This window comes from Cucumis sativus, chromosome 5 (genome assembly GCF_000004075.3).
Source record: "Cucumis sativus cultivar 9930 chromosome 5, Cucumber_9930_V3, whole genome shotgun sequence".
Lineage (NCBI taxonomy): Eukaryota > Viridiplantae > Streptophyta > Magnoliopsida > Cucurbitales > Cucurbitaceae > Cucumis > Cucumis sativus.
The window spans coordinates 10105541-10159347 of NC_026659.2; the positions used below are offsets into that span (position 1 = coordinate 10105541).

A 53807-nucleotide genomic window follows, 5' to 3' on the forward strand; every position below is an offset into this window, starting at 1 on the left:
TTGCTTATAAAACCTTCCTTTCTCCTGCATTTTAATATCAATTCCACTTACACCATCTCACTTCAATAGCCGTAATTAGGGCAAACTCATTTGCAATTATCTCTCTGAAATCATTAAAAAAAAAAAAGAAAAAAAAAAAGAAAAAGAATTTCTCTTTCTTTCATCCTTTGAAAATGTCTTTTTGTGTTCAACTTTCTTCTTTAAGCTACTCTGAAAATCAATCAAGAACTAAAAGATACCTTCTTGGAAATGAGATTTTAGTTGATTTTTCTTGAGAATTTATGTTTGAATTTAATTTAATTTCAATCTTTAATTGAATTGCAATCTTGTTTTCACATAAGTTCTTGTTTGAATTGATTAATCATCGAAACTTTGTTTAAATTCTATATAATGGTTCGTCTAAGCATAATCTTTGAATCAAGATTGCTAATAGATGATTCCTGAATTGATATTAAGCCTATCTTTCCTTTTTAATCTTTTTTTTGGGTAAACCAATTTAAATTCAATTACTTGAGAATGCACAAGATAGTGACTTTACTTGATTTTGAATGTTACAACATTTAACATTCAAAACTAGGGTGATCTTAGTGCAAATTTAAAGAATGCATGAAAACCATTAAGACAAAAAAATGCATTTGATATGTTTAGTTTGAATCTTTATGCAAATCTTGTTCATTATGATACAGTCTGGCTTTGTTTTTATTTTTTATTTTATATTATTTAAGTATATTTCCAATTCTCATTTTCTCTTTACGTTTCACTGTAATTTTTACCTTAACAAAATATAAAAGAAAGAGTAATTTACATAGATGTAACAAAAACTCAAAACATTTATAGCCCGTGTAACAAAATAAGAAAAGCCCAAAACGCCCTATCATTTTTCATAAATTCTATAAATGCCCTTGTGATTTATATCTTATTTATGATTTATTAATCCCAAGGCATCTCAGTGTAATTAAGGCCCGAGATCGAATAACTAAAGATAAAATTGTTAAATCTTAGGGTATATCAAGGCAATTGTCACGCCTCACCCCAAATTTCACCTTATGCAATCAGATGGAAGCGTGCCGCCTAGACACCCAACGTGTATCTCCTCGCGAGATACCATGTTGAACGCCTAGTAAGTGGAACAAATTTTTTAAAACCAAAACTGAAAGCAAAGCTTCAACTTTGCACTCAAGAGATATTCACAACACAACAAAAAAACAATCAGCTTAACTTAGTCTTACTCAAGCTTTATACTACTAAGCAATAAACATAGAACAATAGAACGAAATAAACACAACATTTTTTTTTTACTTAGACCAATGCTTGATACTTTGAATCAACAAGAACACCACGAAGTCTTTCTCGTTGTTCTGAAGGTGAAAATCACACAGAGAGTTGTGGGCTTCTGTGATTTTGTTTAGTAAAGGAAAAACTTTTGAGAGATTTTTTTCTTTTCAGAATAGAGAGATCATGATCGTGCAGAGAGAAAAATAAATTGTATCTTAACCATCTTTTTAAAAGAGAGAGGGAGGGGGAAGTTATCAAATACTCTTTCATACTATTATTTTAATTTAAACCATATTATATCTCATATAATATAAACTTTATATTATATCATATATAACAACCAACAGTTTAGATCTGTCATATGATTTATAGTTTAATATGAATTAAATCCAGATTAATTTTAATCTTATTCATACTATTATTATTATTTTAATCATATTCAAATATTAATTTCTATCATAAAAACTTTAGATTATAACGTATCAAATGCATTATATTAATTGTATCAACAATTCATTTCCTTTAATCAATTTGAACAATTCAAATTAAACCAAAATAAATTTTATTTTCATTTATTCTTATTGAGCTAACCATGGGACATTATGGACCTACAGGTTGAAGCTCCAATGATATGAGATTAATTAATTAAACTGTATAACTAAATTAATCTTCATTCATTAATCATCAGTCATTCCACTAAAGACTAATAGTTGCACTCTCGTTATTGTAGATATATTTTTATGTACATTAAACATAACCAATCAATAGTGCAATGACCCTTCACAAGTTGCTCGTAAGTACAGCTAGGCCAAAAATTATCGTTTTGCCCTTATAGTTACATTTAAATCTTTAAGTACCATTGATTCCTCTAATGAACAATAAGTTATAGTCTCACTATAACTAAACTCCTCTCCTGCTAAGAGAGATTGTTGTGCCACATTGTTCAAGCTCTGGAATCAGCCCTTAAGAGAGCAATTTCTCTACTTACTTATCTATAGAGGAGTGAATTACTTGTGTAGTTGTGTTCTCAATTCACTAATCAGACGAATCCCCAAAATGGTAGGCATATTGAGTCGACGATATAGGCCACTCACACCCATGCAAATCAAATGATCGCTTTCATAGGCAGGAGTTCACAACTCACTCAAAATTCAGGTCAAGTCACCTATGGTCATCTTGGTGCAATGTGGTTTCAACTAGTAACAGTGTTGATAAGAGAGATTATTCATTTCATGGTCTTGTTTTATACAATTTTTTTGTGTAGAATACATCCACTCTAATGTCTCGACATGAATGATTAAGATAAAATAATTTGTAGCACTTTAGAACAATTGTAACAACTACAAAGTAGGTTGTCTTTGTAGTGTGACCAAGATAAGGTATCTAACTTTATCCATCTACTATAGATCATTTGGGTTATCACTTAAACATGATCTACTTGTATGTCTCCACATATATGTTTAGGTTACGGAAGATAACCTTGGATGTTAGTTTATTGGTTTTGTGGGTTGATGTTAATGTCAAATAAAATAAAACACTTTATTTTATTAGATAAATAAAATGCTTGTAGAATTTACAATTACAAACTACAAGACCAAGATTTAGGGCATCAACCCCAACAATCTCCTACTTGTCCTAAAGCTAGTGGGGTGTACAACATAAAAGTTAAAACACTATAGTAGCACACAACACAAGACACTAGGGGCATACAATACACACCCAAATCTCTAACTTGTCCTAGATTAAATGTGGCATGTCATGGAGATCCAAACTCTTTAGGTGACCCCCAAACACCTTAGCGGTGAGAGGCTTTGTAAATGGATCAACAACGTTGTGTGTCGAACCTATCTGTGTGACGATCAAGTTCCCTTGATGCACTATCTATAGGATTAAGTGATACTTGCGTTCAATATGTTTTTCACACTTGTGGCTTCTAGGCTCCTTAGGATTAGCCACAGCCTCATTGTTATCACAGTAAAGAGTAACTGGCTTTGACATGTTTGTATCAACTTCCAAATCAGTCAAAAATTTTCTAAGCCATACAACTTCTTTTGCAGCTTCACAAGTTATGACACATACTCTGCCTCCATGTTAGAGTCAACAATACATCCTTGCTTGATACTTCTCCAAACTACAGCTCCTCCGTTAAGAGTGAACACTGAACTTGAACTAGATTTCCTAGAATCTCTATTACTTGAAAGTTAAAGTCTGTGTATTATGTAAAAATCAAATCCTTAGAACCATATACAAGCATGTAGTCCCTCGTTCTCCCAAGATACTTGAGCATAGTTTTAATGGTAGTCCAATGAGTTAATCCTATATTAGATTGATATATACTAACTGTCCTCACCGCATAACAGATGTCAACTCTAGTACATAATATTGTATACATCAGGCTGCCAACAACTGATGCCTAGAGGATCTGTCTCATTTCCTCAACCTCTTGAGGTTTCTTAAGACACTGTTTCTTAGACAAAGTAGCTCCATGCATGAACGGTAGTAAGCCTCTCTTTGAGTTTTGCACTGAATGTTTAACAACGATTTTGTCAATATGAAATGCTTGAGATAAAGCTAGCATTTTGTTCTTACGATCGCTAAAGATTTGAATGCCCATAACAAACTATGTCTCTTCCAAATCTTTCATTTGAAATTGGGTCGTCAGTCATTGTTTGATATTAGTTAGTACACATACATCATTTTCAATGAGTAGGATATCATCTACGTACAAAACTAAGAAAGCTACTGTGAATTGTTGATGATTCTCTTGTAGACATAAGGTTCATCAACGATTTGATCAAAGCAATATAAGATTTTATTGCAGTATCAAATCTTATGCTCCAAGATTAAGAAGCTTGTTTCAATCCATAAATGAAACGATTAAGCTTGCAAACCTTTTGCTCTTGACCTAGACTTATGAATCCTTCTGGTTGTTGCATATAAATGGTCTCCTAAAGATTTCCATTAAAAAAAGCAGGCTTAACGTCCATTTGCCAAATCTCATAGTCATAATATGCAACAATGAAGAAATGTATTTGAATAAACTTTAGCATGGCAATAGGTGAGAGAGTCTTCTCATAGTCAACTCTCTCAACTTGGGTATAACCCTTTGCCACCAGTCTAGCTTTAAAAGTTTGCTCTTTACCATTTGCACCCCTTTTTCTCTTGTAGATCCATTTACAACCTATAGGTTTTACTCCATTAGGTTGATCTACAAGATCCAAGACTAAATTGAAGTACATACAATTCAAGATCCATAGCTTTAATCCATTTACCGTTATCCACATTCTCCATTGTCTTCTTAAAAGTCAATGGATCCTCAATTTTCCCATCAGATATGATGGTTAAGGTTTTAGTTAAACTCATATAACGAATAAGCAAGTTCGTAACCCTCTCACTTCGTTGAGAGAAATTGAGGTTCTCTCAACAATTGAGATTGATGTGCGCGCTAGTAAATGAGCTAACATGAGCAACTTTTGTCAATGCACTAGACTCTTCAATAACTTTTGTTGAAGGTTCAGTAGTTTCATTGGAAAGTTTATTTAATATTATCTTACTTTGATGTTTGTGCTCCCTTATGTGGTACTCTTCTAAAAATGTAGCATTTGTCAATACAAACACTTTATTATCTTTAGGATCAAAGAAGTAACCACCTGCGATTCCTTTAGGGTAACCTACAAATAAACATAATTTTGAACGAGATTCCAATTTCTTAGGATTACTCTCAAGCACTTGTACTGGACAACCCCATATTTTGAAATGATGTAAACTACCTTTACGACCATTCCATAATTCCAAAGGTATTTCGGAAACACTTTTAAGTGGAACACAATTCAAAATATAGACTATAATTTGTACTGCATAACCTCAAAACGAATTAGGTAAGTGAGCGTAACTCATCTTAGATTGAACCATGTCCAACAAGGTTCGATTTCTTCTTATTAATATACCATTCTGTTGAGGTATAACAAGTGCTGAGAGTTGGAATACAATTTCACATTTCATCAAATAATCTTGGAATTTTAAATCCATATACTCTCCACCTCGATCAGATCGAAATGTTTTAATAGTTTTACTTAATGTATTTTAAACTTCATTCTTGTTTTCTTTTGAATGTTTTCAAGGGTTTTAGACTTTTGTTGCATTAAATAAACATACTCATATCTTGAATAATCATCAGTACAAAAGTTATGAAATATTTAAATCCTCCTCTTGTCTTAATATTCATAAGACCACAGATTTCTGAATGTACAAGTTTAGAGGTTCTTTGACCCTATGACCTTTTCTAGTGAAAGGTATTTAGGTCATCTTACCTTCAAGGTATAACACACATACAAGTAAAGAAGTTTCTTCTAACTCACTTAGAAGTCCATTCTTTACTAATCTCTCAATCTTATTGAGATTTATGTGCTTTAATCTTGGTCCAAAGATGAGCATTTTCATTTGGAGAAATTTTAAGATTTTTTGTTTTGAATCACTGTAGTTTTGAACATTTCAGTATTAATGGGGACTTTTGATATTAACAATCTTAATACATAAAGATTATTTTCTAACTTTGCACAACAAATTTCGACACCATATTTACAAATAAACGCTTTATTTACATTGAAATTTATAGAGTAAGATTGTTCTAATAAGCATTTTACAGAAATCATGAACAACATATTCATTTTCTAATAAAAGAAAAGATTTATGTAAACAAAGTCGAAACCCTCTCACTACAGCTGCTGAGACAACCTGCCCAATTTCAACCCACATTGTCATCTCTCAATTGTCCAACTGCCACCAGAAACTAATTTCCTAAAATGGAGGACAAACATGGTTAGTGGCCCATGAATTTATTATCCTGGTTGAATCATTATGTTCCACTAAACAAGTCGCCAACACTAGTAAATCACATTTACCTTGTTTGACCTTTTTCTTTTCTGCCAATTACTTGGGATAGTTTCTCTTCCAATATCCCTTTAGATTATAATGAAAATATATTCCCTTTGTAGCCTTGGCTTTCTTGCTCGTTTTAGCAGTGGTGGGGTCAGCTTTATTCCTTTGACCACCCTTCTTCTTCTTCCACTTCTTTGTGCCAGATGAAGAAAGCACAAACTTAGTTCTTGAGGTTAAACCTCTATGAAAATTTCATGTGGTAGTAGCAATATTTGTCTCTCCCTTCTATCCTTTGATTTTCGTCAGAGAATCAAAAGTCTTTAGCTTGTTTAAAAGGATGGTAAAGATATAAGCAATCTTGTTCATAATAACATTGCTACTAAATTGCAGAAAACTCTCTTGCAAAGATTCGAAAATAAAACTATCTTGAATGGCTTCATTGATGACAACCCCATTCATTTTTGCCACGCTGAAATGAACCATTATATTGAGAACATGTTCTCGCACTGAGGCTCCCTCATTCATACAAACATTATAAATGTATTTTAAAGCATCATGCTTGATTTGATAAGAAGCTTAACTAAACATCTCCTGCAAGGAGTCTATAATCTCACGAGCAGTAAGCATTGGTTCATGTTTCTTGGTCAATACTTTGATAAGCTTGCCAAGGATGTATGCTTGAGATTTTTCATTTTTCTTGACCCAACACTCATGTGCTTCTCAATAGTTCGAGTTGCATTTCCAACTGGGACTTGAGGACACTCCTCAACTAGGAAAAATCCCAGGTCATCGATAACACGATGTTGATAGTATTTTTCCAAGATACATAATTATTGTCATTAAGTTTATCAACAGACCAATCAATTTATATAGAAAACCAATCAATTTAGCAAAATTTTAATATATTAGTTATACTCAAAGTAGCACTCGTCATTATCAAATTGCTAAAAAACCATACAATTTATTTATATTAGTTAGAGTAGCATTATCCATATAGAAAACCAATCAATTTAGCAAAATTTTAATCTATCCTAAAGGATATATATTTTGCAATGATGCTTCAGTGAAGATCACTAGAACAAATTTGGCCTTTAATGTCGGTTGACCTTTGATGTCGGTTTAAAACCTACATTAAAGCCTTGTTTCTGGGTCCGTTTTTACAAATTTATTTTTATAAATTGGTGTGTTAATGTCTATTTTTTTATTTCACCAAATAGTTAAAAACCGACATTATGGATTCGTGTAGATAAGTATTTTTTCATATGCCAACAAATAAATAAAACTAATATTATTTTATAAACTATAATATTTCTCTTTTTCATATGTATATACAAAATGAAATCTTAATATTGTGTTTATATATACATTCTTCAACAATACATAAAACAAGATCTTAATACAAGACTTAAATAATAAATCCTAAACGCCTTTGCAGTCTTCAACCTTCAACGATCGCTTGGCTATATACACAATCACTTAGCTTTCAACCCGATATGACTTCAATCATTGTACAAACAATATCTAAATCAACCATTTAATCTTTAGAATTCTAACAAGGTAGCTTTGAAAAAAATGTTGAATAAAAACATGTCTAAAAACTATCCTATAATTTAAGTAAAAGATAAAAACGTTTGAAACTAAATCGATTAGCCAAGTATATGTCACAGAAGGTTGCAAGTAATAGTAAAATTGTAAAATTAAAGCAAAAAAAATTGAAAATTTGTAAGGAATAAGCATATTGACGCTGTCACACCCCACCCCAAGCCCCTGCTTGCTCGGCCCGGGGTGTGGCGTGAAGTCAATCGACATCACCCCCTTTCTGAACAACGCCAGTTGACCCTGACTAATGATTCTTTACTATGCTAAACAACTTGAGTAATTTAAAAATTTATGCAGCGAAACTACGAGTAACAAACATAAGCAAACTTCTTACATTATGTTTACAGTAGTCGAGGCTAGGTGCCATTGATTACAGACCACACTTACAGACCAAACATAAATAAAACAACTGCACTTAGCCTTACGCAAAACCATGTACATGATAAGGTTTAAACTAAAACTGACCCTTAGTAACTAAACTATCAACAACTTCGTACAGCAATCTGAAGACAACGGTCAAGCTCTCGGATCACAACCTCTACCTAGAAAGTGGAAATTTTTTTGCAAAGGGTAAGCTAAAAGAAGGCCAGTGAGTGACAGTTTTATAAAACATGCTTTAAAATGATTTAACTTTAAATCCTTGGCTTTTACACAAATAAATCATAAAACATATCAATAAAACTTCTTCTACTTTTAAATATATACCACACTAAGCACAAGGATGGAACCATAGACACTTTGGTGGTTCCTCATTGTGTGATGTGATATTTACGAGATGGAAATTAGGTGTCAGTAGTGCTTTATCTCGCTATAGCTACAATGGGATGGAAACTAGGTATTTGTACAGACCCTCATCCTTTAAGATGAAAAACTAGGCATCTGTAGACCCTCAACTCATTTATCTGTCCCAGTGATGGAAACAAGGTATCTATTGGATTCCCCTATCAAAGGAACCTCTATGCATAGGCTATATCCCCCAACATGTTGCTATATATATTGGACGATATAGTCTTAAACATTATGAAATCATTCTTGAACTTAAATACTTATCATAAAATATACTTGACAAATATTTCAAATCTCATGCTTTTGAAACACATTTTGCTAAATCAGTAAACTCAAGTAATTCATAGATGAAAGCATGGTTAAAACATTTGATAGATAGTTAGATTCAGAAATCAACATTGAATTCATTTTATCACTCACATATTGTAGCTCAAAACCTCGACTTATAAACTTGTCTGATCTCTCTTGACCTAAAATAACGTAAAATAATTTCATTTCATTTCATTTAATCATAAAAACCCCAAACCTTTCCTTAAAATTTTTCAAAATATCAAAAAGAGCCTAAAAACACTAAAATGACATGGCTGGCACACAGAGGGTGGGCGACAGAGCCTTGCCCACGCTCGTTGAGTTGCTCGCCTAATCTCATAACAGGCACGCGACACGCCTCATCAGGCAGCATGTCTAGCTTCTCGTGCACCCTTCATCATGTGCTTCCTTAGCCACGTGCCCATTGGGCGTAGGTCATGCATCTAACATCAGCCTAAACGAAACACTAACCTCCTTTAACCTAAAACGCACACCCATCTAGCCTAGCAACCCCTGACACTCGACCAACAACCTTTACTGCTTAGAAACTCATATTTTGGCCAGAACCTTACTTCTACTTTAGAGTTTTATAACATATAATTCAAAACACAAATGAAAATACTTTCTTCTACAAATTTTCTCTAAACTGACTTAACTTTCTTACCTCAAAATTTCAAAATTAAATTCCAAAAGACAAGTCATGTATGCCACTTTGAATGCACCTTGCTCAGATTCATTTGAGAAATGACCTTCTCGCCTTCTCTTGACCAAAATGCGAACCTCCTTAAATTCAAAACGCACAACAGTCCTCAGTCACAAACTAAACATAATTTTTGAACTTTCAAGACCAACTTGAGTAAAAATGTCCAAGTGAGTTGTGAGAAACTCCTTGTTGCAGTTAACTATTTCTAAAAGGCCTTTCACGAAATTATCTTGGACACCTCAACCTTGCTTAATCCACTGTTAAACCTCCTTAGGACACCTCAAACTACCTTTACACCTCAAAATACATCTTAATAATATTAAGACACTTAGATTAACTTTAAACCACTTGCTTTAAGCTTGCCAGATGCATGTCGAAAACGCATAGCTAACCTTTTAGTCCATCTCGCATAGCCTTTCATCAAAACAAAAAACCAAAACGCCTGAGCCCTTGACAAGTCCAAAATGACAACTAACCTCTTTTGGCCTTGTCGCAAACCTCTAAACACATGCATGTACACCAAGTCTTCTCGCCAACTAACCTCTAACCAAGCTTTCTTGCCTACACAAAACGTCTAAATAACCTCTCAAACTACTCTTCTCTCCTAGCCTTCAACCAAAATATATGTCAAACCTTAGAGGTTTTTCCTACTCTTCTCGGCCATACACAAAATGCAAAGAGGTTATCTTCTTATTCCTTGCCACCAACAAGTACCCTTTCCCGCCCATACAACCTCTTTAGAGGTTGATCTTCTCCTCTTGGCCACCGAACAAAACCTCTAAATGCCTTATTTTGACACTTAACCAAAATTTCAAACTTTTCTTTATCTTAAACACATTTTCTTATTTTTACCAAGTCTCAACAAATTCCAATGGTCTTAGAAAGTTTGGAGTTTACAGAAGTACTGAGAAATTATAGGGTGCTGGAACATTGAAATAAAGGAATACCTAGAGATGGAACTTGGACATGGAACTCTATTTCTTTTTTTACCATTGCGATCAGAGAGCTCAGAATTGAGTTTACATAAATTTATGAAAAAATTGATTTTCGATTTCTGACCTTGAGAGCTCAGGACTGAGTGGCTGCCAATGGTATTTGAGGTGATGATCATGGATCTAATGAATGAAACGAAGCTGAACAGATCTTATGAATGAAGTGACGAATCTGAGCAACGAAGCTGATCAATCCGATGGTGGATTTGCTCGAACGAAGTTGAACAACAACAAATGATCTACACGGCCGACGACAACGAATGGATTTGCATTTCTTAAAGATTTAATTTTCTTTATCCACTACGATATTAAGTTTGATTCTCTCATATACACACATGCAAACTTGGTTTATTTTGGTTTATAAACTTTATCCTTTTTAAATACAAAGCCACAAACTAAAAGAAAAATAGACAGATAATAAGAAAAACACATGGTGCAAAATGGCTAGCAAGAAAAATGTCAAGAACAAAATCTAGCTATAAGCGACATGTACCTTTCCTCTAGCAAGTGGTCAAAATTACGATATATGAAACCCTTTCAAGAAAGATAGATATTGATGACAAAATCTTTCAATAATGATATATGATAGGAGAGAATCAAGACATCTTCAAGAAGACAATGATACTAACATAAATCTTGTAATCGAATGCTCATCAGATTCAATGTAGACCCTAATGTTAATCACAAGCCATACTCTTGGACAGTTCATAACATTTCACAATTATGAAACATAAACAGGCTTTTCTATTTGTTGTTTCGTGAAATTTGAACCCGATCACAAGACAGTTAAAAAAATATACAAAACCATTGTACATTACCACATAAAATGCAAAATTTCGAAACAAAACAAGTAAAAACATAATGTCAAACAAAAATCATATAACAAAAAGAAACAGAGCAAAAACGAAAACACTAAAAAGGTAAAAGAAAAATACAAAATATTGATACCTGAAAAAATTTGGCACTTCTCAAAGGAGATGGAGTTGGTGGTGGCTTTGAGGAAATATGAGAATTTCCATTGGAACCCTCTTTAGCCAATATTACCTCAGATCTTCACTTCAAATACTAGATCACCAAGATCATCAAACATCACAATTGAATTTCAAAAACAAAAAAATCAACCAAAATAGTTGAAATTTCTCATTATAAGAACCAAAAAGTAAAACAGACAAGAGACTTGGATTTGATGCAAAATAAAGAGTGTATCACATTAGAAGTGCACTGCAACAAAGTCGAACAAAAAGCAACGCAAAAAAAAAAAAAAAAAATCCAACCCTTCAAAGCAAATTCCCCAAATACACTTAGCAATATATACAATATAATCCTTGCAGTCCACACATCCGCTGTCTGTTCATAGTGCTTGAGAAGTACTTCTGGAGCGACATAGTAAGGACTTCCAACAACATTAGTGAAGATTTGACCTGAAATGGTTTTGTTACTAATAGATCTAAGTGAGGTTCTCTGTCACACCCCCTCCCAGACTACTGCTAGTTTAGATCGAAAGACGACATAAAGTCGACCAACAACGCTTTTCTCTACCTTTATCTGTCGACTCTACTGAAAACTTTAACGTGATAAACTTGCTAATCTAGTATATAAACTATTGTACATGCAACATAACACAACGGTTCCTCGACTAATCATATATATACATGAAGTGTAGCCCAAAAATAACTGATTTCACAAGTAAACCTGGAGACACCTTAACCAAAACATAACCAACAAGGTTTATACAACCGCAACTCCTAAAGCTCACACAAACTGTAGAGTATCTATATCATAGTAAGATATATACTTCATAACATAACAGACTCTATTCACAACTCTAACCATGTACTGGCAATCAGTATCGGAGCTTCAGTAGACTAAGGCAATCTATCAGGCACCGGGAACTCGATCTCGACCAGGAAAGTGGGTAAATTTTTTTGTAAGGGTAAGCCATAAAGCTTAGTGAGTAACTTAGTTCAAAAATAGAAATTTAAAGGTATGAGCACATGAAAGCTTAAACATTTAAATTTGTTTATACGAGTCGTAAACATAGACATATAATAGTAAGAATAGCTTCCTCAAATACTCAATATATACGTCATTGAAATCTAGCAAGGCATATCAAGTATATCAAAATATGTTACTAACATGACAAATCAACGTTGTGTAGGGCACACCTAGTACAACAAATGTTTACAAGCTCTACGATGTAGTGGGGCCCACCCAACACTCTCATTCTCTTTGTCGTAGTCAGGCCCGCCAAGCACTCACGACAACGTCGTTGTTACGTAGTACACTCGACGTCAACAACAAAATCTAACCTGTGTGCACACGGTACCATATAGCCACGAGCTCAACACCTCAGTCATGTAGTTAATGGAAACATCAGAAAAATCATACGAAAACATTAAAACATGCCTTCTATCTTTATCTTTCGTAAAGCTCAAGCTTACTTAGATTGTTCGTGAAAAGCTATAGTTCTTAAAACAAAACTTGGTAACTCATACTTTGTTTGAAACACAGTGGTTCAAATACTTTTCAGACATTCGATAATCATGTGCTAGTATAAATTTTTATTCAGAAATCTAGTCTCGAAACTCATACTTGAAAATAATCGTGGAATTCAAATGATTTTCAAAGCTTGTAAATAAACATGTAGATCAGTCAATCATAATTAATAATTAGGAGAAAAACAATAGTTTTAAAATTGGTTTTGGTCACTCACATTCTAAGACTAGTTTCCCGATGTGTAAATCTGACCTATTTCCTCTTGGCCTATCAAACGACCAGAATCGAGTATTAGAAATCTAAATATTATAATCTTCAAATGTTATGCTTGACATGGCTCACTAAGGATAATGCTAAAGAAGTCTATCCTTAAAAAAAACAATAAACCATATTCGACACATTTCTCATAATTTTTCACATTCACAGCACAAAATTAAAATGATCATAACTCTTCCACTACTTAACCAAAATGAGATTTCTTTAGGTAAAAATGTTCATTTTGATGTCCTCTATAATTACGTCAAGACATGTAAATCTGATTCCTTGTGTATAAACTCAGGTATTCCTCGAAACTGAACCACTCCAATAATCGTGCGTACCACAACCCCTTTAACTTGTCCCTACGATTTAACTTATTTTTAGTCATTTTTGGTCCATGATTTATTCATAAAATTTGTAGTAAATTGAATAATATTTTCAATCATACCAAATAGAGATCCTAACTCGACTGGTACACCCTGAAATACAAAAACAACCAGAGATCTTTTGTTTTCACGTGAAAACCATCTGCCTTGTTTTCCTTGTCAAAAATTCACCCAATGAACATCAGAATTTGCTCGAGCTTTCGTCATAAAATTTGTTTGAAAATGAATTATCTTTCAGTAAATTTAAACCTCACCTCTTAATTCTATTTGTGTAGCTCGAAATCAATAAAAAATCAGAGATGTGCTTCGTGAACTATAGAGAAGTTGGTCTTGCAAACTCCTTGCCTTCTTCAAGAAACACTTCTTCAACTTCTTCTTCTTCCTTTCTCAGTATTCTGCCCTTTGAAGTACCTCTGAAATTTGGTGCAAAAATGGTGAAGAAATGTTTGACAGCAGATTGGCGGTGGGAGGTTTCTTTTATAGGCAAAGCATCGAATGTGCAAATCCTCTTCCCTTTTTCTTTTCTTTTCTTTTTATTTTATTTAATAAAAGCCATTAAATATATAATATATATATATATACTTAATTTCCGTTTTTATTTTATTCCTTTCACATAATAAATAAATAAATATACTAAGAAAATATCGGGTTAAAATTCACTGATTATTGCCTTCTTTTTCGTTCGTACTGTCAACCTCCTCTATAGTTATATGATTGCTATCCACCACTCTTTCCTTCCTCTTTCTAGTTATATAGATCGACTCTGGTGACTTGTATCTGAGTCCTTTTCTCGACACGGGTATAGCATGTCCTTCTTGTAAAAGCTTCTTTTGAGTTGAGGAGAGCTTACGTCGGTCATAAATTTTCAAGCTTTTAAACTCGGTGTGAGCTGTGAAGTCATAACCTGCTTTCTCCATCAATTTGTAAGCCTTGGGGTCGAATCCGTCTTTCATTCGTTTTTAGGGCAAGTTTTCTTCCATCAGGTCTAACTTTACCTTCTGATTTGTTATCTTAGTTAGTGGTGTAGTGAAGCTTTCTTTTAAGACTTTGATGTCACCAACCTTTAAACCTTTTGGAGACTCCATGAATGGTGATTCGCCTCTCTTGCGCCTCGATAGAGGGACATAGTGCAAAATTGGTGGGTTTGCAGCCTTTTCATCCTTTAAGATCATACTCTTTGTGCTACTAGTGTATGCTTCACCCTTCCTAGATGCAAAGGTTCCCGCACTTTCATGTGCGTGGTTCAGTGGTTGCAAGTGATTTCAGCTGTGAATTATCTTCTCCTTTTATAAGAGGGGTTGCTGCATGTAAAGCTTGTAATATATTATCATTCTTCGAATAAAACTTTGCATCTACGTACTGAGACTCGGCCTTTGAGAACGAATTAAAGTCTAATTTAACCTTCTTTACACCGTCTTGATAAAATTTGAAGCACTGATGTAGTGTTGAAGTTACTACTTCATTTGCATGAATCCAAGGACAACCTAGTAACAACTTGTAAGTGGTCCTTGAGTCTATGACACGAAATAAGGCACTGGCCTTTAGGTCGCCAATTGTGAGTTCTAATTGTATCATGCCTGTTGCTTTTTGGCTACCCTGGTTAAAACCTTGAATTACCAGCTTGCTATTAGAGCTCGTCCATCAAGATGCCCAATTGACACATAGTCGACTTCGGCATTTTGTTGACAGCTGATCCATTATCGATGAGAATTTTATCGATTCTCTGTTCTCAAACGTATTTAGAAACATACAAGGGTTTATTATGAAGTTTAGATCCCAACAATAACTCCTTACCTGAGAAGTCTATATGCATACAATAAGAAGCACCCTCATATGTCGTAGTCGAAGTACTCAAACTTGATGCTCTTGAATTTAGCAATGCATCAACAAGGATGGTTTTGGTCTTTTGAGGGAGTGATAATAGATCATCCACATTGAACCTTGAAAAGTTTTTTGACACTCCCTCCTCTTCTAGTGATCTTTGAGGGATTATTTCTTCCTTTGTTGTGCTAATAGCATGACACACACACAAGTTATGGGTCTTCATCTTGATGATCACAAAGGAAGATTTTTGGAAGGAATTATGCCAAAGTTACTAAGTGCTGAGGTGGAGAGAAATCATGTTTTCCTCCTATACGAGCTTAAGCTCCCGAGTCTTCTTCTTTTTTCTTTATTCTTTTGAGTCTTACTTCCTCTTCTATAGTTTCATTAAGAGCGAGATTCTCTTTGGGTTAGAAACGACTGTCTTTTCTTCTGGTGGGTCACCACTGTCCATCCTTCATTGTCTTCTTCTATTGGTCTTTTCCCTCCTTGAGAATCCTCATATGAGATTCCCTGAAAGAATTAGACAACTACAAGCTCAAAGGTCATGAACTAGACCAAGCTTTTCCTTCGCTAAAAAATCAATCTAGACGGAGAAGCCTCAGACATTATCGTCACTGCAGCATGGTTTCTTTGAGCTACTTCATCCAAATCTAGCTCGATCCTTTTCTCACGAGTCAACCTTAGAATTAGCTCGTTTAGTATGAAACATTTCTCTACTGGATGGCTGATGACCCGATGATACTTGTAGTAATTGGGATCATTTACATTTCTTGCTTGTTCAGGTCGCTTACATTCTAGCAGCTGGATCAGCTACTTTTCTAGTAGTTGCTCTAGCATGTCTCCGATATCTGAATCAGAAAATGGGTAAACTTTTTCCTACCTTTCTTTTAAAGTCATACGTCGCCTTTCGCTTTCATCATCCTTCTTCTCTACTCTCACTTCCTTTCCTTTGGAGAACTTCAGCAGGGTCATGTTTATGACTATAGATTCTTTCACGGTAATCTTCACTATCTTTTCAGCATCCTTCATCTCTTTCTTGTCTTTCTTTACTTTAGGAACAATAAAATCTTTAGTTCCTCTGTTGGCGATGCTCAACTCCATATCATGAGCCCGAGTTGCTAGTTCTTCAAATGTGCGGGGCTTTATTCCCTCCAAAATGTAAAGGAGTCCTCAGTGCATGCCTTGGGTGCACATTTCTACAGTCGACATTTCACTGAGTTGATCTTTGGAGTCAAGACTTAGAGCTCTCCATCGATTGATGTAGTCGATGACTGGTTCTCCCTTTCTTTGTTTCGTATTTGTAAGCTTCATCATGCTTACAGTGCATCTAATGCTGTAGAAGCGGTTATGGAACTCCTTTTTCAGTTGTTCCCAACTGTCAATGCTTTCTGGCTCCATATCAGTATACCATTCAAAAGAATTTCCTTTCAAGCTTCGAACAAACTGTCTGATTAGTTGATCTCCTCTTGATCCTACATTCTAGCATGTTTCGACAATGTGGTCAACGTGATGTTTTAGATTGCTCGTTCCATCAAGCTACTGGACTTTTGGAGGTTGGTATCCAAGCGGCATTCTCAAGTTGTCAATTCTTTGGTGTACGTCTTAGAGTACATGAAAGAAGTCTGAGAAAGACCTCCATACTGAGCTCTGATGGAGTTTGTGATAATATCTTGTAATTATTGAACTGAGAGAGAAGCCACAAAAGTTAATTGTTGTTGTGGTTAATTTTCTTGCACCACGTTCTTCCCTTTGTCACCAACTTTAACGATAGGAGTTTAACTCGATTTAGCAATTTCACGAATCCGCATCTGCTCTTTTAAAGCTGCGATTTCATGGTCTCGTTCATCAACAACCTTCATTAGGAGATTAATTTTCCTCTCCATCTCCGCCCTGGCAGCCTCAAACGTTACATCAACCATCATGACAGACATCACATCAGGGTGTGCTTCTTTCTTTGAACTGCTAGAGGCATAATCAGAATCATTATTTAAAGGATTTTCCATGATGACAATCCCAGATTTAGAAACTTTCATCAATTGCTTAAGGATGCTCTACGTGCTGGTGAAACCTCGATCTTGCTCTTGAACGATCCTTTTAGAACGACTACGGGTGACAAGTCCCTTGTAGGTGTCGCTTGCAATAGAAGATTTGGATGTCGCTTTCTTTGATGCCATTGGTTTGCTTGTAGATCTAGATTATGAGAAAGAGATGAGAGGTAGAGATGGTCCCATTGGGTGTGCCAATTTGTTCGCACGAGATCATGTTATTGTCAATACAAAAAAAATCCAACGTTCCAATCTTATTTACAATCTCCTACCACCAAAAAAATCATCTCTCAATGTGGAATTACCCTCCCCTCTTGCTAGAATAATCACCGATACCCAATTCATTTGATTCAATATGAAATGAAGATGTAATAAAAGAAATTATGAAAGAATAAAGTTATACATTCATATTCTTCGAGCTTCAACATTTTTATTTTTTATACTATGTTAAATAAATAAAAAAAAACTAGCTTCTAGCTAATACATTTTATTTCGTTATGAAAGTCTCGATTAAAATATTTTAATGTAAATACATGAAAATAGTTTCCTTAAAAAATACGAAGATTGTCACTAAATTATCTTTTAGCGTGAAGGATTTACATACGTGCTAAAATGTTAAATGAATATTTATAAACTCAGTTACTTGTATGTTTTGAATAAACGGATATGATTTGGATAAATAATTTGATATGTTTGGTTTGAAGATGGTGATTAATAGTGTCGTGGACCTTAAGTTTTCCAGATTTGATCATGATTTTGCTTTCAAATTATTGCAAATACAAATGTTGATCAACGTTGTACCGTATCAAAACCAATGATTTGAAAGCAAAATTTGGTGCGATGTCGGTGCTCAATCGCATATATCGATTGATCCTTAAGGCTAACACAACTTCCAACTCATGCGTGCAGTCGCAAGAATAATGAATGGAACTAAAGAAAAACATGCTAAAGAATAATGAATGGAACTAAAGGAAAACATGCGCAAAGAAGAAATCAAAGTTTTTGGAAAGAAAGAAGAACCACTCCACCACTTGTACCTCCTAACTCTATATGTAGTGGAGCTAACCAAGATGTCTCTCTCATCCTTTAAGATCGATTGAGATTATAACTTGTTTTTTTGCTTTATGGACACATATGATTTTAAGAGATGGGATTAGACAACGATTGATTGATGTTTCAGATCTATATTGGTTAATGAATTAAATTTATCATTAACCATCAAAATAATACCAACTCTAGTAAATTATTAATTATAAATCAGCACAGTGATAGTAATTCCCCACAAAAGTTGCATATAGACAAATGATGATAGCTCGATGAATAAATTCTTTGGATAGAAAAAGATCAATATATCTTAAGCTAGACTTTTTTGACATCAAGCTTCTTTAACTTACACTCTCTTTATAATTTACTTTGAAAACTAGTTTTTTTGCAAAATTAGTGTGCTCCCTCAGTTCGATCTAAACTTACCACTAAGTCTAGTGCTAGGTGTATGATTCGGTAATTTATTTAGGATAAATTTGGACGACGAAATTTGTCTGCCAATAGGTGTTATGAGAACTCAAGTATTCTGGAATTTGAGTAGGCGTTATAGGGGAAAGAAAATGGAAACCAAACTTTGTGTAGTAAGTGATTAAAGATGTTTAAGTTTTCGGAAAATATTTTTTCTATAAAATATGTATTTCACATAAGTATGTTCATTATTAAGCATGATGCATAGAGACATGTGGTTGTTAGATGATTATGACTTACAAAAGCAAGAATATCATCTTAAGAGGTACTAAGCATTAAAAGCAAAGTATGTCGAGTGTTACGACTGTTTATTTTCTAAGTTTTGTTGTCATGCAAAACATTGGTGTTGTTCATTGTACTAAGTTGACTCCATGTCCACATTTGAGTGAAGGTCATACCAGGTGTTGATGGGTCAACTGCCTATGCCTGGTATCGTAGCTGAATATGGGATACGATCTTTTTTCAAGTTAATTCGCTAGAGCAACTGCTGCTGACTATGGTCCACTTTAATAGTCTAGGTGTTGAGTATGTGTTCAACACTCACGTTTCTAGATTGATGTGGGTAGAGCAATGTTAACAACCAAATAATTAAAATAAGCAAATTAACAACTAACAAATAATAATACTAATTGTCTAGAAAAACAAACAATTAACAAATAATCCAAAAATACATAGCACATAGATAGCCAAAAGGCTGGAGCAAACGATTTTCCTTAAAAATAAAAATGAACGTTCCTTGATACGAGTCTATAAAATATTTGTTGGATCATTTACCCAATACAATACAATCATTTTGCCTATCTTTCATAACATATTACTGTCATTTTTAAAACCATCTAGAATGAATAAAGTTTCTTCCATCACAAGATTTTTTCTTTTAGTACTGCTGTTAGCAGTATTTGTAAAAGAAGCTCAGTTGGCAAATGCAGCGACATGCGACCCAAATGAGATGAGAGTATGTATGTGGGCATACACTACGTCAACATCGCCATCATCATCTTGTTGTGACATGGTGAGGAAGCATAGATCATGTTATTGTCAATACAAAAAAAATCCAACGTTCCAATCTTATTTACAATCTCCTACCACCAAAAAAATCATCTCTCAATGTGGAACTACCCTCCCCTCTTGCTAGAATAATCACCGATACCCAATTCATTTGATTCAATATGAAATGAAGATGTAATAAAAGAAATTATGAAAGAATAAAGTTATACATTCATATTCTTCGAGCTTCAACATTTTTATTTTTATACTATGTTAAATAAATAAAAAAAAAACTAGCTTCTAGCTAATACATTTTATTTCGTTATGAAAGTCTCGATTAAAATATTTTAATGTAAATACCATGAAAATAGTTTCCTTAAAAAATACGAAGATTGTCACTAAATTATCTTTTACGTGAAGGATTTACATACGTGCTAAAATGTTAAATGAATATTTATAAACTCAGTTACTTGTATGTTTTGAATAAACGGATATGATTTGGATAAACTAATTTGATATGTTTGGTTTGAAGATGGTGATTAATAGTGTCGTGGACCTTAAGTTTTCCAGATTTGATCATGATTTTGCTTTCAAATTATTGCAAATACAAATGTTGATCAACGTTGTACCGTATCAAACCAATGATTTGAAAGCAAAATTTGGTGCGATGTCGGTGCTCAATCGCATATATCGATTGATCCTTAAGGCTAACACAACTTCCCAACTCATGCGTGCAGTCGCAAGAATAATGAATGGAACTAAAGAAAAACATGCTAAAGAATAATGAATGGAACTAAAGGAAAACATGCGCAAAGAAGAAATCAAAGTTTTTGGAAAGAAAGAAGAACCACTCCACCACTTGTACCTCCTAACTCTATATGTAGTGGAGCTAACCAAGATGTCTCTCTCATCCTTTAAGATCGATTGAGATTATAACTTGTTTTTTTGCTTTATGGACACATATGATTTTTAAGAGATGGGATTAGACAACGATTGATTGATGTTTCAGATCTATATTGGTTAATGAATTAAATTTATCATTATAACCATCAAAATAATACCAACTCTAGTAAATTATTAATTATAAATCAGCACAGTGATAGTAATTCCCCACAAAAGTTGCATATAGACAAATGATGATAGCTCGATGAATAAATTCTTTGGATAGAAAAAGATCAATATATCTTAAGCTAGACTTTTTTGACATCAAGCTTCTTTAACTTACACTCTCTTTATAATTTACTTTGAAAACTAGTTTTTTTGCAAAATTAGTGTGCTCCCTCAGTTCGATCTAAACTTACCACTAAGTCTAGTGCTAGGTGTATGATTCGGTAATTTATTTAGGATAAATTTGGACGACGAAATTTGTCTGCCAATAGGTGTTATGAGAACTCAAGTATTCTGGAATTTGGAGTAGGCGTTATATAGGGGAAAGAAAATGGAAACCAAACTTTGTGTAGTAAGTGATTAAAGATGTTTAAGTTTTCGGAAAATATTTTTTCTATAAAATATGTATTTCACATAAGTATGTTACAATTTCTTAAGCTATGATGCATGAGACGTAGACCACGTGGTTGTTAGATGATTATGACTTACAAAAGCAAGATATCATCTTAAAGAGGTACTAAGCATTAAAAGCAAAGTATGTCGAGTGTTACGACTGTTTATTTCTAAGTTTTGTTGTCATGCAAAACATTGGTGTTGTTCATTGTACTAAGTTGACTCCATGTCCACATTTGAGTGAAGGTCATACCAGGTGTTGATGGGTCAACTGCCTATGCCTGGTATCGTAGCTGAATATGGGATACGATCTTTTTTCAAGTTAATTCGCTAGAGCAACTGCTGCTGACTATGGTCCACTTTAATAGTCTAGGTGTTGAGTATGTGTTCAACACTCACGTTTCTAGATTGATGTGGGTAGAGCAATGTTAACAACCAAATAATTAAAATAAGCAAATTAACAACTAACAAATAATAATACTAATTGTCTAGAAAAACAAACAATTAACAAATAATCCAAAAATACATAGCACATAGATAGCCAAAAGGCTGGAGCAAACGATTTTCCTTAAAAATAAAAATGAACGTTCCTTGATACGAGTCTATAAAATATTTGTTGGATCATTTACCCAATACAATACAATCATTTTGCCTATCTTTCATAACATATTACTGTCATTTTTAAAACCATCTAGAATGAATAAAGTTTCTTCCATCACAAGATTTTTTCTTTTAGTACTGCTGTTAGCAGTATTTGTAAAAGAAGCTCAGTTGGCAAATGCAGCGACATGCGACCCAAATGAGATGAGAGTATGTATGTGGGCATACACTACGTCAACATCGCCATCATCATCTTGTTGTGACATGGTGAGGAAGCATAGATCATGTTATTGTCAATACAAAAAAAATCCAACGTTCCAATCTTATTTACAATCTCCTACCACCAAAAAAATCATCTCTCAATGTGGAACTACCCTCCCCTCTTGCTAGAATAATCACCGATACCCAATTCATTTGATTCAATATGAAATGAAGATGTAATAAAAGAAATTATGAAAGAATAAAGTTATACATTCATATTCTTCGAGCTTCAACATTTTTATTTTTTATACTATGTTAAATAAATAAAAAAAAAACTAGCTTCTAGCTAATACATTTTATTTCGTTATGAAAGTCTCGATTAAAATATTTTAATGTAAATACCATGAAAATAGTTTCCTTAAAAAATACGAAGATTGTCACTAAATTATCTTTTACGTGAAGGATTTACATACGTGCTAAAATGTTAAATGAATATTTATAAACTCAGTTACTTGTATGTTTTGAATAAACGGATATGATTTGGATAAACTAATTTGATATGTTTGGTTTGAAGATGGTGATTAATAGTGTCGTGGACCTTAAGTTTTCCAGATTTGATCATGATTTTGCTTTCAAATTATTGCAAATACAAATGTTGATCAACGTTGTACCGTATCAAACCAATGATTTGAAAGCAAAATTTGGTGCGATGTCGGTGCTCAATCGCATATATCGATTGATCCTTAAGGCTAACACAACTTCCCAACTCATGCGTGCAGTCGCAAGAATAATGAATGGAACTAAAGAAAAACATGCTAAAGAATAATGAATGGAACTAAAGGAAAACATGCGCAAAGAAGAAATCAAAGTTTTTGGAAAGAAAGAAGAACCACTCCACCACTTGTACCTCCTAACTCTATATGTAGTGGAGCTAACCAAGATGTCTCTCTCATCCTTTAAGATCGATTGAGATTATAACTTGTTTTTTTGCTTTATGGACACATATGATTTTTAAGAGATGGGATTAGACAACGATTGATTGATGTTTCAGATCTATATTGGTTAATGAATTAAATTTATCATTATAACCATCAAAATAATACCAACTCTAGTAAATTATTAATTATAAATCAGCACAGTGATAGTAATTCCCACAAAGTTGCATATAGACAAAATGATGATAGCTCGATGAATAAATTCTTTGGATAGAAAAAGATCAATATATCTTAAGCTAGACTTTTTTGACATCAAGCTTCTTTAACTTACACTCTCTTTATAATTTACTTTGAAAACTAGTTTTTTTGCAAAACTAGTGTGCTCCCTTAGTTCGATCTAAACTTACACTAAGTCTAGTGCTAGGTGTATGATTCGGTAATTTATTTAGGATAAATTTGGACGACGAAATTTGTCTGCCAATAGGTGTTATGAGAACTCAAGTATTCTGGAATTTGGAGTAGGCGTTATATAGGGAAAGAAAATGGAAACCAAACTTTGTGTAGTAAGTGATTAAAGATGTTTAAGTTTTCGGAAAATATTTTTTCTATAAAAGATGTATTTCACATAAGTATGTTACAATTCTTAAGCTATGATGCATGAGACGTAGACCACGTGGTTGTTAGATGATTATGACTTACAAAAGCAAGATATCATCTTAATAGAGGTACTAAGCATTAAAGCAAAGTATGTCGAGTGTTACGACTGTTATTTTCTAAGTTTTGTTGTCATGCAAAACATTGGTGTTGTTCATTGTACTAAGTTGACTCCATGTCCACATTTGAGTGAAGGTCATACAGGTGTTGATGGGTCAACTGCCTATGCCTGGTATCGTAGCTGAATATGGGATGCGATCTTTTTTCAAGTTAATTCGCTAGAGCAACTGCTGCTGACTATGGTCCATTTAATAGTCTAGGTGTTGAGTATGTGTTCAACACTCACGTTTCTAGATTGATGTGGGTAGAGCAATGTTAACAACCAAATAATTAAAATAAGCAAATTAACAACTAACAAATAATAATACTAATTGTCTAGAAAAACAAACAATTAACAAATAATCCAAAAATACATAGCACATAGATAGCCAAAAGGCTGGAGCAAACGATTTTCCTTAAAAATAAAAATGAACGTTCCTTGGTACGAGTCTATAAAATATTTGTTGGATCATTTACCCAATACAATACAATCATTTTGCCTATCTTTCATAACATATTACTGTCATTTTTAAAACCATCTAGAATGAATAAAGTTTCTTCCATCACAAGATTTTTCTTTTAGTACTGCTGTTAGCAGTATTTGTAAAAGAAGCTCAGTTGGCAAATGCAGCGACATGCGACCCAAATGAGATGAGAGTATGTATGTGGGCATACACTACGTCAACATCGCCATCATCATCTTGTTGTGACATGGTGAGGAAGCATAGATCATGTTATTGTCAATACAAAAAAAATCCAACGTTCCAATCTTATTTACAATCTCCTACCACCAAAAAAATCATCTCTCAATGTGGAACTACCCTCCCTCTTGCTAGAATAATCACCGATACCCAATTCATTTGATTCAATATGAAATGAAGATGTAATAAAAGAAATTATGAAAGAATAAAGTTATACATTCATATTCTTCGAGCTTCAACATTTTTATTTTTTATACTATGTTAAATAAATAAAAAAAAAACTAGCTTCTAGCTAATACATTTTATTTCGTTATGAAAGTCTCGATTAAAATATTTTAATGTAAATACCATGAAAATAGTTTCCTTAAAAAATACGAAGATTGTCACTAAATTATCTTTTACGTGAAGGATTTACATACGTGCTAAAATGTTAAATGAATATTTATAAACTCAGTTACTTGTATGTTTTGAATAAACGGATATGATTTGATAAACTAATTTGATATGTTTGGTTTGAAGATGGTGATTAATAGTGTCCTGGACCTTAAGTTTTCCAGATTTGATCATGATTTTGCTTTCAAATTATTGCAAATACAAATGTTGATCAACGTTGTACCGTATCAAACCAATGATTTGAAAGCAAAATTTGGTGCGATGTCGGTGCTCAATCGCATATATCGATTGATCCTTAAGGCTAACACAACTTCCCAACTCATGCGTGCAGTCGCAAGAATAATGAATGGAACTAAAGAAAAACATGCTAAAGAATAATGAATGGAACTAAAGGAAAACATGCGCAAAGAAGAAATCAAAGTTTTTGGAAAGAAAGAAGAACCACTCACACTTGTACCTCCTAACTCTATATGTAGTGGAGCTAACCAAGATGTCTCTCTCATCCTTTAAGATCGATTGAGATTATAACTTGTTTTTTTGCTTTATGGACACATGATTTTTAAGAGATGGATTAGACAACGATTGATTGATTGTTTCAGATCTATATTGGTTAATGAATTAAATTTATCATTATAACCATCAAAATAATACCAACTCTAGTAAATTATTAATTATAAATCAGCACAGTGATAGTAATTCCCCACAAAAGTTGCATATAGACAAATGATGATAGCTCGATGAATAAATTCTTTGGATAGAAAAAGATCATATATCTTAAGCTAGACTTTTTTGACATCAAGCTTCTTTAACTATACACTCTCTTTATATTTACTTTGAAAACTAGTTTTTTTGCAAAATTAGTGTGCTCCCTCAGTTCGATCTAAACTTACCACTAAGTCTAGTGCTAGGTGTATGATTCGGTAATTTATTTAGGATAAATTTGGACGACGAAATTTGTCTGCCAATAGGTGTTATGAGAACTCAAGTATTCTGGAATTTGGAGTAGGCGTTATATAGGGGAAAGAAATGGAAACCAAACTTTGTGTAGTAAGTGATTAGAGATGTTTAAGTTTTCGGAAAATATTTTTTCTATAAAATATGTATTTCACATAAGTATGTTACAATTTCTTAAGCTATATGCATGAGACGTAGACCACGTGGTTGTTAGATGATTATGACTTATAAAAGCAAGATATCATCTTAATAGAGGTACTAAGCATTAAAGCAAAGTATGTCGAGTGTTACGACTGTTTATTTTCTAAGTTTTGTTGTCATGCAAAACATTGGTGTTGTTCATTGTACTAAGTTGACTCCATGTCCACATTTGAGTGAAGGTCATACCAGGTGTTGATGGGTCAACTGCCTATGCCTGGTATCGTAGCTGAATATGGGATACGATCTTTTTTCAAGTTAATTCGCTAGAGGAACTGCTGCTGACTATGGTCACTTTAATAGTCTAGGTGTTGAGTATGTGTTCAACACTCACTTTCTAGATTGATGTGTAGAGCAATGTTAACAACCAAATAATTAAAATAAGCAAATTAACAACTAACAAATAATAATACTAATTGTCTAGAAAAACAAACAATTAACAAATAATCCAAAATACATAGCACATAGATAGCCAAAAGGCTGGAGCAAACGATTTCCTTAAAAAAAAAATGAACATTCCTTGGTACGAGTCTAAAAATATTTGTTGGATCATTTACCCAATACAATACAATCATTTTGCCTATCTTTCATAACATATTAGTGTCATTTTTAAAACCATCTAGAATGAATAAAGTTTCTTCCATCACAAGATTTTTTCTTTTAGTACTGCTGTTAGCAGTATTTGTAAAAGAAGCTCAGTTGGCAAATGCAGCGACATGCGACCCAAATGAGATGAGAGTATGTATGTGGGCATACACTACGTCAACATCGCCATCATCATCTTGTTGTGACATGGTGAGGAAGCATAGATCATGTTATTGTCAATACAAAAAAAATCCAACGTTCCAATCTTATTTACAATCTCCTACCACCAAAAAAATCATCACTCAATGTGGAACTACCCTCCCCTCTTGCTAGAATAATCACCGATACCCAATTCATTTGATTCAATATGAAATGAAGATGTAATAAAAGAAATTATGAAAGAATAAAGTTATACATTCATATTCTTCGAGCTTCAACATTTTTATTTTATATACTATGTTAAGTAAATAAAAAAAAAAGTAGCTTCTAGCTAATACATTTTATTTCGTTATGAAAGTTCGATTAAAATATTTTAATGTAAATACCATGAAAATAGTTTCCTTAAAAATACGAAGATTGTCACTAAATTATCTTTTACGTGAAGGATTTACATACGTGCTAAAATGTTAAATGAATATTTATAAACTCAGTTACTTGTATGTTTTGAATAAACGGATATGATTTGGATAAACTAATTTGATATGTTTGGTTTGAAGATGGTGATTAATAGTGTCGTGGACCTTAAGTTTTCCAGATTTGATCATGATTTTGCTTTCAAATTATTGCAAATACAAATGTTGATCAACGTTGTACCGTATCAAACCAATGATTTGAAAGCAAAATTTGGTGCGATGTCGGTGCTCAATCGCATATATCGATTGATCCTTAAGGCTAACACAACTTCCCAACTCATGCGTGCAGTCGCAAGAATAATGAATGGAACTAAAGAAAAACATGCTAAAGAATAATGAATGGAACTAAAGGAAAACATGCGCAAAGAAGAAATCAAAGTTTTTGGAAAGAAAGAAGAACCACTCCACCACTTGTACCTCCTAACTCTATATGTAGTGGAGCTAACCAAGATGTCTCTCTCATCCTTTAAGATCGATTGAGATTATAACTTGTTTTTTTGCTTTATGGACACATATGATTTTTAAGAGATGGGATTAGACAACGATTGATTGATGTTTCAGATCTATATTGGTTAATGAATTAAATTTATCATTATAACCATCAAATAATACCAACTCTAGTAAATTATTAATTATAAATCAGCACAGTGATAGTAATTCCCACAAAAGTTGCATATAGACAAATGATGATAGCTCGATGAATAAATTCTTTGGATAGAAAAAGATCAATATATCTTAAGCTAGACTTTTTTGACATCAAGCTTCTTTAACTTACACTCTCTTTATAATTTACTTTGAAAACTAGTTTTTTTGCAAAATTAGTGTGCTCCCTCAGTTCGATCTAAACTTACCACTAAGTCTAGTGCTAGGTGTATGATTCGGTAATTTATTTAGGATAAATTTGGACGACGAAATTTGTCTGCAATAGGTGTTATGAGAACTCAAGTATTCTGGAATTTGGAGTAGGCGTTATATAGGGGAAAGAAAATGGAAACCAAACTTTGTGTAGTAAGTGATTAAAGATGTTTAAGTTTTCGGAAAATATTTTTTCTATAAAATATGTATTTCACATAAGTATGTTACAATTTCTTAAGCTATGATGCATGAGACGTAGACCACGTGGTTGTTAGATGATTATGACTTATAAAAGCAAGATATCATCTTAATAGAGGTACTAAGCATTAAAAGCAAAGTATGTCGAGTGTTACGACTGTTTATTTTCTAAGTTTTGTTGTCATGCAAAACATTGGTGTTGTTCATTGTACTAAGTTGACTCCATGTCCACATTTGAGTGAAGGTCATACCAGGTGTTGATGGGTCAACTGCCTATGCCTGGTATCGTAGCTGAATATGGGATGCGATCTTTTTTCAAGTTAATTCGCTAGAGCAACTGCTGCTGACTATGGTCCACTTTAATAGTCTAGGTGTTGAGTATGTGTTCAACACTCACGTTTCTAGATTGATGTGGGTAGAGCAATGTTAACAACCAAATAATTAAAATAAGCAAATTAACAACTAACAAATAATAATACTAATTGTCTAGTGTCGCGACGTGATCGCTACGCGGAGCGGCGCCGACCGTTTATTTTATTTTAATAAAAAATTTTGGAGTCGCCACCAATCATATTAAGGTGTGATTGGTCACCCAAAAAAGAAAGAAAAAAAAAAAAATGGTCTGCGTACATTCAGAGATTTAAGTTCGGGAGTCAGTTATGTGTAGGGAAGGTGTTAGCACCCTACAACACCCAAAAATATGGTTACCCAATTTTATCTTTTAAATTAAATTATAAAGGTTCACAAAATAAAATTTTTATTTAGGTTTTGTTTAAATGTCCCATGTTTATCAATTCATATCGAAGAAAGTAAAAACTAAGCATGAATTGATGATTATGAGTGGCATAGGAGCCATTAGAAAAATTAAGTTTATTTTTGTTTTAAAATATTTTTATTCACCTTAAGAATATTAAGATACCAACACTTGATTTTAATCTCTATCATAGGTGTTTAATGAAAAATTTCATATATCTAGAATTAATAAATTCATAGAAAATACTACTCAGTCTCATTTAAAATATGAAATGTGTTAATTTAAAAAAAAAAATCTATTAATTAAATTTCAAACGGAAAAATTTCATGTATTTATGGATTTTAAATTATAAAATCCATAAAAACAATACTTTTTCTCCAATTTACATTATTATAAAAAAAAATAATAACAATGACAAAACATTATGAAATTTGAAAAATACTTAGGTGTAATATGCTGAGATAAAATAAATACATTGATAATATATGCAAAATGTAAAAGATATTAATGTAGGATGCAAGATAATTAATTAATACAACATATGCAACATAATTAATTAATTCAAAATGATGCAAAATAATTGATTAATGCAGGATGCAAAATAATTGATTAATGCATAATTAAACGAGGCCAAATGGATATCAAATAATAATTAACAGTTGAATGCTAAAGTAGGTTTGGCCCAATATACAAATAAATAATATTGCGAATAAATAATCACACCAAATAAATATCAAATAATTATAGCCACATATGCATACTGATTAATTAATACATCATGCAAATAATTAGAATGAGGGAGTGAAAATGTCACATACAAGTTGCTAATTAATTAATAGGTCAAATGAAAAATGGTTGTTGCCAAATATTAATTATATCACGCATAATTATTAACATGGATAATATATGGATAACAGTAATTATTAGCAGGGTATGCCATATGGATACATGGATAAAGTAATTAACAAAAACTGTAAAATGGATGCCAATGAAGAATGAGTATTACCAAATACAAAAGGCTAATTGATTAATTATGCATAATTATTAAGGATGCCATATGGATATAAGTAATAAGTAATTAACTGTAAAATGGGTGTCAATGAAGAATGAGTATCCAAATACAAATATATGATGCTAATTAATTAAAAAGAAATTAACACAGATGCCCAGTAATAAAAGAAAATTAACACATAACAGAATGCTCAATATATAAAAATTAACACAGAATGGGTATACATAATAGATACACATAATGGATACACATAATGGATACCAACAATTAAAAAGAAATTAACACAGAACAGAATGTTCAATATTTAAAAATTAACACAGAATGGATATACATAATGGATACACAGAATGGATACCCAACAATTGAAAAGAAATTAACACAGAACAGAATGTTCAATATTTAAAATAAAAAATAAAAAATTTAATATGGAAGGTAGAATGCTCAGTATTAAGAAAGATACAAATAATAAAATTAACATGTTAAATGATGGTAAAATGATGAACACGATAGTTCATAATTAAAAGCAGTATATCAAACAAGAAGAAAAAAAAAAAAAATCATTAAACAAGAATAAGAATAAAAAGAGGAAAAGAAAAAAAAACTTACCAGCAGGTCTGCCTTCAATGCCAAAGGTTATTCCTTTTTTATCTTCTTTCACTCTTCCCTTCAATGCCAAAGGTTATTCCTTTTTGATCTTCTTTCACTCTTCCCCTCTTTCTAAATCCTCCAATAATCCAAAAAAAAAGATCCCCTGCTTTCTTTTTCCTCTTTCCTTTTTATAGGGCAAGCTCCATTGCTTTTTTTTAGATCACGAGATGGAGTGCAGATTACAGAGAAATAGGAAGAAAGGGAGAGTGGGAGAAAGTGATAGAGTGGGAGAAAGTGGGAGAGTGATGACGAAGAAAAAGGGATGGTTGAGAAAAAATAGGAAGGAAATCAAACCTTTTAGTTTTATTTTTATTATTTATTTTTAAATGTATTTATTATTATTATTATTGTTTTTTTAAATATAAATTTAAGATTCAAATTCAAATTCAAATTCAAATTCAAATTCAAATTTAATTTCTTTTTCTTTTTCTTTTTCTTTATAATAAATAAATATAGGACAAAATACGGTATCTACAGTTTGCCCCCCTTTGTCCATCCTGTAAATATTTAAAGGTGAACAAAGGAAATAGATAAAGTATTTGGCCGATCTTTTTTATTTTAGAGAGAGAAAAAAGAAAAAAAAAAAAAAAAAATCAACCTTAGCTCTAGGACTAGGTTTGATAAAGTGGAAGGACCTGATAGACAGGCTTCGGCCTCAGCTTCATATCTGGGCTCGATTTAACCAAATTTTTTTATATAAAAAAAAACATCAACCTTAGCTCTAGGACTAGGTTTGATAAATGAGAAAGGACCTGATAGACAGGCTTCGGCCTCAGCTTCATATCTGGGCTCGATTTAACCAATTTTTTTTTTTTAAAAAAAAAAAAAAAAAAAAAAACATCAACCTTAGCTCTAGGACTAGGTTTGATAAATGAGAAAGGACCTGATAGACAGGCTTCGGCCTCAGCTTCATATCTGGGCTCGATTTAACCAATTTTTTTTTTTTTAAAAAAAACAACATCAACCTTAGCTCTAGGACTAGATTTGATAAATGAGAAAGGACCTGATAGACAGGCTTCGGCCTCAGCTTCATATCTGGGCTCGATTTAACCAAAATTTTTTTTATAAAAAAAAAAAAAAAAAACATCAACCTTAGCTCTAGGACTAGGTTTGATAAATGAGAAAGACCTGATAGACAGGCTTCGGCCTCAGCTTCATATCTGGGCTCGATTTAACCAAAATTTTTTTTTAAAAAAAACAACATCAACCTTAGCTCTAGGACTAGGTTTGATAAAGTGGACTCATCCTTCTTTTAAAACTATTTGAAATTTAATTTAAATATATTGTGCTTTTCAAAGGAATAAATAGCTCACTACTCCATTTTACCAATACCATTAACAATTTATGAGCATTGTCGTCATAGGATAGAATAAGACATATATCACGAGAATTTTTTAAGCTGTCAAACTCGCCTCTCTTCGTATCAAAACAAATGAATCCAACTGCGATAGATTGTACTATGTTGTAAAAACATAATATTGTTTTAGTTTTGGACTTCACAAAACATGAATCCTTTAGGATGTAGACTTCCAATTACAACAACTCACAATCATAGAGAAATGTGTCTGGACTTGTAAACGCCTACATTTCTTAAGTCTTAACAAGAGAAAATCATGGCTTTTACTTGGTTTGCAAATACAATAAGTCGTACTGAATCTTTATTAATTAACAAATAGATAGAACAAATGGGCTAATGAATAATGGATGTTTACTCTATTTGATGGCATTTAAAAAGGATGAAAGAAAGGATGACAAATAAAGAAGTGTTTGATATATATGATAAGAAATGAAAAGATAACAACGATTCTTGGAATAGGAGTACAAAGAGAGGAGATAAGGGGAAGTTTATACAAATGGAAATAACATTCTAGGAACTAAATGTAAGTTTCCTAGAAATACCCCCGACTTCTTCAACACTACGAAGTTTTCTATGAAAAGGCTCACGCATAGTATCTTCGAACATAATCTGAATTCACCGGATTTTTTAACTCAACACCATCCATATTGGTTAAAAGTAAAGCTCCTCCTGAAAATGCCTTTTTTACCACGAACGGACCTTCATAATTAGGAGTCCATTTTCCTCGATGGTCCTTTAGAAATGGAAGTATCCTTTTTAACACTAAATCTCCTTCTCGAAAACTTCGAGGGTGTACCTTTTTATTGTATGCTCGCATTAGTCTTTTTTGGTAAAGTTGTCCATGACTTAATGCTGTCAAACGTTTTTCTTCAATGAAATTCAACTGCTCATAACGACCTCTTATCCATTCAGCTTCATCTAACTTAGCTTCCATGAGAACTCTCAATGAAGGTATCTCAACTTCTAAAGGTAGGACAGCTTCCATACCATAAACCAAAGAAAATGGTGTTGCCCCTGTTGAAGTACGAACTGATGTGCGATATCCATGCAATGCAAACGGTAGTATTTCATGCCAATCTTTGTATGTTGTTGTCATCTTCTCAATAATTCTTTTAATATTTTTGTTGGCTGCTTCAACTGCCCCATTCATCTTGGGCGATATGGAGTCGAATTTCTGTGATTGATCTTGAATTTCTCACAAAGTTCGTCCATCATTTTGTTATTAAGGTTCTTGGCATTATCTGTAATAATACCCTCTGGTAGACCATAACGACAGATCAACTCTTTTTTGATAAACTTGAGTACCACTCCTCTTGTAACATTGCAGTAAGATGCCGCCTCTATCCATTTAGTGAAGTAATCAATGGCTACAAGAATAAAACGATGACCATTTGAGGCTTTAGGATCAATGGGTCCAATAACATCAATTCCCCACAAAGAAAATGGCCATGGTGCTGACAAGACATGCAATGGAGATGCTGCTGCATGAATCCTATCCATATAAATTTGACACTTTTTACATTCTCTTGCATATTTTATGCAGTCTGATTCCATCGTTGTCCAATAATAACCAGATCTAAGTATTTGTCTGGCCATAGTATGTCCGTTAGCATGTGTTCCACATATTCCTTCATGAATTTCTATCATAATTTGTTTTGCTTCTTCCACATCAACACACCGAAGGAGTACCATATCATGGTTTCTTTTATAAAGAACTTCACCACTTAAGAAAAAGTTCATGGCCAACCTTCTTATTGTGCGTTTGTCATTCTTTGAAGCTCCATATGGATATTCTCTACACTTTATGTATTGCTTGATATCAAAATACCATGGCTTGTTGTCATTTTCAATATTCATGCAATATGCCGGCGCATCTCTTTTCGTAATTTGGATTGGATAAAGCTCATACTCAAGATTAAGATTAAACATGACTGCCAGGGTGGCTAATGCATCTGCCATTCGATTGTCTTCCCTATGAACATGGTCAAATGAAATTTTCTCAAAATTTTGAGATAATTTTGCAATGTATTGGCTATAAGGAACCAATTTAGCATCTCTTGTTTCCCATTCTTCCTTGACTTGATGTATTACTAGCATTGAGTCACCCAAAACTTTCAACTTTTTAACACTCATGTCGATTGCTGCTTGAAGTCCCATAATACAAGCTTCATATTCAGCGATATTGTGAGTGCATTCAAAACATAACTTAGCTGTTAGGGGAAATACCTTTCCTTTTGGGGAAATTAGTACAACTCCAATCCCATGTCCAACTCATTTGAGGCACCATCAAAAAGCATAATCCAAGTCTCATGATCCGTAGCATCATTTTCAACTAAAAATATGTTTTCATCAGGAAAATCAACGCTCATTGGCTCGTAATCTGCTACTGGTTGGGCAGCTAAATGATCAGCAAGCGCACTTCCTTTATTGCTTTTTTAGTAACATAAACAATATCATACTCTGACAACAAAACTTGCCACTTTGCAATTCTACCAGATAATGACGGTTTCTCAAAAATGTATTTTATTGGATCCATTTTTGAAATAAGCCATGTCGTATGATATAACATATATTGCCTCAAACGGTGAGCGGTCCATACCAAAGCACAACAAGTTCGCTCTAACATTGAGTATTTCGACTCATAATCGGTGAATTTTTTGCTTAAATAATAAATAGCATGCTCTTTCTTCCTGATAAGTCATGTTGTCCTAGAACACCACCCATAGAACCTTCTAAAACCGTCAAGTATAGGATTAACGGCCGTCCTGGAGCTGGAGGTATCAATACAGGTGGGCTTTGTAGATATTGCTTAATTTTGTTGAAAGCTTCTTCACAATCCTCATTCCATTTTCCTGGATTATTTTTACGTAAAAGCTTGAAGATTGGTTCGCAAGTTGGGGTCAAATGTGAGATAAATCTGGATATGTAATTCAGTCTTCCAAGAAAGGCTCGAACTTCTTTTTCCGTTTCAGGGGATGGCATGTCCATGATAGCCTTCACTTTATCTGGGTCTACTTTGATCCCTTCTTCACTGACAATGAATCCCAACAGTTTTCCCGAGGTTGCCCCAAATGTACATTTGGATGGATTTAATTTCAATTGATACTTTCTCAACCGATCGAATAATTTTTGAAGTATAGTTGTATGATCTTCATTTGCCTTGGATTTTGCAATCATATCATCAACATACACCTCTATTTCCTTATGCATCATATCATGAAAAAGTGTAACCATTGCTCGCTGATATGTTGCCCCGGCATTTTTCAAACCAAAAGGCATTACTTTGTAGCAAAATGTTCCCCAAAGGGTAATGAATGTTGTTTTTTCTCTATCTTCTTCAGCCATTTTGATTTGATTATATCCTGAGAAACCATCCATGAAGGAGAAAGTTGAATATCCTGCAGTGTTATCCACCAACATGTCGATGTGAGGTAAAGGGAAGTTATCTTTTGGACTAGCTCGATTTAAATCTCTATAGTCCACACACATTCTCACTTTTCCGTCTTTTTTAGGTACTGGAACAATATTTGCCACCCATTCAGGATATTTGGAGACTATGAGGAATCCTGCTTCAATTTGTTTTTGTACTTCCTCTTTCATTTTAATCAATATATCAGGCTTCATTTTACGTAGCTTTTGTCTTACTGGATTGCATTCTGGCTTCAAAGGAACACGATGTACTACAATATCCGTATTTAACCCCGGCATATCCTGATAACTCCAAGCAAAAATATCTGAGTACTCACGTAACAAATTGATTATTTTTTTTCGAGTTTCACTGGTCATTGATGTGCCAATTTTTACCTCTTTTGATTCCTCCTGAGAACCCAAATTGATTACTTCAACTAGCTCTTGGTGAGGACCTAAGACCTTATCTTCTTCTTCTACTAATCTTAACAGTTCTGAGGATATTCTCCCAGCATTTTCATCGTCACTCTCTTTGTCAGATTCCATAGTGTATATTAAGGTATCAAGGGTAGAACTGGAATTACTAACATCTTCGTTCTTATGAATGTTGTCTATGAAAAAGTTTGGACTTTTGTGTTTAATTTGCAAGATGCAAGAAAGAAAGCAGAGAGAAGAAGAAATTAGAAAGAATGAAAGGAAAATGCGAAAATTTCATTAAATAACAAGAAAGAGGAAAAAAAAAGTACATTCCATTTTGTAAAGCAAACAAAATACTGTGGCCTTAAGTAGAACCAACTAGAAAATTAAAACAAATAAAAGTTTAATCATTACTCTTGAAAATCTCCAGAAAATGTAGGTAGGTCTACAACATCCCAATTGTTAAGCTCAAAATTAGGTGGACATGCATAAACTGTTTCATCTTCAAATGATGCTTCTTGTGCCACTGCTGCAATTGATAAACTCTCCATCTTTGTTAACAAACAATGTTTTGAATCAGAGTCACGTGATGAGTAACTTATACCAGCACTCTTGAAAGTATCATATAATGCTGGTATAAATTTTAGACTTGGATCAAACACCATCATCCCTTGCTTTTCCAAACACCTTTTCTTCTTTTCTTTTTGAAGCCTAATTTTATCATATACGTTTGGCATATAACCCAAACCAAATCTCCCTTCATTGCTTGGTGTATTTAGAAGTGTTTCCAAGCTTTGATTCAAACCATATCCTCCACTTCTCATCATCCTTTTTGTCGTAACTTTAGGCATGTGTGACTTTATTACTTCACCTGCAGTTGCTTCCATCATAGTTGCATGAGCAATTTCAAAAGAGCGAAAAGAACACTCTAAAGCTTCTTCTGTTGCCTCCACATATGGGGTTGATATCGGTTTTGTTATCAGAAAATCTTCCTCTCCCATTAAACAAATCATCTTACTCCCAACAATAAATTTCAATTTTTGATGCAATGTAGATGGCACCACTCCTGCAGAGTGAATCCAAGGACGACCTAACAAAAAGCTGTAAGTAGGTGTTATCTCCATTACTTGAAAGACTATATTGAAAGTACATGGGCCAATTTTGATTGGTAATTCAATATCACCAATTACTTCTCTTCGTGATCCATCAAAAGCTCTCACTACCATAGTACTTGATTTGATGTATGACATGTCCACTGGGAGCTTTAATAGTGTAGATTTAGGCATTATATTAAGAGCTGAACCGTTATCCACTAAAACTCTTGCTATAACATAATCCTTGTACTTCACTTGAATATGCAGTGCTTTTATATGGCCTAAACCTTCAGGGGGAATTTCATCATCCGTGAAGACTATAGAATTTGAAGACGTAATGCTTCCAATAATTCCGCTGAACTTTTCCACTGAAATGTCATGTCCAACATGTGCCTTATTCAAAATATCTAATAGCACTTTGCGATGAGGCTCTGAATTTAAAAACAAAGATAATAAAGAAATTCGAGCTGGAGTATTATGCATTTGCTCTATGATCTTATACTCACTTTGTTTTACTATTTTCAAGAATTCGTTTGCTGCCTCATCTGTAACAGGTTTTTTGCATTCTATATCTTTTGCTGTGACAGACATCTCTACATCCTGCTCTTTGTCATGTTCATTCACATTTCTTTTCTCACTTTTCCTCCCTTGCCCCAATGTTAAACTACTTGAAGGAGCTGTTAAATTATCTGGTTTATAACATCTTCCACTTCGAGTTATCCCGCTGATTCCTGTAATATTATCAACTGAAGGACCTGTAATGACTTGGCAATCATACCGCCATGGCACCGCTTTCAAATCCTTAAATTTGAAAGGACTCGGTACTTCGACAATGAGTTGTTTAGGATTGCAAGAACTTGATTTATTACGATTTTCTTGATAAAAGACTGTCAAAGGCCTTGGTAAAAAGGGATTTTCCTTTTTTGCAACTTCACCCATTAATGTACATATTTTATTGTCTTTCATCTCATCTTTTCCTTGTCCTTCGTATACTGTGAGTATCTTCGAATCCATAAATTGTTGTACTTTAGATCTAAATGTACAACATCGTTGGATAGGTGGCCTGCAACTCCTTGATGGAATATACAACGTTTGCCTTCATCGTATCCTTCGTATCTTATATTGGGGTCTAAATACTCCAAACTAACATATCCTGCTTCAAAAAGACCTTCAAAAAGTGTTTCCATAGGCATCCTTATCTCATGAACTTCATTTTTACACTTTCCAACAAAACAATCTATCGCATTCACTTTTGAATTTTCATGATTAGGAAGTGGATTGTTGTTGACATCCGGCTTCTCACCAGCTTTTTTGAAGCTCAACCATCCAGCATTAATTAAAGATTGCACCTTCCTTTTCAAAGCTAAACAATTTTCAGTTGAGTGTCCCACTCCTCCGGCATGATAATCACATCGAGCATTTGGATCATACCATTTTGGATAAGGAGGTTGTATAGGATTTATTGGGATAGGAGCTAACTGTCGATTATGAACTAGCTGAGGTAAAAGCTCTGTATATGTCATAGGAATTGGGTCAAATCGAAATGTTTCTGAGTTGGTCTTGCTACCCTGACCTTGTACAAACGGTCGAGAAAAGTTTGAATTTACAAGTTTTGGGGCTCCAGAGGGAGAGTGGGTTGGTACATAGTTGTTATAAGGGATATGAGTAACATTGCTTATATATGAAGGAAAACTTTGGTCATGTTTTCTTTGGCCAAAAGTTGATTTGTGGTTCCCTAAATTAGGAAAACCAATTGCATGAACCTCACCTTCTTTCTTCTTAGGTGTTGCTCCTTTCTTTAATCCACCATACTCAGCTGAAGTCTCTATTAACCTCCCATGTTTTATCCCATATTCAATTCTTTCACCAATAACAATAATGTCAGAAAAATTGGTTGTAGCATTACCAATCATTCGATCATAGAACGGCGCCCGCAAAGTATTCATAAACATAAATGTCATTTCTTTGTCTGTTAATGGTGGTTGAACCTCTGCGGCTATATCTCTCCATCGTTGAGCATATTCTTTAAAGCTTTCTGAACTTTTCTTCTCCATCCGTTGTAAGTCTAAACGATCTGGAGCCATATCAATATTATGTTTGTATTGCTTTAGAAATGCATCAGCTAAATCCTTCCAAACATGAATGTGTGCATTATCTAATTGAATATACCATCGAGTAGCTGGACCAGTCAAACTGTCCTGAAAGCAATGGATCAACAATTTGTCATTACCAATATGCGCTGCCATCTTTCTACAATACATTATAAGATGACTCCTTGGACACGATGATCCATCATATTTGTCAAATTCGGGAACTTTAAACTTTGTTGGAATGATCAAACCCGGTACTAAACACAACTGTGTTGCATCTATATTTCCATAAACATCAGTCCCTTCAATTGCTCGCAATCTTTCTTCCAAAACATCTAGTTTTTGCTTAGCCGGAGTGTTTTCATTTTGCCCCATGTCTTGAATTTTAGCCTGAGTTTCCAATTGTTCTATATCTGGGACAGGAGGTGGAACATCAAAAAGTGGATTCATAGCAACATAATGTTGAGCGGTTTGAGACTGTGTAGCGTTCATGTGGCGTGGCGTAAATCCTGGGGGATAAATGGGATCATCGGTGTCTTGAACCGGATTACTTGATTGTGCTGTTTCTACGACGACTTTTCCTTTTCCTGCTGAAAGCAATTCCAGTATTTTTGAAACTTGTTCCCCAAGATTATTAATATCTTGTCTCATTTTATCCATGTCTTTATCTTGTTCTTCCATGATTCGACTTCTATACCGTGTATTGTAAGTATGGAGAATTGGAGTAGGACGAGCTATGTTTTTCTTTGATTATTATGAGAACTTTGAAGACCAAAGAGTAAAAGGAAAGAAAAAAAATAATTAAATAAATAAATAATAAATTCAAATACAATAAATCAACACAAAATATAAACTTGGCAAAAAAAAAAAAATGATAATAACAATAATAATGAAATGCAATAACAACAACTTTGTTCATAATAGCAAAATAAACAGCTTAATAAAAACGACCAAAATGTCCAAGTTCTCTGCATATCATCTTTAAGAATCTATTAAGATCATCTGAATGTGGTCGTATTGAGAAAAAATTAATCCTTAAATCAGCTGCCCATTCCGCAAAACCATTTGCTCTTCTAGACACTATTCTGAGAAATCCAATTGTTTGATCTACACGTTCAACTAACGTTTGAAAATCTCTCCTTTGCAAGTCATAATCAACCTTCATTTGCATGTAATCTGTCTTCAATAATTTGTATTCTTGCACTATTCTCTCACTTGAATTTTGAAATGCAGTAAGCTGATGGTGTAAGGAATCAGCATAATTTTTCAGTATCTTATAATCTTCAGAGTGCTCGACCATCTTCACATGTAGGCTATCGACAGTTTGGCGTAGAGAACAATTGTGTACTTCCAAATCTACTATTTGTGCTTCCCGTTTACCAATTGACGATTTCAAATCATTGACAAGCTCGAGATAATATTCCTTCATGTTTTCTAAGTCTTTAATATATTCATCTTGTGATTCTACTGTTGCCTGTAATATTGTCTTTTCATTTTTCAAACTTCTATTCGACTTATTCATTCGCCTCATCTCTTCATCTAACACCTCAAGATTCTTTTCTAATTTATCTTGGTTTTTTAAGAAACTCTTGGTCTTTTCAAGCTCTCTCTGCAAAAAAGTCGCATGATCTATCCATTGGCTCGTCTCTTTTTGAAGTTTCTCATTCTCTTGCTCTAACAGTCGATTTTTCTCCTCTAATTTAGTGATCTTCTCAACCCACTGGTCTGGTTGTTCAGAGCTTGGCTCCTCTACCCTTTCAACTACTCCCTTAAGGTATATATTACATTCTTCCTTCTATTTGTCTGCCACGCCTCATATCCACTAGTAACCCCTTCATAGTGTCCTTTGTCTTTTATCTTCCTCACAGACTTCCATGCACATACTGCTCGATGTTTTTTCCTTTGACAATCTTCATGATCGTATGCAAAATCAGAGTCTTGTAAATTATGAGTTGGTGGTATAAACTGTTTGAGCCAAACTTGACGCAAAACTAACAATGGTGTATAGTTAACACCTCCCCACGGTCCCAACAATGGCACACTATGGAAATCTCCACATCTGTAAATTACTGCTTTCAAAGGCATCCATTGGGCTTTCCATATGACATCTTCAGAACTCAACGTTGAAAAGAAAGACACCCAAGTCTCCTTCTTTGGATATGTTGGGTTCCAAACTGCCATACCAAACTCACTAATTGTGTTTCGCATTAAATTCCATGGGCTACTGAATTCTAACTTTGGACACCTAAACTCTGCCGGAAATTTGATATGGCTGTGTATCCAAATATATAATAAAGGAACACAACAATTCAATTTTCCTGCACCTTTATTTCTACAGAAGTTAAGGGATCGAAAAGTTTCAGCCAATATAGGTATAATAGGATCGACTCCTCGTTCTATTTCAAAGAATAATCTGATCACTTTCCCATCGACATAACCTTCTGCTTTAGGAAAAATCACCGCTCCATAAATGCATAATGCCAAGAGAGCAAGACCTTTGTCTTCATCAATGTACGTCTGTGTCATCATTAATAGATAGTCAAATGGCACATTCTCTTCTCCACCCTTAACTTTTATATGTTTCTGAATTTCAGTGGCATGGACGGTTTCTAAAAATTTTGACAAAGTCCTTTTTGTTGTTTGCTTAGGGTTAAAGAAATAAACAATTTCCCTTTCCTTTCCAGGCATGCTAAGCATAGCTTGATATTCTTCTATGGTTGGCAGTAAATCACATGACCCAAGTGTGAAACAATTATATGCTGGATCCCAAAAATTAATTATGGCTCTTAAAGCAAAATGATTCACCGGTATGTACATCAACTCTGCTATATGTCCATATTTCTTCGAAAAAATGAATCTCCGTTGAGGTGTCAATGCCTCCCAAATCATTTTTAGTTTTGCTAAATCATTTTGTGTAAAAGAGAGCTGACACTTGGATAGTACTGATATTTGAGAAGAATCATTTATGCTATCCCCAAATTTTTGTTGTGTCTCTTCAGCCCATTTAAGAACATCACTTGGCTCATCAAATTTGGATTCATAAGATGAATGCATTGACATATTGGACATTCTGGTACTTAAACAACTGTTTATTTTTTGCACAATATAACAAAAAGATATAGTCAAATCACTTTGCACAATAATAACAAAGTAACAAAACATGAGAAAGAGAAAAAAAAAAGAAAAAAAAGTAAAAAAAAAATAAAATAAATAAATAAATAAATAAAAAAATTAAAAAAATTAAAAAAAAATTAAAAAATTAAAAAAATTAAAAAATTAAAAAAATTAAAAAAATTAAAAAAAAAATTAAAAAAAATTAAAAAATTAAAAAATTAAAAAAATTAAAAAAATTAAAAATTAAAAAATTAAAAAAATAAAAATTAAAAATTAAAAAAATTAAAAAAATTAAAAAAATTAAAAAATTAAAAAAATTAAAAAATTAAAAAAATTAAAAAATTAAAAAAATTAAAAAAATTAAAAAATTAAAAAATTAAAAAAATTAAAAAATAAAAAATTAAAAAAATTAAAAAAATTAAAAAAAATTAAAAAAATTAAAAAAAAATTAAATATAAAATTAAAAAAATGTAAAAAAATGTAGGATAATAATAATAATAATAATGAATAAATAATAATAATAATAATAATAATAATAATAATTAATAACAAAATTAAAAAAATGTAAAAGATGTAAAAAAAAAAATAATAAAATAAGGTTTTCAGGCACTTGTAAGCATTACTTTCCTTGTGGTTGAAATCAAAGACCAAATTTAAAGAAAGAAAAAAAAACAAAATAAAAAATTTGTTTTTTTTTTATACTATGATTAAACCCCATTTTAAAAATAAATAAATAAAAAGGAAATATGTCAAATTTTATAAAAATGTGAAACTTTGTTTTCTTTTTTTTAAAATAATAATAATAATAATAAGACTTTGGATAAAATAAGCTAGATAGAAAAATGACATAGTGTTGGTATCAAAACTTTTAAAAGAAAAAAAAAAGGCCCTCAAATTTATTCTAATGTTATTTAACTAATAACAGAAGAATTAATCTGAGCGAGGATTTTTCATGTGCTTGCACGGGAGTCGAAACCCCTCGAAAGTCAACACTACTTCATCCTCAATTCTAGTCCTATAAGGTTGTAGCCCGGGTAGAGGGCTTGTGAGTGTGTGTAAATGCATGATGACATAAAAATAAGTAATAAAAAAAATAAATAATAAAAAAATAATAATACCAATAACATAGTACAAAATATTACATCTGAATCAAATAAAAACAAATAATTAAGTGAACCAACATATTATAATATAATAATAATAAAAGATAAAATATATGGCTCGACTCTCCAAAATCCCCAGTGGAGTCGCCAAGCTGTCGCGACGTGATCGCTACGCGGAGCGGCCGACCTCCCCGTTTATTTTATTTTAATAAAAAATTTTGGAGTCGCCACCAATCATATTAAGGTGTGATTGGTCACCCAAAAAAGAAAGAAAAAAAAAATGGTCTGCGTACATTCAGAGATTAAGTTCGGGAGTCAGTTATGTGTAGGGAAGGTGTTAGCACCCTACAACACCCAAAAATATGGTTACCCAATTTTATCTTTTAAATTAAATTATAAAGGTTCACAAAATAAAATTTTTATTTAGGTTTTGTTTTAAATGTCCCATGTTTATCAATTCATATCGAAGAAAGTAAAAACTAAGCATGAATTGATGATTATGAGTGGCATAGGAGCCATTAGAAAAATTAAGTTTATTTTGTTTTAAAATATTTTTATTCACCTTAAGAATATTAAGATACCAACACTTGATATTTTAATCTCTATCATAGGTGTTTAATGAAAAATTTCATATATCTAGAATTAATAAATTCATAGAAAATACTACTCAGTCTCATTTAAAAATTGAAATGTGTTAATTTAAAAAAAAATCTATTAATTAAATTTCAAACGGAAAAATTTCATGTATTTATGGATTTTAAATTATAAAATCCATAAAAAAAATACTTTTTCTCCAATTTACATTATTATAAAAAAAAATAATAACAATGACAAAACATTATGAAATTTGAAAAATACTTAGGTGTAATATGCTGAGATAAAAATAAATACATTGATAATATATGCAAAATGTAAAAGATATTAATGTAGGATGCAAGATAATTAATTAATACAACATATGCAACATAATTAATTAATTCAAAATGATGCAAAATAATTGATTAATGCAGGATGCAAAATAATTGATTAATGCATAATTAAACGAGGCCAAATGGATATCAAATAATAATTAACAGTTGAATGCTAAAGTAGGTTTGGCCCAATATACAAATAAATAATATTGCGAATAAATAATCACACCAAATAAATATCAAATAATTATAGCCACATATGCATACTGATTAATTAATACATCATGCAAATAATTAGAATGAGGGAGTGAAAATGTCACATACAAGTTGCTAATTAATTAATAGGTCAAATGAAAAATGGTTGTTTGCCAAATATTAATTATATCACGCATAATTATTAACATGGATAATATATGGATAACAGTAATTATTAGCAGGGTATGCCATATGGATACATGGATAAAGTAATTAAAAAAACTGTAAAATGGATGCCAATGAAGAATGAGTATTACCAAATACAAAAGGCTAATTGATTAATTATGCATAATTATTAAGGATGCCATATGGATATAAGTAATAAGTAATTATGTAAAATGGTGTCAATGAAGAATGAGTATCCAAATACAAATATATGATGCTAATTAATTAAAAAGAAATTAACACAGATGCCCAGTAATAAAAGAAAATTAACACATAACAGAATGCTCAATATATAAAATTAACACAGAATGGGTATACATAATAGATACACATAATGGATACACATAATGGATACCCAACAATTAAAAAGAAATTAACACAGAACAGAATGTTCAATATTTAAAAATTAACACAGAATGGATATACATAATGGATACACAGAATGATACCCAACAATTGAAAAGAAATTAACACAGAACAGAATGTTCAATATTTAAAAATAAAAAATAAAAAATTTAATATGGAAGGTAGAATGCTCAGTATTAAGAAAGATACAAATAATAAAATTAACATGTTAAATGATGGTAAAATGATGAACACGATAGTTCATAATTAAAAGCAGTATATCAAACAAGAAGAAGAAAAAAAAAAATCATTAAACAAGAATAAGAATAAAAAGAGGAAAAAGAAAAAAAAACTTACCAGCAGGTCTGCCTTCAATGCCAAAGGTTATTCCTTTTTTATCTTCTTTCACTCTTCCCTTCAATGCCAAAGGTTATTCCTTTTGATCTTCTTTCACTCTTCCCCTCTTTCTAAATCCTCCAATAATCCAAAAAAAAAGATCCCCCTGCTTTCTTTTTCCTCTTTCCTTTTTATAGGGCAAGCTCCATTGCTTTTTTAGATCACGAGATGGAGTGCAGATTACAGAGAAATAGGAAGAAAGTGGGAGAGTGGGAGAAAGTGATAGAGTGGGAGAAAGTGGGAGAGTGATGACGAAGAAAAAGGATGGTTGAGAAAAAAATAGGAAGGAAATCAAACCTTTTAGTTTTATTTTTATTATTTATTTTTAAATATATTTATTATTATTATTATTGTTTTTTAAATATAAATTTAAGATTCAAATTCAAATTCAAATTCAAATTCAATTCAAATTTAATTTCTTTTCTTTTTCTTTTTTCTTTATAATAAATAAATATAGGACAAAATACGGTATCTACATCTAGAAAAACAAACAATTAACAAATAATCCAAAAATACATAGCACATAGATAGCCAAAAGGCTGGAGCAAACGATTTTCCTTAAAAATAAAAATGAACGTTCCTTGATACGAGTCTATAAAATATTTGTTGGATCATTTACCCAATACAATACAATCATTTTGCCTATCTTTCATAACATATTACTGTCATTTTTAAAACCATCTAGAATGAATAAAGTTTCTTCCATCACAAGATTTTTTCTTTTAGTACTGCTGTTAGCAGTATTTGTAAAAGAAGCTCAGTTGGCAAATGCAGCGACATGCGACCAAATGAGATGAGAGTATGTATGTGGGCATACACTACGTCAACATCGCCATCATCATCTTGTTGTGACATGGTGAGGAAGCATAGATCATGTTATTGTCAATACAAAAAAAATCCAACGTTCCAATCTTATTTACAATCTCCTACCACCAAAAAAATCATCTCTCAATGTGGAACTACCCTCCCCTCTTGCTAGAATAATCACCGATACCCAATTCATTTGATTCAATATGAAATGAAGATGTAATAAAAGAAATTATGAAAGAATAAAGTTATACATTCATATTCTTCGAGCTTCAACATTTTTATTTTTTATACTATGTTAAATAAATAAAAAAAAAAACTAGCTTCTAGCTAATACAATTTTTTTCGTTATGAAAGTCTCGATTAAAATATTTTAATGTAAATACCATGAAAATAGTTTCCTTAAAAAATACGAAGATTGTCACTAAATTATCTTTTACGTGAAGGATTTACATACGTGCTAAAATGTTAAATGAATATTTATAAACTCAGTTACTTGTATGTTTTGAATAAACGGATATGATTTGGATAAACTAATTTGATATGTTTGGTTTGAAGATGGTGATTAATAGTGTCGTGGACCTTAAGTTTTCCAGATTTGATCATGATTTTGCTTTCAAATTATTGCAAATACAAATGTTGATCAACGTTGTACCGTATCAAACCAATGATTTGAAAGCAAAATTTGGTGCGATGTCGGTGCTCAATCGCATATATCGATTGATCCTTAAGGCTAACACAACTTCCCAACTCATGCGTGCAGTCGCAAGAATAATGAATGGAACTAAAGAAAAACATGCTAAAGAATAATGAATGGAACTAAAGGAAAACATGCGCAAAGAAGAAATCAAAGTTTTTGGAAAGAAAGAAGAACCACTCCACCACTTGTACCTCCTAACTCTATATGTAGTGGAGCTAACCAAGATGTCTCTCTCATCCTTTAAGATCGATTGAGATTATAACTTGTTTTTTTGCTTTATGGACACATATGATTTTTAAGAGATGGGATTAGACAACGATTGATTGATGTTTCAGATCTATATTGGTTAATGAATTAAATTTATCATTATAACCATCAAAATAATACCAACTCTAGTAAATTATTAATTATAAATCAGCACAGTGATAGTAATTCCCCACAAAAGTTGCATATAGACAAATGATGATAGCTCGATGAATAAATTCTTTGGATAGAAAAAGATCAATATATCTTAAGCTAGACTTTTTTGACATCAAGCTTCTTTAACTTACACTCTCTTTATAATTTACTTTGAAAACTAGTTTTTTTGCAAAATTAGTGTGCTCCCTCAGTTCGATCTAAACTTACCACTAAGTCTAGTGCTAGGTGTATGATTCGGTAATTTATTTAGGATAAATTTGGACGACGAAATTTGTCTGCCAATAGGTGTTATGAGAACTCAAGTATTCTGGAATTTGGAGTAGCGTTATATAGGGGAAAGAAAATGGAAACCAAACTTTGTGTAGTAAGTGATTAAAGATGTTTAAGTTTTCGGAAAATATTTTTTCTATAAAATATGTATTTCACATAAGTATGTTACAATTTCTTAAGCTATGATGCATGAGACGTAGACCACGTGGTTGTTAGATGATTATGACTTACAAAAGCAAGATATCATCTTAATAGAGGTACTAAGCATTAAAAGCAAAGTATGTCGAGTGTTACGACTGTTTATTTTCTAAGTTTTGTTGTCATGCAAAACATTGGTGTTGTTCATTGTACTAAGTTGACTCCATGTCCACATTTGAGTGAAGGTCATACCAGGTGTTGATGGGTCAACTGCCTATGCCTGGTATCGTAGCTGAATATGGGATACGATCTTTTTTCAAGTTAATTCGCTAGAGCAACTGCTGCTGACTATGGTCCACTTTAATAGTCTAGGTGTTGAGTATGTGTTCAACACTCACGTTTCTAGATTGATGTGGGTAGAGCAATGTTAACAACCAAATAATTAAAATAAGCAAATTAACAACTAACAAATAATAATACTAATTGTCTAGAAAAACAAACAATTAACAAATAATCCAAAAATACATAGCACATAGATAGCCAAAAGGCTGGAGCAAACGATTTTCCTTAAAAATAAAAATGAACGTTCCTTGATACGAGTCTATAAAATATTTGTTGGATCATTTACCCAATACAATACAATCATTTTGCCTATCTTTCATAACATATTACTGTCATTTTTAAAACCATCTAGAATGAATAAAGTTTTCCATCACAAGATTTTTTCTTTTAGTACTGCTGTTAGCAGTATTTGTAAAAGAAGCTCAGTTGGCAAATGCAGCGACATGCGACCCAAATGAGATGAGAGTATGTATGTGGGCATACACTACGTCAACATCGCCATCATCATCTTGTTGTGACATGGTGAGGAAGCATAGATCATGTTATTGTCAATACAAAAAAAATCCAACGTTCCAATCTTATTTACAATCTCCTACCACCAAAAAAATCATCTCTCAATGTGGAACTACCCTCCCCTCTTGCTAGAATAATCACCGATACCCAATTCATTTGATTCAATATGAAATGAAGATGTAATAAAAGAAATTATGAAAGAATAAAGTTATACATTCATATTCTTCGAGCTTCAACATTTTTATTTTTTATACTATGTTAAATAAATAAAAAAAAACTAGCTTCTAGCTAATACATTTTATTTCGTTATGAAAGTCTCGATTAAAATATTTTAATGTAAATACCATGAAAATAGTTTCCTTAAAAAATACGAAGATTGTCACTAAATTATTTTACGTGAAGGATTTACATACGTGCTAAAATGTTAAATGAATATTTATAAACTCAGTTACTTGTATGTTTTGAATAAACGGATATGATTTGGATAAACTAATTTGATATGTTTGGTTTGAAGATGGTGATTAATAGTGTCGTGGACCTTAAGTTTTCCAGATTTGATCATGATTTTGCTTTCAAATTATTGCAAATACAAATGTTGATCAACGTTGTACCGTATCAAACCAATGATTTGAAAGCAAAATTTGGTGCGACGGTGCTCAATCGCATATATCGATTGATCCTTAAGGCTAACACAACTTCCCAACTCATGCGTGCAGTCGCAAGAATAATGAATGGAACTAAAGAAAAACATGCTAAAGAATAATGAATGGAACTAAAGGAAAACATGCGCAAAGAAGAAATCAAAGTTTTTGGAAAGAAAGAAGAACCACTCCACCACTTGTACCTCCTAACTCTATATGTAGTGGAGCTAACCAAGATGTCTCTCTCATCCTTTAAGATCGATTGAGATTATAACTTGTTTTTTGCTTTATGGACACATATGATTTTTAAGAGATGGGATTAGACAACGATTGATTGATGTTTCAGATCTATATTGGTTAATGAATTAAATTTATCATTATAACCATCAAAATAATACCAACTCTAGTAAATTATTAATTATAAATCAGCACAGTGATAGTAATTCCCCACAAAAGTTGCATATAGACAAATGATGATAGCTCGATGAATAAATTCTTTGGATAGAAAAAGATCAATATATCTTAAGCTAGACTTTTTTGACATCAAGCTTCTTTAACTTACACTCTCTTTATAATTTACTTTGAAAACTAGTTTTTTTGCAAAATTAGTGTGCTCCCTCAGTTCGATCTAAACTTACCTAAGTCTAGGCTAGGGTATGATTCGGTAATTTATTTAGGATAAATTTGGACGACGAAATTTGTCTGCCAATAGGTGTTATGAGAACTCAAGTATTCTGGAATTTGGAGTAGGCGTTATATAGGGGAAAGAAAATGGAAACCAAACTTTGTGTAGTAAGTGATTAAAGATGTTTAAGTTTTCGGAAAATATTTTTTCTATAAAATATGTATTTCACATAAGTATGTTACAATTTCTTAAGCTATGATGCATGAGACGTAGACCACGTGGTTGTTAGATGATTATGACTTACAAAAGCAAGATATCATCTTAATAGAGGTACTAAGCATTAAAAGCAAAGTATGTCGAGTGTTACGACTGTTTATTTTCTAAGTTTTGTTGTCATGCAAAACATTGGTGTTGTTCATTGTACTAAGTTGACTCCATGTCCACATTTGAGTGAAGGTCATACCAGGTGTTGATGGGTCAACTGCCTATGCCTGGTATCGTAGCTGAATATGGGATACGATCTTTTTTCAAGTTAATTCGCTAGAGCAACTGCTGCTGACTATGGTCCACTTTAATAGTCTAGGTGTTGAGTATGTGTTCAACACTCACGTTTCTAGATTGATGTGGGTAGAGCAATGTTAACAACCAAATAATTAAAATAAGCAAATTAACAACTAACAAATAATAATACTAATTGTCTAGAAAAACAAACAATTAACAAATAATCCAAAAATACATAGCACATAGATAGCCAAAAGGCTGGAGCAAACGATTTTCCTTAAAAATAAAAATGAACGTTCCTTGATACGAGTCTATAAAATATTTGTTGGATCATTTACCCAATACAATACAATCATTTTGCCTATCTTTCATAACATATTACTGTCATTTTTAAAACCATCTAGAATGAATAAAGTTTCTTCCATCACAAGATTTTTTCTTTTAGTACTGCTGTTAGCAGTATTTGTAAAAGAAGCTCAGTTGGCAAATGCAGCGACATGCGACCCAAATGAGATGAGAGTATGTATGTGGGCATACACTACGTCAACATCGCCATCATCATCTTGTTGTGACATGGTGAGGAAGCATAGATCATGTTATTGTCAATACAAAAAAAATCCAACGTTCCAATCTTATTTACAATCTCCTACCACCAAAAAAATCATCTCTCAATGTGGAACTACCCTCCCCTCTTGCTAGAATAATCACCGATACCCAATTCATTTGATTCAATATGAAATGAAGATGTAATAAAAGAAATTATGAAAGAATAAAGTTATACATTCATATTCTTCGAGCTTCAACATTTTTTTTTTTATACTATGTTAAATAAAAAAAAAAAAAACTAGCTTCTAGCTAATACATTTTATTTCGTTATGAAAGTCTCGATTAAAATATTTTAATGTAAATACCATGAAAATAGTTTCCTTAAAAAATACGAAGATTGTCACTAAATTATCTTTTACGTGAAGGATTTACATACGTGCTAAAATGTTAAATGAATATTTATAAACTCAGTTACTTGTATGTTTTGAATAAACGGATATGATTTGGATAAACTAATTTGATATGTTTGGTTTGAAGATGGTGATTAATAGTGTCGTGGACCTTAAGTTTTCCAGATTTGATCATGATTTTGCTTTCAAATTATTGCAAATACAAATGTTGATCAACGTTGTACCGTATCAAACCAATGATTTGAAAGCAAAATTTGGTGCGATGTCGGTGCTCAATCGCATATATCGATTGATCCTTAAGGCTAACACAACTTCCCAACTCATGCGTGCAGTCGCAAGAATAATGAATGGAACTAAAGAAAAACATGCTAAAGAATAATGAATGGAACTAAAGGAAAACATGCGCAAAGAAGAAATCAAAGTTTTTGGAAAGAAAGAAGAACCACTCCACCACTTGTACCTCCTAACTCTATATGTAGTGGAGCTAACCAAGATGTCTCTCTCATCCTTTAAGATCGATTGAGATTATAACTTGTTTTTTTGCTTTATGGACACATATGATTTTTAAGAGATGGGATTAGACAACGATTGATTGATGTTTCAGATCTATATTGGTTAATGAATTAAATTTATCATTATAACCATCAAAATAATACCAACTCTAGTAAATTATTAATTATAAATCAGCACAGTGATAGTAATTCCCCACAAAAGTTGCATATAGACAAATGATGATAGCTCGATGAATAAATTCTTTGGATAGAAAAAGATCAATATATCTTAAGCTAGACTTTTTTGACATCAAGCTTCTTTAACTTACACTCTCTTTATAATTTACTTTGAAAACTAGTTTTTTTGCAAAATTAGTGTGCTCCCTCAGTTCGATCTAAACTTACCACTAAGTCTAGTGCTAGGTGTATGATTCGGTAATTTATTTAGGATAAATTTGGACGACGAAATTTGTCTGCCAATAGGTGTTATGAGAACTCAAGTATTCTGGAATTTGGAGTAGGCGTTATATAGGGGAAAGAAAATGGAAACCAAACTTTGTGTAGTAAGTGATTAAAGATGTTTAAGTTTTCGGAAAATATTTTTTCTATAAAATATGTATTTCACATAAGTATGTTACAATTTCTTAAGCTATGATGCATGAGACGTAGACCACGTGGTTGTTAGATGATTATGACTTACAAAAGCAAGATATCATCTTAATAGAGGTACTAAGCATTAAAAGCAAAGTATGTCGAGTGTTACGACTGTTTATTTTCTAAGTTTTGTTGTCATGCAAAACATTGGTGTTGTTCATTGTACTAAGTTGACTCCATGTCCACATTTGAGTGAAGGTCATACCAGGTGTTGATGGGTCAACTGCCTATGCCTGGTATCGTAGCTGAATATGGGATACGATCTTTTTTCAAGTTAATTCGCTAGAGCAACTGCTGCTGACTATGGTCCACTTTAATAGTCTAGGTGTTGAGTATGTGTTCAACACTCACGTTTCTAGATTGATGTGGGTAGAGCAATGTTAACAACCAAATAATTAAAATAAGCAAATTAACAACTAACAAATAATAATACTAATTGTCTAGAAAAACAAACAATTAACAAATAATCCAAAAATACATAGCACATAGATAGCCAAAAGGCTGGAGCAAACGATTTTCCTTAAAAATAAAAATGAACGTTCCTTGATACGAGTCTATAAAATATTTGTTGGATCATTTACCCAATACAATACAATCATTTTGCCTATCTTTCATAACATATTACTGTCATTTTTAAAACCATCTAGAATGAATAAAGTTTCTTCCATCACAAGATTTTTTCTTTTAGTACTGCTGTTAGCAGTATTTGTAAAAGAAGCTCAGTTGGCAAATGCAGCGACATGCGACCCAAATGAGATGAGAGTATGTATGTGGGCATACACTACGTCAACATCGCCATCATCATCTTGTTGTGACATGGTGAGGAAGCATAGATCATGTTATTGTCAATACAAAAAAAATCCAACGTTCCAATCTTATTTACAATCTCCTACCACCAAAAAAATCATCTCTCAATGTGGAACTACCCTCCCCTCTTGCTAGAATAATCACCGATACCCAATTCATTTGATTCAATATGAAATGAAGATGTAATAAAAGAAATTATGAAAGAATAAAGTTATACATTCATATTCTTCGAGCTTCAACATTTTTATTTTTTATACTATGTTAAATAAAAAAAAAAAAACTAGCTTCTAGCTAATACATTTTATTTCGTTATGAAAG

At 32.6% G+C, this 53807-nt stretch overlaps 1 protein-coding gene across 1 annotated transcript; it reads right to left on the minus strand.

The window, feature by feature from the left end:
- Positions 1–32909: 32909 nt before the first annotated feature.
- Positions 32910–40016, minus strand: LOC105435093. Its single transcript, XM_031885449.1, is given in 7 exon segments — positions 32910–33484; positions 33487–34596; positions 34599–34754; positions 34757–35014; positions 35017–36397; positions 36601–38247; positions 38289–40016. Coding segments are annotated over 7 exon segments (6855 nt in total).
- Positions 40017–53807: the final 13791 nt, after the last annotated feature.